Here is a 72,089-nt window from a genome sequence, read left to right as displayed (position 1 = left end):
CTTCTGTCCTCCTCCCTTCAAGAATGCGGACCAGGAGGCTAATAATTTGCTTTGCCCAGTTCGGGCGTTAGACGCCTACGTCCACAGAGCTGCCCTGTGGCGCAGAAGTGATCAGTTGTTTGTTTGCTTTGGCTCCCCTAACAAGGGAGGGCCGGTGTCTAAGCAAAGAATGAGCAAGTGGGTGGTCGAGGCTATCTCACTTGCTTATGAGGCGGCTGGGCAGCCTTCTCCTTTGGCTGTCCGGTCGCACTCTACAAGGAGTATGGCGGCCTCTAAGGCCCTTTTTTCAGGAGTTTCACTACAGGATGTCTGTGATGCGGCAGGCTGGTCCTCACCGCACACTTTCGTCAGGTTTTACTCTTTGGATCTAGACTCTGCTCCAGGGTCTCATGTTTTGTCATCCTAGTGCTGCTCTATTAGATTACACACAGGACAGACATTCGTAGCTATGGAGGCGTTGGTATAGACGTTCCCCATAGCGTCATTCTCGACGCAACGGGAGTTCCCTTGAAAGGGAACGCCTCGGTTACGACTGTAACCTCAGTTCCCTGAAGAGGGAACGAGCGTTGCGTCGCCTTGCCATATCTCCTTCATGCCTGTCAGCTCGACTTCAGACTTTTACGAAGCTTTCGTTTTCTGTTTCGGGCCGGCTTTTATAGCTTCCTGGTACGTGACGTCACCCGCCTCTGACGTCCCGCTACACCATTGGACTGATTTTACATGTGCTTCAAGACGTCATCACGCAAAGCGTTCAGTTTCACTACAGGATGTCTGTGATGCGGCAGGCTGGTCCTCACCGCACACTTTCGTCAGGTTTTACTCTTTGGATCTAGACTCTGCTCCAGGGTCTCATGTTTTGTCATCCTAGTGCTGCTCTATTAGATTACACACAGGACAGACATTCGTAGCTATGGAGGCGTTGGTATAGACGTTCCCCATAGCGTCATTCTCGACGCAACGGGAGTTCCCTTGAAAGGGAACGCCTCGGTTACGACTGTAACCTCAGTTCCCTGAAGAGGGAACGAGCGTTGCGTCGCCTTGCCATATCTCCTTCATGCCTGTCAGCTCGACTTCAGACTTTTACGAAGCTTTCGTTTTCTGTTTCGGGCCGGCTTTTATAGCTTCCTGGTACGTGACGTCACCCGCCTCTGACGTCCCGCTACACCATTGGACTGATTTCACATGTGCTTCAAGACGTCATCACGCAAAGCGTTCCCCATAGCGTCATTCTCGACGCAACGCTCGTTCCCTCTTCAGGGAACCGAGGTTACAGTCGTAACCGAGGCGTTTTTCTACAGAGTTAACCATTTCAGACAGTACCAGACAGCCTCTGTCTTGTTCACTTCACGTGTGTGGGCGTTACGCACAGCTCAGTGTGGCGTGGCCGCTCCAATTTACCTTCAATGAAATCTGTCAAAACGCGTCAAAAGAGGCAATGCATTTACGCAGAGCAGGGCCATAAACGCGCAGAAAACGTGGCCGTGTGTGTCTGGAGTTCAGCGAGCTCCACGGAGCACTCCTTCAGTCTATCCACGGAGCGCTCTAAAGTCAACAGCGCTGAATAAATGATGATGTGCTTTTATGTATTTTTTCCTTTTTTATTCCGAATATTCACAAATGTGTTACCTATGGCATGAAATATCTGATATTCCGATTGTCAAATACATGCAAGTAGAAGTGTATTGTTGTTTAAACACCTTTATAACGATCGCGTTAGTTGTTGAATGCGCGATGGGCGCCGGCATGTTATTTGTCCCGCAGACGCAGTTCAGAGAATCGGATCCTTTGGATTTACAACACGTGAAGTCATCCACTTCTCCCGAAATACATAAAAGTGGCTGGTGAACTGGGAGAAGAATAGAGTAAACATTAAAGTTACTTACACAATGTATGTGATAGGAATAAAACGTGTCTAATTATGATGGAAAGGATTATTAGGCCTATTAACTCTTATACATCAGTGTGTATTTTACAAATTCTAAATGTATTGTTTTTTTAGCCTAGCCTACGTATGTGAATTTATATGTCTGAAACCTAAAACAAACAGTATGTGGTTGAAAACACTGAAATGTTGCGATATATGACAGCTCTGAGCGCGCTTGTCTCTGGCTAAATTCAACATTTGATTTTAATGTGATGCACTGACCGTTCTGATCATACCGGTGTGTGGGACCAGACTGATTACACCGGTGTGATCGTACGTGCGAAAGGCTAAAAACAAGAAATGTTATGACACTAAATTTTGAAATGTAGGCTTAAATCAAACACATTTTAATTCAGATTTTGTATATATATATATATATATATATATATATATATATATATATATATATATATATATATATATATAACGGAAAACAAAAACAACGAAAAAAACAACTGCTGACCCCTCGAGGAGTGGGGAAAAGGGGGGATTTGAGAATTAACTTGAATGAGCCTAATAGACTATGTGTTGTAGCCATTAAATAAGCGCATTTAGTTTCATATGTTAAAATATTATAATGTTATTTTTTTTTCCATCTATATGTTGCTTATGAAAAGTGAACACCATGAGTAAGATAGGATATATCGGGGACATGGAGTGGGTCAGACATGATTGACCACTTCATAAAGTTTTGTTTTTTAGAAAGACTTTTAGTTTAAAGTGAATTTCGTTTTGTATAAATTGTATCTTAATTTTAATAAATGTTTTATCAACAAATTGCCTGCAATAAATATACATATAGCAGTCAATATAAATCATGGAGACGCTGGCGCGCCGCAGTCACTTTGCACGCTTAATCATAAAGTCATATCTCTTTAAATTATAAATGAATCGAAACTCAGTTTATGCCTCTTAACGTTAGACATGCAAAATTTAAGAAAGCTTTACATTTCTTTAAACGAAACTATTCAAAACGAAAAGAAATAGCTGTTACTCAGTGTAATCCATGATGTGCATTTCTCTCTATAGGCGTGTTCAATACGGAGATGGCGATCTTCAACTTAATTTTTGCAGCCGACACAGACAGAAAAGACTAGTTTACTGATACAAATAGATGCACGAGTGTCACCGGATTTACAAATACACATCTTATTCTTGCTTGTTGCACACACTCTCAGCACGCATGCCATTATGTCGAAATCAAACTTTTTTTAAACAAATTTTTATTAAGCTTTAAAAAAAAAAAACAAGGTACATTAACAATTAAATAAATATAACTGTCGAAATCGAACTGATAGCAGTAATTTAATTCAGGTCAACGCAAACCGGAAGTTTGTTATCGGCTTGTTGTTCTACGTTGCCATAGCGATCATTTTGAAAGCAGCTCTAGTGATATCTGTAACTCCGTGTGTATTAGCCGGTATTAGCTTTAAAAAATGCATCGTTTCCTTGTCCCAAGTCAACAGAAGTCAGCATTAAAGGAGGAGACAGGACCCAGCAAAAAACGTAGGAAATATGATCCTGAATACTTAAAGTTAGGATTCACCTGTTCGGGGTCCGAGGCCGCACCTCTGCCGCAGTGTGTGGTCTGCAAGGAGGTGCTGGCAAATGATAGCATGAGACCATGCAAACTTCGGCGTCACATTGAAACCAAGCACACAAATTTAGTGAACAAGCCCGTTGAGTTTTTTGAGAGAAAGCGTGATGATTTGCAGTCACAAAAAACAATAATACAGTCGTTTGGCACTGTTAACATAAAGGCGACAGAAGCATCGTATCGTGTCGCGCTACGTATAGCGAAGGCAGGCAAACCCCATAACATTGGCGAAACATTGGTACTCCCTGCAGCTAGAGATATGTGTTCAGTAATGCTGGGGGAAGCAGCTGCTGCTAAACTTGACGCGATCCCCATGTCTGATAATACCATCCAGCGAAGAATATCAGACATGGCTTCTGATGTCAAAGAGCAGGTCCTGGACTGTGTTCGTGAAAGCCCCTATCATGCCATTCAGCTGGATGAGTCCACTGACGTCGCACACTGTGCTCAACTGATGGTGTACGTTCGCTTTATCAAAGACCTCAGTGTGCAGGAAGAATTTTTTTTTTTTGCATTCCTCTACCTGCCCGCACAACAGCTGACGAACTTTTCAAGGCCTTGAATAACTTTTATCAGTCCAATTGCCTTGACTGGGGCCGGTGCTGTGGGATATGCACTGATGGGGCAAGAGCAATGACTGGCCGTCACAGCGGTCTCGTAAAACAGGTGCAGGCAGTTGCCCCTGCGGCTGTCTGGAAGCACTGCATTATCCATCGTCAGGCTTTAGCAACAAAAAGGATGCCCCAAGAATTGCGTGCAGTTCTTGATGAGGCTGTCAAAATTGTGAATATAATTAAATCCCGTGCCTTAAACGCCCGTCTATTCTCAATTCTCTGCAATGAGATGGGCGCTAACTTCCAGCAGCTGCTCCTGCACTCCGAGGTCAGGTGGCTCTCTCGGGGCAAAGTCCTCACCAGGCTGTGCGATTTGCGCGAAGAAGTCTTCCTCTTCCTCACCGAGATTAACTCCCCACTGGCTAAACATCTGGCAGACATGAACTGGCTTGCTTTGTTGGCCTATCTCTCCGACATCTTTGATAGGATCAACTCCCTCAACACCTCTCTCCAGGGCAAAGAGTGCCACGTCTTCTCGGCACACGACCAAGTGTCTGGGTTCAGAAAAAAACTGGACTTGTGGTGTGCTCGAGTTGAACGAGGTTCTGTGGAAATGTTCCCAACCCTGGAGGATGTTGCGGAGAAGACAGGGCTGCCTCTTAATTCTGTCCAACCGGTCATCATTGCGCATTTGAATGGGTTGCGTGAACAGTTTGGCGAGTATTTTGGAGAGGACGCAATGGGAAATCAGTGGGTGAGAAATCCGTTCTCTTTCCCCACCACACCCAGCGATGGACTGAGCCTGCAGGAGGAGGAGGCCCTGGTCGATCTCAGCTCGAATGTGGACTTGAAGCAGAGACTGGTAGAAATGCCGATCACGCGTTTCTGGTTGTCTGTGGAGAGCGAGTTCCGCCAGATCTCCACTAAGGCTATGAAAGTCCTAATCCCCTTCACCTCCACTTACTTGTGTGAGTGTGTGTTTTCCGCACTGACCATGATTAAAAACAAATACAGATCAAGGCTGCAGGTGGAGGATGACTTGCGTTTATTTCTCTCTGCAGTGCAGCCCCGCATCGAACACCTCTGCGCATCAAAAGCGCGTCCTCATTGTTCCCACTGATATGGGCGGTTAAATTCAAAGTTTAAAAATCAAATGACCTGAATGACACGTGCAAATGACGTGAATGGTGCATTTTGTTGGCTGTTAAAATCTGAAATTTTATGTGGCTGAAAAAAAAGTAATGCAAATCTATTTGATCTGATCACATGCCTTAAATGCAGTTGACTGTTATGTGTTATGCGTTCCGTGAACAAAAAGCGTTGTCGTTCATTGATCAGAGAGCTGTCCATTGTGCTGAGTTTGTTCGAGACGATGTGCGTTCAAATGTGCGCTTAAAGAGATAGTTCACTTTAAAATGGAAAATTCTGTCATCATAGGCTACTCACCCTCAAGTTGTTTCAAACCTGTATGAATTTCTTTCTTCTGCTGAACACAAATGAAGATATTATGAAGAATGTCAGTAACCAAACAGTTAACTGGTCCCATTGACTTCCATAGTATATATATTTTTCTTACTATGGAGGTCAATGGGACCAGTTAACTGTTTGGTTACTGACATTCTTATCTTCCTTTGTGTTCAGCAGAAGAAATAAATTCATACAGGTTTGAAACAACTTGAGGGTGAGTAGCCTATGATGACAGAATTTTCATTTTAAAGTGAACTATCTCTTTAAGGCCCAGACACAAGTTTCACACTTGTAACATTCACATGTTAAGCATGTTTTGTTGACTTATGGTTAGGCCTACTGATGTTCTGTGATTTTTAAAAGTAGCCTCAATTAGGCCTGCATAAAGTTGGAAGTTATTTGCTGTTGCAAAGAATCATTTATGAATGCACTTCTTAAAAAAAATTGGAAATAAAATACAATATTAAAAAATATTTACATTTTATCAGTTGTTATTGAAACTCACCATTGCCTGGATTCCGGAATTTTTTTTGGGGGGGGGGCTCGGCTGTCCTAACCTACTCTAAGGGGAGGCTCACATTCACCCAATTTGAAAACCCCTGCATTAGACAGTATAATTAAAATGAATAATGGTAGTTAATAGTCTCTCATTGGCCTCTTTAGCGGAACCATTCATAGAACAAACCCTTACAAATGATAAAAGTTTACATAGACATTTGTAATCTTATTAGATGATTAGATAATTGCATTTGAAAGATTTTACTAGGGATGGCTGACGCGAAACAGTCGTTCCGAAGCTTTGCGAGATCCTGAAGCGCAGATGTTTCGAAACACTGATCCGAAGCGTGATTCAAAACACCCATGTCACGTGACTATGGCCAAACGAAGCCTCGAAGTGTTTCACTAAGTGTTTCATCAGTTGTGGTCCGCCGAATCAGCGTTTGATTGACATGGTCGGGAACAGACCACACAATCGCACATCTGTATAAAAGAGAAATCGACGCATATTGACCTCGTGGGTTTTTGTGAGAGGGGTTTGATTTTGAGATGATAGAGGGGGTGGATTTTTGATAATATAGTGACATAGTGCGATTTGATTAGTTATAGGCTATTTAGGCTTACATTTAAATTTACACAACACATTGACTGATAGGCTAGAGACAGACAGAGTATACATATAGTGACACATTAATAGATACATAGATATAAATAGACAGCTAGATTAATAGATAGATACATATATAGATAGATTATAGATAGGCTAAATATATAAAATACATAGATAGATTATAGATAGATAGATACATATATAAATACATAGATTATATCTAGATACATATCTAGGTACATATCTAGATTCATATAGGCTAGAATAGATACATATCTAGATACATAGATAGATTCATATAGATAGATACATAGATAGATAGATAAAATGGAGGCTCCCCAGAAGAGATGCCGTACGTCTGTGGTGTGGGAGCATTTCCGTTTAGAAACCCTGAATAAAGGGAGATGTGTGTATTGTGATCGGCAGCTAGCCTACTGCAACAATACATCATCATGATGCGCCATTTGAGGAGCACTCATCCTGCCATTTTGCAGGGTGCAGAGGATGGCATTCCCCCTGTACCTAGGCCTGCTACTGACACTGCTGGGCCATCTAAGCAAGGTATGCATTGTTTGAAATATAATTATAATTGAAATATAATTACAAACTTTTGGGACACTGTTTAGAAAGTCCATAGCCCTATGCCCTACAACCTAATGTCCCAATCACAACTGCCAATCATGTTAAAAATAGCTTCAATGTGAATATAATATAATATAATATAATATTGTGTGAATATACATTTTATAGGTCTACATATGAAACACACAATGCTACAGCTGATGCCACAGTGGAAATGAAAAAATACATCAACGATGCGTATTTGCCCAGAACTCATGATCCACTAACTTACTGGAAAGAGAGAGCAGTAAATCTTTCCTCATTTGTATGTCCTAGCTAAAAATATCTTTACATGCCAGCAAAAAGTGTCCCTTGTGAGAGGATTTTTTTCAAAGGCTGGAGAAATTATCTGTAAAAAGAAGTAAAACTTAGCCCCGCCCACAACATTTGAGGTCGGGAAGTTCGGTCTGGACTTGATCCAATGTGGAGCAACTATGCTTGAACCAGAGCTGTTCGGACCAATCAAATTGTCACGGCGGGCTTTATATGATGATGGACAGATGATCAACAGTAACGTAATCATCCACGTCACCAACGAGCGCTTGGGTTGAATTCGTTTACAACAAAGATGGCTGCCGCTGGAGAATTGAGATGTGTAGATTCCTCCATCGCGTCTGTCATAGTCTGTTATAGAAGATATCGAAAGCGCATTCATTTTAAAAGAGGAGCAGAGAACCGCGATCAAGGCACTTGTCGATCAGAAAGATGAATAAAGAACATACGTCACTTACTCCGACGCTCTGATTGGTTGTAGGTCTATCCAATTGAGTGCAGAGGCATTTTCTTTCCTGGTTCGGTTGAAACGCCCCTTAATCACAGCCCAATGGAGCAGATCAGACATAGTCTGACTAGAGTCTGAGTATGACGACGTCAGGCTATGAGTTTTCATGTGTCACGGAAACTTTTCATATACATATGATATATATATACTGTACAACCTGTATATTCTGTCCCACAACCATCACAGAAAAACAAAAACAAAACATAATTCTTTATGATTTATTTGCTGTTTTCCTCATGGGGACTAAAAAAATGTCCAGAAAACCAGAGTTTGCTCAAACTAATCTAAAAAATCCGGGTAGCCACTGAAACCGGCTTTCTGCAACAGGCCTCTGGGGCTTATGTGGAATAAGGTTCGAGGTTATCGTTTTGTTGATAATAGTTTTATTAAACTTGTGCCTTCCTTGTGCTGATAACACATTATTAGGCTCTACTATTTATTCATATCTCACACACCCTCCAATTTGCATAATTTTTATTTACTCAAGAATCCTCCGAGTGCCTCGAGGTAAAAGGGGGAAAAGAGTCATTTGATCAAAACTCAAAACATAATCTGGTGCAAGTGGGAGAAGTTCAACCACTACATAAATAAAACTATTCTCTGTTTTCATTAAATAAGCCACTGACGTTTTATTGCTGGTAATGTCATGTACATTTAGTACATTGCACTCTATGTATTAGTGCCTTTGATTAAAATTTACAATAATTGACATTTTTAACGTAGCCTATCCTATAAGCTCCTCCATGATCTTTATATTCTTCATCAGCTGAGAAAAATAGTTTGTTCCCATCGTTAATTATTCAGTTTTAATGGCAACACAATTTAGTGTAGTCCAGTAATAGTTTTATTACTGTTACGACTCACAATGATATTAAAAAGCATGACTCTATCTGAGTGAAACGCCACACTGACGGCCCGTGAACGGCTTTGCTCCAGTGTGAACGATCATGTAAAACTGATTTCTTCACGTGCTAAACTCCTCCGACACAGATTGTGTGCGGCTTCTCTCCAGTGTTCATTCTCAGCTGATTTCAGGAGCGTATCTATTTCATGTGTTTAAGCATGTTTTATCCTCATGCAAGATTTCTTTCTTTTCTATGATTTTACCGGCACTAGAATCGTTTCTAATTTGTTAAAAGAATTTCATAAATTCTATGATGAAGACTAATGAATACTTTACCCGCTTATAAAAGTCCCAATGTGTACGTTTTTGCAGTTATTTAAAAAGATTTAACATAAAAAAAACAATACTCAAATCTTAGCTCGATAAACCTACAGATTCGCCAAGGTCATGGGTTCGTTTCCCAGGGAAAGCAAGACCTGATAATAATGTAAATGTGTACCTTGAAATGCAATATAAGTCGCTTTGGATAAAAGCGTCTGCCAAATGCATAAATGTAAATGTAAAACAAAAATACAAACAAAAACAATACTCAAATCTTAGCTCGATAAACCTACAGATTCTTCTCCTCAAAAAACATTTACTGTCACCCAATAAGTGAATCTGAAGCAAAGATAAAAATGCCATGAAATGTGTTTTTACGTCTCGTTTTACAGTGTGGGAGCGCATTAATTTTAGCACTGCAAATCATCTCACATCTTCTCTGGGAAGTTCTAGATTTTGTAAAGAAACTCATACGTAGGCATCATTTATATTTGTCTGTATCTATTAATTTTGAAATGTGAGAGATGGCAGAAGGTAGTAGATGTGGCTTGAGTTAGGCAGAATAACACTGAGAAAAATCTGAAAAATCATCATGTCCTTTTACGTGCTGTGTCTAGATAACACTAGATAACACTAGATAACACTAGTTATGCGTTGTTAAATGTCTGCGCTTCATAACACAGAGTCAGTTCCCTTGCAGAACTGCTGTAGCTTAAAATAATTATCACAAATAAAAAGTGCACATGTTAAAAGGGGACCAAGAACTTTTGAATCTACAATAAAATCACACTTTTTAGCTTTTTTAAATTGTTGTCTTTGACTCAAGTGAAAAATTGTTTGTTACAGGTTCTGAAATTACAAATGTAAAATATTATGAAAAAGTAATAAAATGAAGAAACATACCTGAATGAATAAAATTATCATCATCATCCTCATCGCTCTGTTCTTCCTCAGCTGTGGTTTCTCTCCTCATCTTCATCATCTTCAGTGGCGTCTGCAGCATCTGCTGTTCTCCAGCGTTACAGTCTGAACCCAGAGACTCTGTGCAGGTTTGATCGGTGGATCCATGACTGTCACACACACACACAAACACACTCACACACACACACTCCTGAGCATCAGTGTTACAGAGTAAAGTGAGTCCTGTGTGTCTCTGGATCTCTGTGTGTTCAGAGAGTTGATCTCTGACGCTCCACTGAATCCTGTCCATCAGTCACACACACTCAAACCTCTTCCAGCTCCTGAGGAACACAGAATCACAGCGACTTTCAATTTATATAACAACTGTTCCTCTGAAGGAGACTATTTTAAAGAATAATAAACTGTAAGCAGACTGGATGTAACATTTATAGATATGTCAAAATAGCAGTACAGACCATTGAGTCATACAGTAATGCTGGAAACTTCTCGTTGTTCTGGTAATACTGACAAAATCACATGTTTATTTTATATATAAACACTGCAGTCAGAATCTGCAGTCACATCAAGATGTTTGAATTGTGAGAATTGAATCAATAAATCAACTTGATTAGTTCATTACTCAGCAGGAAGAAAGAAAAAAAACGAGGGAAAGACAAACAAACACAGAGTGTCAGGTAATTCAGGTATTTAAGGATGAAGTGAATCTTTATCATGTACAAACCTCTCAATCCCTTTAGTTTCTGGTTTGTCTCCATCATCTTTACCTCCAGTGACGCCTTCTCTTTCTTCAGCTGACAGATTTCTGTGATGAAACTATCAATATCCAGGATGGACAGATATCATATCTACATTTAACAGGTTTACATTTTAAACATGCTATTCTCAAACTTCTACTGGTTTCTGAATCTGTGAGAACTGTGTGAACTCCTTTCAAAAGTGAGCTGATGCTGCTTCGTTTCATTTACAGTGGATACCCTCTGGGGTCTGAGCTGTTTACTGGGCCCTGGAGGTGTTCTGACATGCTCTGACATTTGTGCTTATTTCTGTTACTTGTGACATTTTCATGGCTAAAGTCTAATTACACTGTATTCAGCACAAACTCTGCTACAATAATATATCAACAGCATGTGTGTAAAAGTTTGTAGTTTTGAGATAATGACATTTATGCGTGGTTTGTGAAAATACAAAAAAAAATTCTCACTGAAATAAGGTCATGAAACCCATACTTATTATTTCTTCACAAGACTTTTGAAAATTGTATGACGTAGCCTAGAATATTTGCTCTAAAACTATGTGAAAATCACCCTGACTGCTCATTCAGAGAAGACAATATATTGATTTAAAATTTTTACGACGTGTTTTGTGTGAAAAAGCAATATGCGAAGGGGCGGATCATCTCATTATTATGTAAGGCTTTTTACACCTGAGAAAGACAAAGACACTCCCTAATGGCCCTATTAGGAGCTTATCAGGGCCCATCATTCTGACCAACCTTGCACAAAGAATGAGGAGATTAAAAAAAGAATGGCTTTTAAAATTGTTTGGATTTATTTACAACATAATCCAAAGATACACAACAAAAAAAAAAAACACTTATTGATAACAATGATCCAAAGAAAGAGACCTTTGTGCCATTCCTAAAAACATTGTACATACCTTTCATTTCCAAGGTGTTTGATTTTCACTTTACCATGTTCATGTACAGAGACATGTACTGTGAATGTTGAAGTCAGCAGGACTCAGTGGCATCTGAGCCCTGAAAAAAAGAAAAAAAGAAAAAAGTGAACATACTGATATCAAGAGAAAGGCCTGCACGATTTTGGGAATACATTTGAGATTTTTCTGGTTAAAATTGCTTTTTAAAATTCACAGAATACACACACACACTCACACAAATGTTTCCAACAATATATTATATAATGAACACAGGTTTGTTGTGCCTTGTAGGTATAGGCTATGCGCAGTGCTGCATAAAATAATAACAATATAGCAGCCTATATACATTTTCAAAAAGATTTCAGTAACAACTAAGCTAGAGAAAAATATATTGATTATCATGTTACTTCAAATGTTTCCATTCGTTATGATGATATGAAATGAGATAATAGTAAAACATGAAGCCGTTTGGAGCGTTTTGCTTTTCCAAAATATGATGCATTCAAACGCGATCGCGTTTAAAAATATGATACATTCAAAAGCGATCGCGCTCAAATATAATTATGGTTAGGCCTACCATATACATATCTACGTTTGAGCAGATATCCACAAACACAGTAACAGTAAACACGGGTCTAAATATTATAATATTCACCATATATCTAGCAACAGTTCAACTGCAATGTGAAATTTATGCAACAATAACAAACTAATATGTAAGAATTTCTTACCTTATCTTTCTTGTCTTGAAATCGCATTCTTCTTCTGGGGTAAAGCCAATGTAAACTCACGTCTTTCAAACTCGACGAAAAGCAGAGACTGATGAAGTGTTTTGTTTTTGAGGTAACGAGCGCGTTCGCGTTCCATGTGGAGATTTGCATGTGAATATCTTTTGCGCGAGTAGGCGTGGCCAAATTAAAAATAATTAGGAAGCGTTTGAGATGCTGGACATCTTGTTGGTTTTATACAAATTACTTAAACAGAAAATATTTGTTTTCAGTTTGAATCCGATCATTTAAAAGTACACACTTAAATGTTTATAAAGGTATATGGCTCATAAATGTGTGACAAGTATTCGCTGAGTTTTGTTTCAGTTTATAGACGTGCTCAAGAAAAAAAAGTTCACCGCGACGGAGAGGCAGAACGCACACCCTGTTTATTTTCTTTATGTTTCAAAAGCACAATGTTTTGATTTGATTGTAAGTGGACACATACAAAAGTAGAAATATCACAGATTCTTTTTTTATATTTATTTTTTCTGTATGACCATAAATGACGGAGTAATTTAAGTTTAAAGTGCTACAATGTAAAAAAAGTCCAGCAAAACGCGGGGGCGCGTTTGCCGACCTCAGAGGGTTAAACTACTAAATAGTGCATTAGCGCCACCTATGGGCAGTATATGGACCAGAAAACGTTTCCGGTTACTTGACTGTAACCTTGTTCCCTGAGAAAGCGGAACGAGATGCTGCGCTGCTCAGCGCATTGGGAATGAGAATGCCCACGCCGCCGTGCTTGAGGGTGTCTGGACTCCTTACGGTTGTGTAGGTGTGCTCACAAGAACGCAAGAAAACCCTAGACATTAGCCTGCGATGTCGACTCAAGGACGTGAAAGCCCAGAGTGGCATGAACATCCAAACTATAAAATCTTATGAATGTGTGCGGAGAGGACCAGCCTGCCGCATCACAAACAAACTGCAAGGGGGCACCTCTTGTCAAGGCAGCAGAGGAGGCAACCCCTCTGGTGGAGTGAGCCCTTAGACCCGTTGGTGAAGCTTGTCCGCGCGCCTCATAGGCAAGAGCAATAGCATCCCTGACCCAATGTGACATGGTCTGCTTAGTGGCAGCAGCCCCTTGGTTGCGGCCCCCATAACAAACGAACAGTTGCTCTGACTTACTCCACTGGCTAGTGTGGTGGACGTAGGCCTGAAGAGCACGGACTGGACACAGTCTATGAGATCTCTCCTGTTCCAGTGTCATGAACGGCGGAGAGCAGAAGGCCTCGAGAGTGACCGGATGTACAGTCGAAAAAGGCACCTTAGGCAGGTAATCAGGATGAGGATGCAAAATCACTTTCACCATTCCTGGGGCAAAGTCCAAGCAGGATAGCGAGATCAACAGAGCCTGCATATCCCCAATTCTTTACAAAGAAGTTATTGCCATAAGAAAAAACATCTTTAGAGTCAGATGTTTGTCAGACGCTGATTCTAGAGTTTCAAAAGGAGTCTCAACCAGACCCTCTAGGACTACTGCTAAGTCCCATGATGGGATATTGTTTTTTACGGGAGGCCTCAGTCATCTGGCCCCATTGAATGAAACAAGCGAGCAGAGGATGTCTCCCGAGTTGCACCCCGTCAACCAAGGCATGGCAAGCCAAAAGAGTGGCCAAATAAACCTTGAGAGTGGCTGGGCATGTGCCTGTTGTTAATTTTTCCTGCAGAAAAAACAGAACTGAAGCAATCTGGCAGTTGACTGGATCTGCATTATGTACAACACACCACCTTTCAAAGACACTCCATTTGTTGGCATAACTCTTTCTAGTGGAGGAATCCCTAGCACTTAGAATGGTCTCAATAACGGCAGGCGAAAGCCCAGTGTGCCTCAGTTGGTACCCATCAGGGGCCAAACATGAAGGTTCCAGAGGTTGGGCCTGGGATGGAATATTGTGGCCTCCATCTGAAACAGAAAGTCCCTCCTCTCCGGAATCGTCCATGGTGAGCCGTTGAGGAGAGATATTATCTTGGAGAACCAAACTCTGGCTAGAACTCCTGGGAGCAGAGAAACTGGAGGAAAACACATACAGGCACATTCTGGGCCATGTGTGCGCCATCGCATCCAGACCCAGGGGCTGGGTGACTCAGAGAGAAGTAGAGGGGACATTGCGCTTTCTGATATCTGGTCCAAATCTGTTTGACTACTTCTGGGTGGAGTTTCCATTCCCCTATCGGTAGTTTCTGTCTGGACAGTAAATCCGCTCCCACATTCATGTGCCCTGAGATGTACACTGCCCTGAGTGACAGGAACTTTTCCTGGGCCCAGAGAAGATCTGCCTCGCTATTCTGTTCAGATTGCGTGAGCACAAACCTCCCTGGTGATTTATGTAAGAGACTGCCGCTGTGCCGCACTAGGACATGACAGTCTCTCAACTGAGGGAGAAAGTATTTCAGGGCCAGAAATACAGACATCAGCTTGAGGCAGTTGATGTGCCAATTGAGCTGATGACCCTCCCATTCCCGTTGAGCTGGACGACCACTTAAGACTGCTCCCCAGCCCATCAGGGAGGCGTCTGCCGTTAGCATTCTGCGACAGCAAGGCGCACCTAAAGTGGGACCCAAAGCAAGGAACCGGGGTCTGAACCACATAGAAAGAGAACGAAGCCGCAGCGCGTAACCCTTACCATAAACATGGATTTTAGAAAGTGCATGAAGCATTCAGCGCGTGACTTACCATTAACATGGATTTTCAGAAAGGACACGAAGCACTCAGCGAGTGCTCTTGCCTTTATTTGTCCTTGGGGATTGTATAGTTGAAATCCCCCGTCTTGAGCCACAACTGACATGGTCTCATGCGCAAAAGGCCCAGAGGAATCACTGTGGACGCAGCTGCCATGAGACCTATGTAATGTCTTGACCTAGCCCGATGTTGCTTAGGGTGTTAAAATTGGTCTTGACACGAAGTCCCATTTAACCCCAAGCATGTTACCCTCAGGGCGGGAGAGAGTACGCCCTTCTTGGGGTTGATCTCAGCCCCTTGAGAGAAGATGAGCGTAGATCGATCTCAGTGTCGAAGCGCAAGCTCTTAAGACTGGGCCAGTATCAGCCAATCGTCTATGTAACATGGCTAGGACGAATGGAGGGACCCGATATTGGTAAGCTTTGCCCCCAGAAGCAAACTTGGGAACCTCCTGTGTTGTGGCAATATTTCTATATGAAAGTATACGTCCTTCAGATCGATCATGACGAACCAAACGTGATGTTGAATTTACGACACGACCGTCTTTACAGTTAACATCTTGAACTTGAGGGCTTTAACTGTACGGTTTAAGCCTCGAAGATCGAAGATTGGAAGCAACCCCCCATCCTTCTTGGGGACCAGGAAGTATCTGCTGTAATAGCCTGAATCTCTCTCTGAAAGAGGAACATGTTCTATGGCCTCTATGGATGTTTGATGTTCCATGTCCTGGATGACAGCAGGAAGCAACAGAACATCTAACATGTCGCTGGAAACCGCTGCCCCCCGAATCACCAGAGGTGGCGAGGAAGTACAGTGGTTTCGTGAGGGTGTCAGGTAGGAGCTGTTTGATTTTACATGCCTCGTCCTGTCGGGGCACACCCCCACAGACCTGGGACAAAACAACCCTCAGGATTTTGTCTTAGGTCTATTATGAGGCTGCTGAGTGCAACGAGCAGGTCCCCAGTTTTTTTCGAGGGGGAGCGCAACTCGCTACACTCTGCTTTTGAACCCTCCTAAAATGACGATGAGCAAAAAGAAGAGAAGCAAGATCTGAAGTGAGTTTTGTAGAGAGAGATTGCTTGACACACATACACAGAGTGGTCTGAAAACAAAAGACCTGACGATGCACCAGTGGCTCATCTATTTATAGCCTCGTGTCGTGGGTGCGCGCCGATGACGTCACCCACCGAGGCTATATTACCTCCGGGTCAATTCTATTGACGTGTTTACACACTATATTCACAGCTGGTCACGTTTAAAGACGTTCCCAATGCGAAAAATTTGAAATTTGAAATATGTTTATAGATATATGTTTTATCCTCCTGTGAGCTCTTTCTTTAGTGGTTTTGCCGGCGGGTAAAATCAGATTTCCCTCAGACGGACCGCCAAAATAACAGTTGAAATTTAAATGACTGAGATTCGCGTTTCAGGATCGTGACGTGTGTGTGCACTTGTACAGTGGCCAGACAACGGTCAGCATTTTATCTCTATGGGGTTGATTTTAAAAAAACTAGCCTACCAATCTTTTTTTTTTTTTTTTTTTTAACACGCCTTCATAATTTATTTTTAGCTACCCAAAAGCCTTTATATGTTTTATTGTTTTACTGATACAGAAAATCAAGGCACATTGCACTGAATCATATGTTTAGTGTGTGCCTTTTCATACAAACTTCAATTGTATAAACTGTGATAACTTGATATTTGCCACTGCTCTCTTCATAAAATTAAGGAACTGGACAAAACTACACACATTTTAAAAGTTTCTTACACTGTTTACTCACTCATCATGGATGGATTAGGAACAGTTTCATATTTATGATTATGGGCGGAGCTACAGTATATGACATCACTGCATGCCTGTAAAGACTTCAGTGAAAGTGAAACTGAACAGATGAACTGGAAGCTTCTTCGAACAACATTTCTTTTCCGAAAACCTGAAATTAACGATCAAATCTGACATTCACTCACAGGTAAGCGATGGAAATGTAAGTTCACTAGTTTAATAGCATGATGCAGTACAAGAACGTTTGTAAAATGAAAGTCTGTGTTCATGCAACATATATCAGAATCAGGAAGTATTTGAACTTCAGACAGAATAAACAAATTTCAATGAAAATTATAACTCTATTAAACAGAAATGACTCTTGGTGGTTACAGATGTTTATTTAGTAAGTTATTTGTTTGACAAATAACAGTTCCACTCATTTTCTGTGTTGTCTTAATACATCTTATGATGGTATTAAAATATTTACATTTGCTGTAGCCTACTGTGGCTCATAGTTTCTGTATTTAGTTTCATCAGGTTTTTTCTATTACTCAATACAGTACCCATCTAAAACAACACCAGCAGTCTCAGACCAGAGGTTAAAGGTGGAGCTTATAGGCTCAGTGTGGTTAGGGTTAGTGTTAGTGCGTGTTAGACAGTATTTGTCTTTGATATAGACAGTGGTACATAATTTATTGTTGTAAGTTATAATAGTATTTAACATGCAACATCCATAGCCTAATTTACTCAGTACATATAATTATCTAAATTGCTCTCTTCAGCATGTAGACGATTTATTGAAATTACTTATCTTTTCAGCCATGGCATCCTCCAGTGGCCCAGCACTAAATGAGGAGCTCCAGTGCTCCATCTGTCTGGAAGTGTTCACTGATCCAGTCACCACTCCATGTGGACACAACTTCTGCAGAACCTGCCTGATCAAGAGCTGGACGAACACACAGATCTGCTTCTGTCCACTCTGTAAAGAAACATTTAGCAAAAGACCTGATCTCAAGATTAATATAACACTCAGAGAGGTTGTGCAACACTTTAAGGAGAAGCTCAATCTAGGAGAATCTGAGGTGTTCTGTGACATCTGTGATGAAAGAAAGCAGAAAGCAGTGAAGACCTGCCTGACGTGTCAAAGCTCTTACTGTGAGACTCATCTGGAGCCTCATCGCAGAGTCCCACGTCTAAAGAAACACACACTGATCAACGCTGTGGAAAATCTGGAGGATTATATATGCCAGAAACACGAGAGACCTCTGGAGCTGTTCTGCAGAGATGACCAGACGTGTGTTTGTCTGTCCTGCACTGAAGGAGAACACAGGACTCACAACACTGTTCCTATAGAGGAGGAGAGTCGAGAGAAGAAGGTAAAGAGTTACAAACAAAGCACTTTAAACACCCCATGAAATTCAGTTCTCTATCAGTCAGTCACGTTCGACGTTACATCGGACTGAACTGACGTATAGGGATCTCGTCTGAGAGCCCAATCACCTTAGAGTCACCTTAAGGCAGCGTGCAAACTCACACATTAAGCTTTTGCTTCGGAGCAGAGCAGATGTTGTTTCACTCTGCTCTTCAAACATCGTTCAGTGAGTCTACGGAACAAGAGGTAAGCTGTTCCTTCAGGATCAGGATAGACTTCACGTAACTAGGGTATTTGGAGCTAAACCGTATTTGCACTTGGATCGTGATCGATTGCTCCGATCTGCCTCACTGTCTTGCTGCCGTGTGGTTTGCGTCTGTAAGCTCCATATAGTTTTCGGTTTTGATTCTCTATTTACTATCATTTCTTGTTGTTTATATCGCTAAATATATCATACTCATCAACCAGATATCTGATATTATCTAATTTTGTCTGTCACATTGATCTGACTTCGCTAGCTTTAATCTAAATCACTATTGCTTGCAAAAGAGAGTCCATCAAACAACAGTGGTGAGTAGAATCAGTCAACAAACACGGTGAGTCATGTCTTCTCCTATTATCGTGTTAGATTTTGGTGTATTTGGCCGAGCAGTCGTTTGGGTGGCTTGCCAATGTATTAGATTTCTCCAATACATAAAATAAGTAAGCTTGACCAGAGTTCTTGTGGGGAGAAGAATTTATTGAAGGTTTGTAGTGTAGCCGTCCTTCAGCAGCGATGTTAGCATGTCGCCCTTCAACAATCTTAACCCAAAGTTCTGTGTCTGAGACAGAACTTTTTACATCAAGACAAAAGGGCTACAAACAAAGGAAAACTGTTAGGACCTCCCACAGGTGATCGATCTAACTTGCTAATCCACTCTGACCAATCAGTTTCTATGGGCCATACATCTGAATGGGCCATTTGGCACACACCTTTGCAGACACAGACAGAGTTGATTAAATCTAATGCACAGTAACCATGTAAATGCATCTGACTTAAGTTAACTGAAAATACACATACCGTAAAACTTCAAATAATAGCCCGGGCTTTTATTTTCCCAAATCGCCGAACTGCACCGGCTTGTATTTGAGACAGGCGTCTATATGAGACGGGCCTTTAATTTAGTGTTGAGACTTCACCCTGTGCTGCAATATTCATTTAGTTTTACATTCATTTACATAAATCAGCTGGTTGAATGAAAATTGCTTATGTTATCGGATTTTCAGGTGATATTCTCAATTCATTCAGTTAACGGACGCTCTGAGGTAAAGTGAATTCAGACTGCAGACTAAGCAACGATTGTATTTAATTGTACAGTTCAATCATAACATAGTACAGACATGATCTTAATTCTATAATGTCCTTAAACACAACAATATTGCTGGCCATTAACTGACAAAGTGTGCGTCTGGTGTGCGATACCTCGAGTTGTCATAGACACGACGCGGCGCTTCTCGTCCGGTGTGCGATACCTTGAGTTGTAGACGCAATGCGGCGCTTCTCGTCCGTTGTGCGAAACCTCGAGTTGTAGACGCAACGCGGCGCTTCTTGTCCGGTGTGCGAAACCTCGAGTTGTCATAGACGCGACGCGGCGCTAACTCTCTCTGCCTGCCTTGCTTGCGCTAACAGCTCCCGTCCAGATGGTCCAGATGCGCAGGGCTCTCTTGCGTGCGCAATCTGCTCCATAGAACTGGCTTAAACAGACGATCTGACGGGTTTTAGAAGATTAAATACAACCCGAAACTAAAAAACAGACCGGGCCTCTATTAGAGACCGGCCTTTATTTATCCAAACCTGTAGCCACACCAGGCGTGTAAAAGAGACAGGCGTCTATTTGGGACTCGGCTATTATTTGAAGTTTTACGGTAATCTTTCAATTGTCACTTGCACTTCATGTCACATGTATATCATAGCCTTCTCTGTCAGCCCAGAGGACTTTACATGTGATAAATGCAGGAAGATAGTCAGCAGAAGATTTTAGAACTAGAGACACGCATCCAAACTTTAATTGAGGTTAATTTTAAGAGTGCAAGGGCTTTAGATACTGCTTTGGATGCGACTAGCTTAGTGAACTCTTTACATTGTTCGGTTCTGGCTGTAGTAGACCCCGTGCAGCAGGGCAATTGGGTGACTGTGACATCGTATAAATTTAAAAATATTGCTGATTACTTACAAAGCACTAAATGGTTTAGCTCCCCAGTACTTGAGCGAGCTCAAAACGCATTATAGTCCTTCACATCTATTGCGATCTCAAAATTCCGGCCAGTTAATAATACCTAGAATATCAAAATCAACTGCTGGCGGTAGATCCTTCTCGCACTCTGTCAGTTTAAATCTAGACTAAAGAAGCAATCTCTTTTTTCTCCATTCTGTCACCTTGATGGAGTTTTGGTTCCTTGCCACTGTTGCCTTGGCTTTTTGCTTGCTTAGTTGGGGACATTTAATATTCAACAATATTATTGATCTGCCTTACTTAAGGTGGACGATGAAGCAGTTTTCTTCTAGAAACAAACTGTGTTGTATTATTTTTAGGGGTGTAACGATTCATCAACTACAACGATGTACCGATTTATATTCCTATGATCCAACTACATCGATCTGTGCTCCGCAAGTTGGCCTTCCGGACGACATACTGTATATCAATCTAACATCGTTTTAAAAGGTAATTAATCGATTGTATCGATACTAGGAAATAACGCATTGGATTTGAGAACGTCAGACTTTATATGGATGTTTTTTCTTAGCACTTTTAATGATAGGCGTTAAACGTTACTTGATTCAGTCTGCCTATCTGTGACGTGATCGCCATGCGTGACGCGCAAGCAGCAGCGCAAAGACAACAAGCAGCGCAAAGTCTCTCACCTCAGAAACACGGGCTTTCCTGTCCTCTCAGCCGCTATACTGCAGTAGCGCGCACTCTTCAATTGACCTATGGCTAAGCCACGCCCCCTCCACTCACTGGGACAAACAGTCAACATTCGGTAACAGGCGCTGTGGCAGCTGTCACAGTAGGAGACATTTCACAGGAGGCAATTGATGATTTTTGGAGACAAAAAGATTATATATCATCTCGAAAGTCACCAAAAGGGCCTTAACTATATATTGGAGGGGTTATATTAATAATTTCATTGTTGAGAAGGTCGATGAAAAGCTTCAGCTCCAGACAAAGATTTACAGGTCACAGTCAGTGTACACGTTATAGTTTGGTGCTATTTCGCTTCAAACGCTCACTTTATACGCGCGTCCTATTCGCTTTGGACGCGCGAATGGATTCAAAATGTGCAAGCGTCGAACTAGACGCGATACGCGCGAATTTGACGCTCTATTCGTGTTTGGTGTGAATGCAGCATAATGAACAGGCTGCGATGTCAAGATTGCTATGCTGGATGAGTGTGTGTATCAGAGAGAGAGAGAGGCGCGGGCGCGATCGAACAGTGGAAACATAAAAACATACTCCATTTTGTTCATACAGGACATCATTACAAGTGTTTAGCCTACTTATATTTGTGTAAAACACAACATTGTGTCTGGCTACGCAGCTACAACGCAGCTAGAAGTTATGCTAACGTTATGCTAGAGATGTTAAAGATAACGTTCAAATACGTTGTTGACTTACCTTAGAACAGATGTAGACATCCTTGTTTAATTGCGTTTAGTTGGTGTTGTGGTCTACCCAAGCGGCAACCTCCCCGTCTTTCTCTTGAAACCAACACGGAAGTGAGTTAAACTGCAATTCGTTGACTGGCCGCTTGAGGCTGATGTCAGAAGTGAGTCAAATCTGTATCTCCCCCATTTTAAAATACCAAATTTTACAGCAGAAAAAAACGTGTTTACAGCCTGGTGTCTGTATGTTTTTTTGGTCTATACAGCTAATTTTGCCCTTCATGACAACTGTGAGGGGGGTGAATTTTTTTATAACTCATCCGTTTAGTTGATTAATATTTAAAGTTCTGCATAATTAAGGGTGTGGCCACTTGAGTGACAGGTGGGTTGTCGCTGATGTCAATGCTAGCCGCTTGTCTGTTGTTACTAGCCGTCACTTCACCTCAGCAAATGTTAGCTGCTGAACTTGCCATCTCTGCAGTGTTTTGTGCTTTTTTTCGGGATTATTTCATACTATTGAATACACCCATTAAGTAACGTTAACTTCGCCCACGGCTTAGGATTGTTGTCGTCGAGTATCGTTCGAGAGAACAACCAGCGCTGTATTTCAGTTTTCCTCTGTGAACATGCACTAATGGATGTCTCACAATTTCGTTGCTTTTTGGAGTTTTCAGATTTAAAAACGTCAATAAAGGCTCGTTCGTTCTGCTCTCACGGAACAGATGGATTATAATATGCTTTTACCGTCAGATGAAATCATGCAGGCGTCGGCGCTTTCTCCGTCCATGCTATAAATGCACATCCATGAATGATCGCGGATTTTCTAGCGCATTTACTTTAACTTAATAGGCAATATATCTATAACCCATTTGAGAGGCGGCCAAAATCAGAATTTAAAATGGACTGAATAAGCTCTCTACGAACTTGACGAGCGATGCCGCGCTGACGGACCATAAAGAGTGACTGACGTGCACATAAATCACTGTCACACACACACTCTCAGAGTAATATTAAGTTACTGCATAATACATTTTCAACTAACGTTAGCAGAATAGTACAGAATCACAATACACAGTCTCACTTGTAGCCGTGTCTTTTAAATATTATAATATAATATTTCGAAGGGCAAAAACAGGAACTTTTAATTGGCTTTACATCATCAGCTAACTCGATCACGTCGAGCCATAGATATAAACAGTGTTTATAGATATATCATAGATATAAAACAGTGTTTATATCTATGACGTCGAGCTAGGTGATTTCGGCTCCTCAGCTCCACTCACGCCCCGCCTCTTTGCCTATTTTCTGTTATCCGGTAGTGACGCAAGGCCAAGATGGCGACGGCCGGCTCCGCCTACTTTAGGCTTCAAAAATGCTCTTCAGAAACCTACGGGTGACGTCACGGACACTACGTCCATATTTTTTTACAGTCTATGGGTCTACCACATAACTTAAAACCGAGCAGACACTTATCTCGGTTGAAATGTGGCTTGGGAAAGGGTCAAAAATACACACCGTCGCCCAGCCTCTCAGGATACCTAGTGTCGGAGTTGCATGTACACCATGCACACCATTTGACCATTTTAAACTTAAAATGACACGAAAAAACATATAAAAACGAATGAAAACTGACTAACTGCAATGGATTTCAATGGACGTGGAAGCAGAGAATGTCCGAGTGTATGGGTTAGCTATGCGCACTGTGATTGGCTCATCCCGTTTGGGGGCATGGCTTAGCCATAGGTCAATTGCACGCGCAAATGCGGCGGAGCGTGCTGTAGGCCTATATCGCTTCAATGTATGGCGTTCCAATCGGTTCTTTTATATGACTTTGCAACATGCAAACGTCTCAATTAACGTCTCACCCAACGTCTTATTTTTTTTTCTTTCTGCTATTTATTCCATTCATTTTAAGACGCAGACGTGACGCAGACGTCACGCTGACGTCACGTAAATCACGCGTGGCAGTGAAGTGTTGAGTCAGACGTCACGAGTCATTCACGTGTGGCAGTGAAGTTATTAATTATTTTTTTCTCTAACACGTATTTAACACGTATTTAACACTCTACTCAACACGGCTCAGTGCAGTGTGCCAGCGGTTGCGATCGGTTCTTTAATATGACTGTGCAACATGCACTCGTCTCAATGAACGTGACACTTGCGTCTGTCTTATAACGTGACGTCTGCGATTTATAGGATTTTGTGTGTGTGTGTGTGTGTGTGTGTGTGTGTGTGTGTGTGTGTGTGTGTGTGTGTGTGTGTTGTTTAACCCACATTTTGAGGGCCAAATGCCCCCACAAAGATGGAAATATGAAGAAACAAATAGGCTATTGCATTTTTATAGCTTATTGTTAGGGTTGTTATTGTGTTTTTAATTTTTTATAGTTTTAAAAGGCCTAGGCTACAGCACTTTGGTAAACTAGAAAACAGACAACTCGATCGCGCAAACACTGTTTCTGTAGATCATTTAAGAATAGAATTGAAAAATAGGCTACTATTTTTTATATATATGTCACCTGTGGTGAAAAAAAAACGACTGTAAACTTTTTTTAAAAAATAGTTTGTAAACTATTATTTGACTTTTTGTTTATGACCCTTTATTAAACATTTAAAATATTCACAAATTAATATGGATTTTTTTTATTTTTTTTATTTTACTGGTTTTCTAAGGCCAAATTATTTTCCCGCAGTGCTGAATGAGAAGAGCCATCTCTGGAACCATACAGAGAGCTGATTTATAGGTGGTTTATAGGCTAATGATAATAAATGTGTCTGAAAAAATAACGAGGCATTTTAATTGTTTTTATTAATAAACTAGTATTTTCTAAATCAGTGTTGGCTGCAAACATATCTCCATCTCCGCTGTAAAGCGGATGCGCCTTTAGATAAACAGTATTTGCTTTAGATTCAAATTTGTTCGTTTAAAATTGGACATTTCAAGCTTTATTTTGTTTCAGTTCATTTATGAGATGCGCTCCAGTTCACGGAGATCATGAAAGCGCGCCTGATTGTTTTCTTTTATTTTACGAAATCAAAACGTTTTCTTGTTATTGTGAGTTTACTCAAATAAAAGTAGTTGCAAATTATGTATTATTATTTTCTATATGACCATAAATTATGAGCATTTTAAGTTGTTTCCACTGTTGATAGGAAAATACAAGTGTTCGCGCCCGCGCCTCCGTGCCACGCATTGCGCGCTCCACTCCGCACAAACCATTGGATATGCGTCAAAATCTTGTTTATTTGTGATAATCAAATAAAACCCTGTATTATTATTGTCTAACCTGTATTATGACTGACATATGACGAATTGCTTTGTTCCTTTTTTCGATAAAAGCGTCTTGTAAATATTGTTTGTTCTTTATTTTTTCTTTATTTTTTGTCATTGTTATAAATAACAACGAAATAACATCAGAGAAATCTTACAATATAAGTGCAATAAAAAGTCCATAAAGTGCAATCCGTTATATCACCAGTCGACAGGGAAATAACAATTGTATAAACAATATACTATTGATTGTGAGATGTAGTAAATAGTACAGCAATGCATTCCCAACTATTAAAGTTGTGTAGAGAGAAAATTGTGGTGTATGTGGTGGGGTGGGTATAAATTGGAGGAATATTTTTTTCGGCCCGTCCTCACTAGAACAGCAAGCGGTACGTTGTTAATTATTGTATATTGTGTATTAAGTGGAATACTTCAAATTGTCTTAGCGTGCTTGCTTAAAGTGATTCTCAATTGTAGCGGGTCCAGGAAAAACGAGGCCCTTTAAAAAAGTTATATATATATATATATATATATATATATATACAGTGAGGAAAATAAGTATTTAAACACCCTGCTATTTTGCAAGTTCTCCCACTTGGAAATCATGGAGGGGTCTGAAATTGTCATCGTAGGTGCATGTCCACTGTGAGAGACATAATCTAAAAAAAAAAATCCAGAAATCACAATATATGATTTTTTAACTATTTATTTGTATGATACAGCTGCAAATAAGTATTTGAACACCTGTCTATCAGCTAGAATTCTGACCCTCAAAGACCTGTTAGTCTGCCTTTAAAATGTCCACCTCCACTCCATTTATTATCCTAAATTAGATGCACCTGTTTGAGGTCGTTAGCTGCATAAAGACACCTGTCCACCCCATACAATCAGTAAGAATCCAACTACTAACATGGCCAAGACCAAAGAGCTGTCCAAAGACACTAGAGACAAAATTGTACACCTCCACAAGACTGGAAAGGTCTACGGGGAAATTGCCAAGCAGCTTGGTGAAAAAAGGTCCACTGTTGGAGCAATCATTTGAAAATGGAAGAAGCTAAACATGACTGTCAATCTCCCTCGGACTGGGGCTCCATGCAAGATCTCACCTCGTGGGGTCTCAATGATCCTAAGAAAGGTGAGAAATCAGCCCAGAACTACACGGGAGGAGCTGGTCAATGACCTGAAAAGAGCTGGGACCACCTTTTCCAAGGTTACCGTTGGTAATACACTAAGACGTCATGGTTTGAAATCATGCATGGCACGGAAGGTTCCCCTGCTTAAACCAGCACATGTCAAGGCCCGTCTTAAGTTTGCCAATGACCATTTGGATGATCCAGAGGAGTCATGGGAGAAAGTCATGTGGTCAGATGAGACCAAAATAGAACTTTTTGGTCATAATTCCACTAAACGTGTTTGGAGGAAGAAGAATGATGAGTACCATCCCAAGAACACCATCCCTACTGTGAAGCATGGGGGTGGTAGCATCATGCTTTGGGGGTGTTTTTCTGCACATGGGACAGGGCGACTGCACTGTATTAAGGAGAGGATGACCGGGGCCATGTATTGCAAGATTTTGCAGTCCCTCAGTTAGAGCATTGAAGATGGGTCGAGGCTGGGTCTTCCAACATGACAATGACCCGAAGCACACAGCCAGGATAACCAAGGAGTGGCTCTGTAAGAAGCATATCAAGGTTCAACGCTATCTCACGACCAATTCGTACGAATTCGTACGAATGATAAAAAGTTGGCTAATTCGTACTAATTCGTACGACCTCACTCGTACGAATTTGTACGATTTGTCTAAACCCACGTGATGGGTAGGTTTAGGGGCGGGGTCAGGGGTAGGTCATTCGTATGAATTCATACGAATTGGCCAATTCGTAAAATATGTACGATTTTGCAAAAATCGTACTAATTCGTACGAGTCAGGTCGTATGAATTCGTACGAATAAGCCACCTCGTAGAATTTGTACGTTTTCCCGTGAGATCGGGCTCTCAAGGTTCTGGCGTGGCCTAGCCAGTCTCCAGACCTAAACCCAATAGAGAATCTTTGGAGGGAGCTCAAACTCCGTGTTTCTCAGCGACAGCCCAGAAACCTGACTGATCTAGAGAAGATCTGTGTGGAGGAGTGGACCAAAATCCCTCCTGCAGTGTGTGCAAACCTGGTGAAAAACTACAGGAAACGTTTGACCTCTGTAATTGCAAACAAAGGCTACTGTACCAAATATTAACACTGATTTTCTCAGGTGTTCAAATACTTATTTGCAGCTGTATCATACAAATAAATAGTTAAAAAATCATACATTGTGATTTTTGGATTTTTTTTTTTTTTTGATTATGTCTCTCACAGTGGACATTCACCTACGATGACAATTTCAGACCCCTCCATGATTTCTAAGTGGGAGAACTTGCAAAATAGCAGGGTGTTCAAATACTTATTTTCCTCACTGTATATATCTTCATTACTGTAACGGTGTGTAATGTTGTCATGTTTCTGGTTTGTGTTTTCTCTGTCTTTGGTTTTTACATTCAGTTTCTTGTTCCTGTTCATTGTATTCAGTTAGTCCTAGTCTGCTAGTCATGTTAATTAGTTCCCTTGTTTCAGGTGTGTTGTCTTCTCAGTTTGTATGGTCCTGATTATTGTGCTCATTTGCCCCAGCTGTGTCTCGTTCCCTCATCCCGCTGTGTATTTAAACCCTGTGTGTTCTCTTGTTCGGGGTCAGTTATTGTATGAAGGAATGTATGTATCTTCCATGAGTAATCCCTGTTCCAGTTCTGAGTCTTGCCAAGTCTTTGTTAATTAAATTCAATTGCTGCATTTAGATCCGACTACCGTCTTTGCTTTCATGCATATCGTGACAATTACCTAGGGATCAAATTAGGGTATACAAAATACAAAAAGTAGTCAAAACGCATAACAGAACTTTTTTTTTTTTTTTTTTTTTTTACAGTATTATGTGCTTATTATTTTTAACTAACGAAATGTCAATCTTCATCTTTATAACAGAAGATACAATACAACAATCTTCAAGATACAGTATAATCTTCACGTATAAAGGATTGTCACCTTTAAAACAGTCTTTATCGTGTAAGAACAAGCAATGCTACAAATACATGGTTAGCATATTAATTTAATCTCTTTTTTTCGTTCATTTACTAATTAAGCTATGTTAACTCAACTAATGTAATGTAAATAACTGAATAATTACTATCCAATAAATAATAAGTAAAAAATGTCAAATAAATGTATTGATTAGAGTTGCCATATAGACTAAAGATTTTTGTAGTCAACTAGTAATTTATTTAAGCAATTAGTCGACTAATCGCACGTTTATATTAATTAAATACTGGGTGCATGCATAGTATATAGCCTAGCTCAAGCGCACGCATAAATCTTGCTGCAAAGCACCAGCAAAAGTAGGCTAATTATAATAAATGTGTCTGAAAAAATAAAGAGGCATTTTAATTGTTTAACGTGCTTTTTTATTTATTTATTTTTTTAAATCCGTGTCTGCAAACATATCTCAATCTCCGCTGCGGATGCGCCTTATAGAAATGAACCTTTACGGATTACATAATCAGACACTTTCGATTTGAACTTGTTCATTTAAAAGTAGCCATTTCAAGCTATGTACAGTATATTCCTCAAGTCAGACTGTGAGGCAGTAGGGCCTATGTTTCAGTTCATTTTTGAGACGCGCTCCAGTTCACGGAGATCATGCGGCTGATTGTTTTATTTTATTTTACAAAAGCACAATGTTTTCTTGTTATTGTGAGTTTACAGCTATTTTAAGTTGTTCCCACTGATGATAGGAAAGTGTTCGCGCCCGCGCCTCCGTGGCATGCAGCAAGCGCGCTCCACACTTCGCACAAACACTTGGATTATTTGCGTCAAAATCTTGGGTTTATAGGCTATGTGATAATCTTATATTAATTTATGACTGAAATTTGACGAATTGCTTTGTTCCCATTTAGGATAAAAGCGTCTTCTAAATATGTAGCCTAGACTAGCCTGATATTAATAATGAATTATTATTATTATTTGCGTTTATACCTAACTATAAATTAGAGTTCAGTAGGCTAATATTTATCATGAAATAATTTATGAATGTTTTATTTTTATATAACCTAACCTTTTACAGTTTTGAAAATGTTTAAGAAATTCAAATAATAAATAGACACACCTTTTTGTGACTCTTTACTGTCCAAGCAGGACGTGAACTGATCGATTATCTCTTCTAGTTACAGCATGAATGAATATCAGAATATGTTGTTTAAGTGTGATGTTAAAAATCATGGGAGAATTGAAAGAGAAACTATAGGCTCTATGTTAATTCTCTTCCGGCTTGAATGACTATATTGTGCCAAAATATTTATGTACTTGTTGATACAAATCTAAATGTTTTTATGCACAAGCAAATACATTTAGGCTAGATAATAATAATAATAATAATAATAATAATAGCATAATAATAATAAACTGTGCTCACCTTCCTCTTAACTGTTTTTAAGTATAATTCTGATGATAACTGTCTGACCGCCTGTCAAACAAACTTCGGTGAAACTCTAAAACTAAATATTACAACTCTAAAATTAAACATTAAAAATATTACAAATTACAAATATTATTTATGTTAGTTAAATTAGCCCAAATGTTTACAACTACGTTATTTTGTGTTGGTCAAGAGACTCCTAGTGGTGAATAGTAGGCTACATACATGCTTTTTATGATTTCTTGATAAGTAGGCTATCTGTGGATATGTTGACTAGAAACAATGGCAAACAAATATTTTCACATGAACATTTGTGTAAATTCATATTTACTATTTGGAATAAAAGCTATACATAAGCAAGGTAAAATCACTTAATTGCTAATAAAATACAACTGAAGATCAGTGGGAAAAAATAATAAAGAATGAGTGTGTGGAATGTGCTGGAAACCGCCCTTGCAGCAGACTATGGCAGACGCAGACGTGACGTTCGGCACACGAACGAGTGATGTTGCAGACGCAGACGAGACGTTCGGCAGACGCAGACGTCACGTTCGGCAGACGCAGACGTCACGTTCATTGAGACGAGTGCATGTAGCAAAGTCATAATAAAGAGCCGATCGGAACGCCATATCAATGGAAGCTTTAGCTAAGTTCTGCCAGGAAGACTCAATCACTACGTCACTTATTACCTCATCTCTATCCAATCACGTCTTTATACTTTCTGTATAAAAGATAGGTACTTACTCATGTTTGAGTTCGCAGATGCTGACGCGACAACAACCTCCATCCTCCCCACCACCACCAGGATGGTCCTGTCCATACCTTCTAGGGGGGTCGGCTGCGCCCCTGCCTTCGTCTTCAGGCAGGAGATGCAGATCCGCTACCCTCGGATTACGAGCTATGGACGGGGCCTACGCCAAAGAACTTTACAATGCTTGCCGGGCTGCCAATAAATATATGCTTTGTTACATCACTTTATCTTCCGAGTCTTTCTGGTAGAACTATATATAAAGCACAAAATAAACTACAAGCATGCAACGTCGTTATGTTTTAAATTAGAAAAAAACCTGTGTTGTCCAGATTCAGTATCTGCGGTCAGATGATGTTGTCAGGCTATATGTCCGTGTCATTATTCTATCATTATTTTCATAACTTTCATAACTAACGAAATAAAGTCTCTCACCTCAGAAAAACGAAATTTCATGTCCTGTCATTGTTATACTGTGCTCGTAGCGTGCACTCTTTAATTGCACGCGCAAATGCGCCGGCGCGCGCTGTATCACTTCACTGCAGCGCAAAAGAAATTTGAGCATGCAACGTCGTAAATTAGTAAGTTACGAAATAAAAGTAAAATACCAATAAATTACGTTATTGGTACGTCATATGTGTTGCTATTTATCAGGAGCAGTTTCCATCTTTCTTTACCAGTTCTTCTAATTAAGTATTGTGTATCACCATGGTAGCCTAATTGTTGTTTGTTTCCATAACAAAAAGCCACTTACTGGTTATTTTGTATATTTTTATGTGACTGTGGTGGCTCAGACCAAGATTGACAACCACGAATCGCGATACGAAAACGAATCGTTGTTAAAACTAATCGTTACACCCCTAATTATTTTAATGTTATCACTGTGAAGCTGCTTTGATACAATCTGTATTGTAAAAAGCCTATATAAATAAAGGTGACCTGACTTGACTGTGTTGGTGTGACTCTCCTGCCGGGGGACCCAGCCTCTCATTCGGTGCTCCTGCAGAGGAACACAGTGTTGGTGTTACGGCATGTTGCAGCGGAAGTCGTGGTTGATGAGTGTTTGCACGGTTAAGTGCAGCGGCTGTTCCCCTGGGCGCTTCAACATCTAAAGAGATGGTCCCCGTCTCAGCCCTTCAGCAGAAAGCTTAATGTGTGAGTTTGCGCGATGCCTTATATACCCGGAAGCGGGGAGTGGCTTGCGATGCAAATCTCACTTGCCAATGTGCATTGGCTTGTTCTGCTACCACTCAAAGGCTCTCAGGCAGGATCCCAATACATCAGTTCAGTCCAACGTAAAGTCTCTGTTCCTTCCCTCAGGGAATGGGGGTTACATTAGTAACCTAGATGTTTTATTTCCTGTGTCTTGACATGTTGAAGAACAGCTAAATCCAATAGTCTTTCTTTAAATCTGATAAAAGCTGATTTTGTTACCCTCAAAACTGTCAGACATGATTTTAACAAACCATAATTTTGAATTCATATGATCTTTAAATGTTTTTATTTTTATTTTTAAAATAAGACTGTCAGAAGATGGAAAGCTATATTCAGTGATAAATGTTTTTCTCTGTATGTAGAATCAGCTGGTTCAGACACAGATAGATGTTTATCAGATGATCCAGGACAGAATGAAGAAGATTCAAGAGATCAAACACTTAGTAGAGCTGAGAAAGGTTTGTGCTTCGATCAACCCGAGTTCATATCCTGACTCATGGTCGTTTCCGATCCCCCTTTCACTTTCACTTTCTGTTCACTCTCTAACTATCCTAGCAAAAATACATTTAAAAAAATTATATGCATCATAATATTTCAATTGTAAGACTGAAATAACTGTAAGACTTGAGAAATGAATTAAATGCTAGGCAGTCTACTTGAGGCCCTGAGAGGACAAAGGACCTCTCTGGAAATTAACATTTGAACTCTTGTGCACTATCGAGACGAAAGTCTCACCTCCGAATCATCCTAATCTACATTTCATTCCCTCATCCCCCAATAATCTAAATGGTTTAATGTGAATGATTATCATCAAGTATTATACATGTTTAGTATCATTTGAAGTGTCTCAGGTTGATTGGTACAAATGCCTCATTTCCAAATAAGTAAAACAAAAGGTAATAAAGTTTTAAGAGTTTAGAGATAACTGGCACACAAGGAGGATTGGTCTCCTGGCAAATGGTCTCACACCCCCAAAAGGTGTCAACTCTAAATGTAAATTTCCATTGTTAGCAGATGTTTCCATGTGAAAGAGAATCTGTCTATATAATGGAATGCAGCAAAGGGTTTGGGGCCTTTCTGTATTTCAGATTAGCCCGTTGGGTTGCATCTCTTCTCTTTAATCCGGAGCTTTTGATGTTTTGTATCGATTATCTTTGAATTGATTATGAAATTGGCATGATACATTTACCTGACATAATAAATTGTTACATTTGATTATTCTAACTGACTTTGACATTATTTTCATTAAAGAGTTAAAAAGAATAGTCAAACATTAGCTCACATTTAATGATGCACAGATATCATTAAAACCTTTTCATTTATGGAGTCAGATGAAATAACGAGAGAATACATATTAAAATGTATTGCATTTAATCAAAAAATACTTTGCCACGAGAAAAGACAGTAACACGTAAAGACCTTCCGCGCTGGTCGGATTCCGGACTTTGGGCCAGTCGAGTGCGAGCTTACACAATTGTTAGTTCTGCCATCATCTAGTATCCCTCATGTTGCTCCAAGCACATTTTTTCCCATAGAGCACAAATGTGTTGTATGAATTCTATTGGAGTTGTTCAACAGCTCGTCTTCAAGAGCAGCATGAACATTTATTTTGTGTTCCACTGAAAATCACACATTTTAAACATGAGGTTAATTGATAATGAGAGCATTTTCATTTTGGGGTGAACTATCCCTGTAAATAATATGTGAACACGGAATAGATTAACTAATATAACTGTTCTCATTCATCAGAGAAACACAGATAAAGAGAAATCCTCCAGTGTTGAGATCTTCACTAATCTGATCCGCTCCATTGAGAGATATCAGTCTGATCAGCTGAAGATGATGGAGGAACAGCAGAAAGCAGCAGAGAAACAGGCTGAAGATCTCATTAAAGAGCTGCATCAGGAAATCACTGAGCTGAAGAGGAGAAACACTGAGCTGGAGCAGCTCTCACACACTGACGATCATCTCCATCTCATGCAGGTCTGTCAACATCTGTCATCAGTAAGAATATTATACATTATAAAACTCTTAATGCTGACAGATTTTTCATCTCTTCTGCTGTAGATTTACCCATCCATTTGCAGTCGTATAAGCACCAAGAAATGGACTGATATCAATAATGGCTATAAAATGAATGCGTACACACTCAATAAAGCTCTAACTCAACTGAAGGAGACATTAGATGACAAACTCAGGCGAACTGGTAGGCGAATATCAAGTATGGTGTAGAGTTTCCTTCGTCAGCATGTGTCTATTTCCTCATCCCTCACTGTTATTCTTTTATTTAATAGCATTCTGCTATTACTAGTCTTCTAATTAATCCTATCCTGTCTCTTGTCCCACACCAAGCATAATTAATTACACCTTATCAGGGCCGTACCCACCATCCCTGAGGTCCAGACCTCTGTATTTCTAAAACCTTGTGTATGGCCCTGCACCTGATCAATCGTGTAAAAGGTGGAGAGACAGTAAAGAGAGAAAAAAACAGTACAACCAAAGCAAGAAAACTTAAAAAAAATGATGTAATTAGTTGCAACAAAAACCTGTTTTATTCATAATTATTTACTGTTATTGTGTTCACAGTTTTGAAGAGTCTTCGGCAGTATGGAGGTAATGTGATGTGTTTCACTGCTTTACATTTACACAGAGTCAACCATAATTTGATTATACTCTGTATTATATTATACTTGAAAATCTTTGTATTTTCAGCTTCAAATTCATATTCTCTGATCTTTCTCAGTGGTTGTGATTCCTGATTATGATACAGTTAATCCATATCTTTCCCTGCCTGACTATGGACAAGGAATAGAATATTGTGACTTTAAGAGTGACTTCCCAGACAATCCAAAGAGATTTGACACATGTCCGTGTGTCCTGGGAGACAAGGGATACAACTCAGGCAGATTTTACTTTGAGGTGAGAGTGGATGGATGTGTGGAGTGGGATTTCGGAGTGGCCAGAGAATCCATTAACAGAAAGGGACAGATTACACTGTGTCCTGAGGATGGATTCTGGACTATGATTCACAGGGGCGGTCAATATATTGCCTGTGAAGATCCCAAAGTATTTCTTTTTCGGAGAGTAAAGCCACAGATAGTTGGTGTGTTTGTGGATTATGAGGAGGGTCTGGTCTCTTTTTATGATGTGGAGTCCAGTGCTCATATCTACTCTTTCACTGGTCAGACTTTCACTGACAAACTCTTTCCATTCTTTGGCCACAGTGATAAAGATAAAAAGTTAGGCCCAATGTACATCTATGATCCATATAACTATGTAGATTAACAAATGTACAGCCCAATATGGGAAACTATATGAAAATAATACTTTTGTGACTAATAATCTGCGAACATTATGTGCTGTACTAAATATATGGTTTCTAAGAGATGAGAACACAAACAAATTTTTCATTTGTTTGTCATGTAGATTTTCAAATTTAATATAATTACAGATGATAAAAATGATCCATTAATGAATTTCTACATGCTTCTTGAAATGTATTAAATCTTCTTTAATATTTGCTCAAACTATTTTCTCTCACTTTACATCTGACAAAGTGAAATTACATGTAAAATATTGAAATGTCTTGCTTTAGTGCAGTTTAAGACTATTGCAGAACTACATCTAAACAGAAAAGAAACTTGTGTATAGCCCTATTTGAACATTGTTTTCTGTTATTATTTTTGTTCATTTGATTGTTTGATTTATTGGATATGCATTAATTATTTTTATTTGAAATTATTTTGACGCACTATATGTTGCATATATTCCTTTTTATGGCATACAAAAAGTGTTTGAATTGCCCATATGCATGGTTACTTCCTGGTTTTCGATTAGCCAGCTTGGGCATTTCTGGTGAACTGTTAGCTGTCAATCTGTTCTCACTGTACATAGACACAAAACCATCAATGTTTGACTTCTTAAAGTTGTATTTATATTTTAATGCAGTATCACAGTTACCTTTACCTTACCACAGTTTATTTACCAATAAATTGGTTTTATTTTACCAAAAAAGTTTTATTGATTGCAAAAAGTCGAAGCTAATGGGAACGTTGCAGTAAGAAACACGGTGGGCCCTATTTTAACAATCTAAGCGCTGGTCTAAAGCGCACGGCGCAAGTGCACTTAAACTTTTGCTAGTTTAACGAAGGGGAAAATGGTCGGCTCTCCCAGTGCATGGTCTAAAAAGTGTGTCCCTATTCTCTTAATGAGTAATTGGTGTGTTTTGGGTGTAACGTGCAAAAAGCCAATCATATTGTAATTTCTCATTCCCATTAAAAGCTAGTTGCGCTCACGCCATGGCGGATTCGCTATTTACATGATGGAATTTGCAAGCGGAAAGACTGAACGCTTCTCTAGCAAGGAAACGAATCTGCTCGTGCACAAGGTTAATGTGTGTGTGTCTATGAGGTTAAAGCGCAAGCAGACCATCTACATGCAGGACAAGCCGGATTCCACCATATGTTTATGTTCACAATAATAATTTTTTACATTGTATTCCTTTTATTTTTAATATTTGGCTAGTTTGTGTGCTGCTGAGCATCCCTGTTGGTGTAATAAGCAGAGTGTACACGCGTTGTGGACCCGCCTATACGCGCATATTACTAACGCACTCTTTAAATAAAATAAAACAATATCGCTGTCTATTTCTGTTGCCTCAAAATAGCAACGCGCCAACAATGCACATGAACACACCTCGTTTTCAGACCGGCAGCCAATGAGTGCACAAATGGGCCCAAATTCATTTGCTATTTAACAACGTGGCGCAGGACGTGAAAATGAGAACTGCGTCGGGCCGAAACTAGCAAATAACACTTGCGTCGCACCTGCCACTGCATTGTGCCGAGTGTATGATAGGGCCCTGAGTCTTGTAGGCCCAAGCCATAGTATCCTAATATGGATAGTGATTTGAATAAGCCCTGTTTTTAAAGGCCTATTAAAATGTTCATTGTAAATTAAAACCACAATCTATAGCATTACTATAAATAACACTGACATTCAACAGAGAGCTTTATTATTACTCATATAAAGCTTGAATGATCGTGACCAGTATTGGCCGATCATGATGACAAATAATCGGTAATTGGCTGCAAAAATCCTGATCAGAGCATCCCTACTAATTATATATATATATATATATATATATATATATATATATATATATATATATGCAATATATTTATTGGTAGTATTTAACAGGCACGTGCACAGGTAGGGCTCAACCCTTTTTGCCCTGACACTCTGAAGTGACCTTTTTTTGGTGGTGGTGTTTTTTTTTTTTTTTTTTTTTTTTTTTAAATCAATGCTATTGGTCACCCTTTATGTATTATGTATGTCTGTCTGTTCTACAAATATTTAGCCAATGGAAGTTCTTAAAAAGAGCTTGTGTAAATCTTGTTCGATCCTCAAACTGTCAGTAAACTGATAACACCGCCCCCTGTCTTGACCGCACAGCAGACAGCAGCTGAACAAAGTTTTGCAAGGGTAAACAAAGATCTTGTTGTTTGAATAAGTACTTAAAGGGATACTCCACTTTTTTCGGAAATAAGCTCATTTTACAACTCCCCCAGAGTTAAACAGTTGAGTTTTACCGTTTTAGAATCCATTCAGCCGAACTCCGGGTCTGACGGTACCACTTTTAGCATAGCTTAGCACAGATCATTGATTCTGATGAGTCCAGTAGCATTTCTTTCAAAATGACCAAAGAGTTTCAATATTTTTCCTATTTAAAACTTGACTCTTCTGTAGTTAAACCGTGTACTAAGATCGACGGAAAATGAAAAGTTGCGATTTTCTAAGCCTATATGACTAGGAACTACTCTCATTCCAGCGTAATAATCAAGGAACTATGTGGCTGTACCATGAGTGCAGCAGGCGTAATGATATGACGCAGCGCCTGAAAATAGTCCCCAGCTCGGTAACTTCTTCCAACGTGACCGGGACTAAGTTTGTCTAACCTATTAGACCTATTTTCAGGTGCTGCGTCATATCATTACGCCTGCTGCACTCATGGTACAGCCGCACAGTTCCTTGATTATTACGCTGGAATGAGAGTAGTTCCTAGTCATATAGGCTTAGAAAATCGCAACTTTTCATTTTCCGTCGATCTTAGTACACGGTTTAACTACAGAAGAGTCAAGTTTTAAATAGGAAAAATATTGAAACTCTTTGGTCATTTTGAAAGAAATGCTACTGGACTCATCAGAATCAATGATCTGTGCTAAGCTATGCTAAAAGTTGTACCGTCAGACCCGGAGTTCGGCTGAATGGATTCTAAAACGGTAAAACTCAACTGTTTAACTCTGGGGGAGATGTAAAATGAGCATATTTCCGAAAAAAGTGGAGTATCCCTTTAACACTATGTCTATAAAGGCTCATATTTTATTTATTTGATGTCTGACTGAGACATGTGGGACCTGAGAGAGAGGTCAAGCATTTGCTATAGTCATAGCCAATACACAGCCTACACTTAAATAGCCTGTGCCTCCATCACTCCACCTGCCCTTATTGCCTCAGATTGTGAAGCACAGCGCAGCACGCAACAACCTCTGACCTGAAGGCAAGGCTCACCTCTGGTGGTCAGCTGATTCATCAGAATAAATCTACAGAATGGGAACCGCTGTTTTGAGATGGCAGTAGGATTTGGGGTTCAGCACCTGTAAATAAATGCTTGTAGTTTGAAAAAAGTTTTGTTTCATGTCTTGTTGACTCGTATATGCATTTGTTTATTGTGAAAGTTACATTTATTTTTTCTTTTACTAATTTATTCATGTTTCTTATTGTTGTCAGTATATAAAATATAATTATTTAATTAATGTATACATTAATTCATTGCTTTAATGAAAATTGAGATGTTTCACTGCATTTATCTAGTGTGTATTCATGCATAGATATGTCAAAACAAATTACATTTAGCTTGTTTTATTAAAGGTCCCGTTGCATGCGATTCCATGTTTCAAAGTTTAGTTAGTGTGTAATGTTGTTGTTAGAGTATAAATAATATCTGTAAAATTATAACGCTCAAAGTTCAATGCCAAGCGAGATATTTTATTTAACAGAAGTTGACTACAAAAAACGGCTCGATTGGACTACACCCCTCTACTTCCTGCATTAGTGACATCACCAGAACCGTGTTTAGACTAAGCTCCGCCCACAGGAACACAGGCGTATTGATGGCGAAATGTCAACAGACGGTTGATGTTTATCTATAATCGGATACCGCAAAAGTTTAATTCGAAGTTGTTAGTTTGCTCTGTCCATTTCACTACGGACTGTTTTTCTAACCTGGGATAATATCAAGCAGGCTTCTCTCAGCGCTTCATACTGACGAAGGGGGCAATTTCAACTATATATTCCAGCAAGCGGTAAGTAGTGATTTAATATGGAAGTAGCGATCAACTCCACATCGTTTCTCTTAGTAGGATGAAAATAATCTTACTTAAACTGTGATTAATATACAGAAAGCGATCAAAGATCTCAGTCGTCCAAACTGTCAATCAATCACACAGCGCGAGTTTATCTGGACACTTGCCAAAACTCGTTATGAAATAAATGACGCTGTTACACTGCACAACGAAGCTCTTACTGTATTTATATGCCTCATGTTTGCATTGGTGAAATCATTAGTGAGTGCAGAAACTGCGTTGCAATGATAAGATCTTTTTTCACGCGATCAACAGGCTGTCATCTGCTCAACGCTCACTGCAGTTTTTTATGTGATTGAAATAGATCTAAATACTTAAAAAACTTCTCACGATTCGTTAATCCCGATAGTTGTAATAGTAAAAACGTATAATAGCTGTAATAGTAAAAGTTTTCCAGATAGTTCCACATGTAATGCCAGATATTTCATATGCAAGCATGTCAGCCAATCACAGAAGAGGGCGTTTACACTGAAGTCTCACAGCAGCCACGCCCCTTCAAACAGAGTGTTCAAACCAGGGAATGAAATCAGGCTAGGAAATATGCCTTTTATTTCTAAATTATAAAAAAATTTGATCTAAAAAACATACTAACATTATAAGGGCACCCCTGGAAACATGATAAAATAATAAAAATAATCCATGGAATGGGACCTTTAAATTATATAATTTTAAGTATAAAAAAAGTAATAAGTATTGGTCAGCATTTATTATTATTTTGTTTCAATTTTGGGGTGGGCTAGCAATGCAATTCATTCTGAGCTAATATACATTTTTAAGGAGTGATACTTACATTTTTCGAGTATAAAATCAACAGTTTTCTCCAAAGGCAAGATCTTCGAGCAGCTGCACATCTCCTTTGTGCAGACATTACAAACGCTGTGGAAAACCATTCTACACTGTAAAAATAAAAGGTGCCTGGAGGAACCTTTTGGGGTTCTTCACTTTGCCACACCGGCGGAACCATCCGTAGATCCTCTAGGCACCCTTTAAAAAGGGGCAGTTCTCTGAGGAACCACACAGGTTTCCTGAGGAACTCTTATATTAGGCACTGTGTGGAACCACTTTGGGTGCCTTCCAGGAACCAATTTTTTTTTATTATTTTTTTTTATTTCATGTTGTTACTATGGTTACCATTGACTTCTATTATAATAAACAAACTGAACCAAATACAAAATAAGAATTGTTTATTACATATTTTAGATCAATTTTAATACATACACTTCCATGCACTTGGGAAAAAAGCTAGTCATAGATTAATATCAATGAATACACAAAAAATAGTATAATACATAAGCAACATGAATAATCAACCATGTATATACAATAGGCTACACAAGAAAAGACATTTCAACAAAATGCATGGAAACACATGTTCCATGTAATAAATCAATGTAAATTTTTAAATAAAAAATGTCCATCTTCACTTAACTTTAAAACATTTGTGTTTCAGTCTGATGGTTTTGATTTGACCAACAGAAAGCTGTGTGAAAGTGACTCCTGTGAGCTGTGCTTCATACATTACATCGCTACACTGCTGACAATGGTCAATGGACCTTTTTGCCTGTGTAATTTCACGAAATTCACAAATGTGACCGCACCTTTACTCGCTGCAACATAAAATGCAATCAATAATAAAATCTTCACAAGGGACATGTGAGGTACTTAACGAGTTAGAAAAGTGAAAAGGTGCATCAGCTTCATTTTCCGTTTGTTTTTCCTCTTTTCTGGTGGATGGTCCAGGCACTTCAACGATTTTCAGGTGTACAGGAGGATTTTTATTCTTGTTCAAACTTGTATTTCAGCTTACCGAGATCCCTGCAAAGAACAAAATTTACTGTTAGTAATGTTATTTAAGTGATAGTTGTGAACTTAAAATAATTTCCTCAGCCTTGTGACATTTTAAACCTGTTTGACTTTCTGTCTGTGGAACCCAAAAGCAGATCTCAGGCATAATGCAACCCCTGTCACCATTCGCTTACCAATCACTGCATGAAACAAGCAGAAAAAAAAAATGTGCAAATCATTCATTAAACCATTCTTACGTACACTTGTCTAGTTCAATTCAATGCAACAATTTATGTAAAAATTGATAAATATTCTGTTAAGCTCCAAAAATGTTCCAGAAAAGTATGAAAAATATGAAAACAAAAAGAGTCCACAACTCATGTGTTATGATTTGTGTTGCAAGTCTTCTGAAGCCATATAATAGGCTAGCTTTTTTGTCTAAAAAGACTAAACTTGAAGTTATAATTCAGTTCAAATGTCTTATATTCAAATGCAAATGATTAAGGTATAGCCTATAAAAAATGCATAGCATTACTGGCTCCAAACCTGTGATATTATTTTTCTGAGTAACATGAATGAGATTTAAGAGCATGAGGGAAGATTTTCAGAGAATAACTGATTAAAAAATACAAGTAGACTACACAGTCAAACAATACAATTTCACACAGATAAAGTAAATAGTAATAAAGTACTTGCATGTGCAGGTAACTTACTGTAATTCAATGTTGCCTCTGAAATGTTCAGATTATTTTAGAAATGTACTGGTTCTTCTGGGGAAACAAAAGAACAAAGCTGATTATTCATAACATAATATTTATTGGCCAGTAAATGGCTTTAAAATGGTATTTGAGAGAATGAGGGCACCTGTAATAAGTAAACAAAAACAGACCAAACTAACATTATATTTAGTTATAACCACTTGTGTTATTCATAACAAACACCAATGACGACAGCAGGAATCAGCTAAATTAGTTATATCAGCAATTTGAAGACACAGTTTTACACAATACATTGAACTGAATGGCTAAAACAATTTAAGAAAATAAGTCAATGATTTCCATATGTTCATTAGATTAGTTAGCATCGCGGCTAACCTTCATACTCATACCACATACTGTGCAATAAACGAGTGGTTAACACTGTAAAAACGTAGTAATGTATAATACATTTAGTTTATATATGTTTGTGTTTGAATATAGTGAGTAGACTGTATTTATATTTCTTGTTTGGCGAGTTTTAGAAACCTTGTAACGGAGACGGAGAGCCGAACAAACGAGTAGTATGAAGCTGCAGACTCGGAGCCTGCTGCATCTACAGTCCCGCACCCAGAGTCCCGCATTCTCAGACCCCTCGTTTTTCGAGACAGCGCCTCCTATCAAATTAGATCGGATAAACATGTGAAGAACTTAAGCCGAAACGTGAGTATCATCAATTTTATTTAGCGAATCATAGGCTACCTCATTCGGTTTCTTTTTTAATCAAACTACTTTATAGCTCATCGATACACCAACATATGAATAGTCCATTTAATATTTGTAAAGTAGTTTGTAACAAAATTTGAGCCGTTAATGTATGTTTTTTCGCCTTTTTTCCCAGAAAATATTTTGATAGCTTACGTTAGCCTTTAACCTTGGACTTACAAGCCATTGTAAAAATTTGATTAAAATTAGTTGACATTAAAGTAGACCAATTAAATACATTAAGTGTGTTAATATCAAAGAATGTCATCATTAATTATTTAATCAGATTCACCATTTTACCTTTTTTTTTAATTACCGGACCTTTTTTCCTAAAACTATTAAGTTGAATTAATTAATGCGGAGTAATTATTTTACTTTATATAATTTATGTAGACTACTTAAATTAGTTATTATAAAACGTAGTATTAAAATGAATCAATATTAATTTAACTGATATGAAGTTGTTGCCGGCCATTTCCTCCGTGGTCCTACTTATCACCCTAGGTATGCTTGTAATTTGCATTTGCAGAAAAAATATTATTTATTATTACACAATATTTTTGACAATGGCATTCATCTTTTATTTTAGTGAAGTCGAGGAATTTGACAGAGCGATTGCAAAAAGAAGGAACATTCGCCTACCAGAAATTATTTTACCTTATGCATTTACATTTTACATTTATTCATTTAGCAGACGCTTTTATCCAAAGCGACTTATAAATGAGGAGTTTTTTTTTTAATGCAACTGAAGACGAAAAGTAAAGTCACTAACACAATTCTTTCCTTTTTTCTTTCCTTTGTCCTGTTTACAGCAAGATGATGCTTAGGTGATCGTTAAATAAAGTACAGAATTGTTTATTATTGGTGTTTTGTCTATTCTTATTTGAGTTTTGCTTTGCATTCAAAATATCAAAAAACAGGTTTTGTAATGTTAGAATGGTATAATGTTAATTAGACCATTATTGAACTGAAAGAAAAATTGGAATTTGAATTAAAAAAAACATTGTAGCAATACAGTATAATATCACATAATATTTTTCAGAAGATATTCAATATGCAATTGCGACTTTATTTCTCAGAATTGCGACTTTATAGCTCGCAATTCTGAGAAAAAGTCACAACTCTGACTTGATATATTGCAATTGTGAGAAAAAAAATCAGAATTGTGAGATAAAAAGTCGCAATTATTATTATTTATTTATTATTCAGTGGCGGAGTCAAGCTTCCATATAATTGTATCCCTTCCATCAGTAATTTTCTTTCAATTACACCCACGCTCAAAAAATAACTACTGGGTAATTTGTTAGTCAGAGAACACAATGAGTTTTTTTTGGCACATGCATTAAGCAGGGAACACAAATATTTATTTGGATAACTTTAAATAAAACGAGACCGTATTGCATCCTATTGTTTTCAATGGCATTTGGATAAGGGTGTTATACGATTTTCCGAACAGCAGGAGGCGCTGTCTCGAAAAATGAGGGGTCTGAGAATGCGGGACTCTGGGTGCGGGACTGTAGATGCAGGCTCCGAGTCTGCAGCTTCATAATGTTGGAACAAACGGCGGAAGGTGCGCAGGCTTTGATGAGAGGAGCCGTTACTTTCAAACCCGATGACGTCGATCAGCTGAGCTTTGATGCGCGCGAGCAGCGCGTCCATCACTGAAGCGACGACAGCAGAGGAATAGCAGCAGTTTCGTGACAGAATAAAACTTTTCTCCTCCTGCTTCTTCTTCTTCATATTATTAATATTATTGTTATTTAGTGTTGTTGTTTAAGGTTTAAATTAATCAATAAAATAGACCTATACTAAATAAATGTAAGCTACCCAGGTGAAAAAGACTTAGGCTACTGTTAAATGTATTAAAAATGCATTAAAGTATATTTGTATTGTAGGCCTAATAAAAACACACTCAAGTAGGCTACATTTTTAATACATTTAATAGTACGTCTTTTTTTACATGTATACTGAATCAAACTTAAGTAGCCTATAATAATAATAATAATAATAATAGGATAATAATAATCTTATTCTGGCCTCACTGAACCATTGGGTTCCTCCAGATGCTGACTTTAACATAAGAGATCTTCCAGGAACCACTTAAATGTTAAAAGATCTTCCAATAACCCTTTTATCACATTCAAGTTCCTCTATTTCCCCCCAAAGCACTTCGAGGTCTCATGGTAATGAAAAGGTGACTCCAGAGCCTCTGAACTAAATACAAAGTGCTTAAAGGATCCCATAAGTTCCAGCAAGAACCTCAAAGATTGGCAATGCTCCTCCAGTAACCCTAGGAGAAAGAGCTTTGAGGCACTTAAATTACATTTTGAAGTTCCTTGAGAATCCAACAGGATATTTGAGGCTCCTTTAGTTTTTACAGTGTAGGTAGGGCTGTCGCGTTACTGATGTTGTGAGGTGTCAGGTGTTAGTGCACCTGTTGCTCATATATTTTTTTATTGCAGAACTTATAGTTACATAAAAGATCAGGGAAAGATACCATAGTTGTATCTTTAACAATGAACAATCAATGACAAAATCAGAAAACATAAAGATCATGGGTTTGTGTACATCATTATATGATATTTATATACAGGAAAAAAGAACAATGACAAGGCTAAATATCTTTAAATAGTTCTTCATAATACATACAATTAATTCAACAAGAAAAATAGGAAAACTTAAAGGAGATTTTTTTGGATATAAAATAAAGAAATTAACAACATAAAATGACGATTCTGGGGTTTCTTAATAAAAAATTATATCGTTATAAGGATAAAACTGGGTCACATTAGTAGGGTTTCAAATATAACAACTTAAATCAACCCTAAATGTATTCACAAAATAAATGGGCAGCTGTTTCTTCAACAATACCACAAAATGAGCAAGTTTCATCAATATCAAGATATTTACAGATGAATTACGTGTCGTTTGTATCTTTTAAGTTGTTGCGCTTGTGATAATGTGTCATAGGTCACATGATGATAACGTCAACATGGCAGAAGTCGAATCGCATTCATATTTAACGAGATCTGGCTATAAAGTACCTACTCTTTTAGCGCTCGTTAAGTACTTATTGAAATTAGGTACCTACTCATTGAGTATGCGGTTTCGAACACAGCCATGGAGAAGAAGATACACAAGGAATGCGCAGAGAAATAGTGTGAAAAAAAAAGAAACAGGCAGTAGGCCTACAAGTGGCTGATGAGTATAATGAGGAGGATAAGGAGAGAAATTAGTGAGTGTAGAGAACTGCGGTAAGCAGAACTAGGCTACTTTCACAACACTTGAGTGGAACCCATTACCCAGTTACGCATTATTTCCACATCTGCATATTTGACGATTACGCATTTTACTATAATTGTAATGAGACGCGTTTGTAAACCATGTTTTCCGCCAAAATAAAAGCTTGATGCAGTTTCCGTCAAAATAAAAGATCATGTGCTTATCTTTCAAGTATAGAAATTAGTGCAAAACTAATTATGAAAGTTTATTTTATTTTTCAGTGCATTTGTTTTACAATATATGGCTATTACTGTCATGGAATTAATATCATAACTATTATTATGTAGTAGGCTGTAATGTAGACAGACACTATATCACAACTGAAAGAGTTTTGAGTTTGTCTTTGTCCAATTTGCACACTGAACATGGCTTGGAGCTCTTAATTTTGAACTCTCAAAGTGCACCAGACTGATGAATTTAACATCAATAGCACAAAATGTTCTTCCAGGGGGCATGCCTCCGAACCCCCCTAGAAGGACAGAGGTCCATTAAAACCTAATGTAATGTTTAGCCTTCTGTTATTCAAGAAGTCACGCATGAACCTTTGTGCTGCTAGCTTCTGTGAGCTGCAAGCTATCTTTATTTCTTAGACATCCACAACATGGTATATCCAACAACATTGTCTACTTGTTTGTCTATTCACCACATATAGCATCACACAGAAAGAAAGGCTATACTGCCACCTTGTGGTTACTCAATAGAATGCCTATCATAACATCCCCTTTCCAAAGTTATAAAATCCTTTTGACATACACAGCTCTGCCCGCACCGGGAAAAACTGTGGGCAAACTCCTTTCGATCAGCCGTTGTTTACACAGTGAGACACTTTGTGTAGCATAGAGTCTTTTGCTGTCTCTTTAACCCTTAATCGCTGTTTGGGGTCATTATGACCCCACTGGACTTTTCTTTCATTTTTTAAAAATGTTACCTTCATATCAGAGGCATGAAACTCTGGGACTTTTCCTAAATAACCTATCTAAACATGCACAAAAAAACTGGGCTTGATTTGGTTGTTCTAAAGGTGTGTAAAAAAAAATTTACCGTTTAAGCTGTTTGGGGTCAAAATGACCCCACATTGAAAATGAATGGGAAAATGAAAAAAATGACTTTTTTTTATTTTGTTTGTCAAAAAAATAAAATTAAATCCATTATAAATCTGAAAATTTATACATATAAACCAAGGTCTGGTCCTAGAGCATAAATAAAAAGTAGAACGAACTTTCTATCTCATACACACACACACACAGACACACACAAACACATAAACAAACACACAAATGTTTGTGTTTGCAACAGAGAGCATTTTTACAGAAATTGGTAAATAAAATAAACAAAACTGGCATAAATCTAAAAAAATTTACATTTAAATCAAGGTCTGGTCCTAGCGCATAAACCCAAAGTGGAACGAACTTTCTATCTCATACACACACACACACAAACACACACAAACACACACAAACACACATGTATGTCACTGCAACAGAGAGCATTTTTATAGAAATTGGCAAATAAAATAAATAAAACTGGCATAAATCTAAAAAAAAAATTACATTTAAATCAAGGTCTGGTCCTAGAGCATAAACCCAAAGTGGAACAAACTTTCTATCTCATACACACACACACACACACACACACAAACACACACAAACACACACGTGTATGTCCCTGCAACAGAGAGCATTTTTATAGAAATTGGCAAATAAAATAAACAAAACTGGCATAAATCTAAAAAAAAATTACATTTAAATCAAGGTCTGGTCCTAGAGCATAAACCCAAAGTGGAACGAACTTTCTATCTCATACACACACACACACACAAACACACACATCTATGTCACTGCAACAGAGAGCATTTTTATAGAAATTGGCAAATAAAATCAACTAAACTGGCATAAATCTGAAAAATGTCACATATGCAACATGGAACAAGCTTGTTCACACACACACACACACACACACACACACACACACACACACACACACACACACACACACACACACACACACCACAGTCATGTCATAGTGGTGACTTGTAATGGTTCTGCAAATGTATGTATAATAATTTGCAAAAGCAGATAATTCAAAATATATCAGAAAACAACAACAAATTCTAACTCTGACAAAAATACAGATTTTTTTATGTATTTCAAAATGTTTAAATAAATATTCACAAAATATATATATCAAAGTTGTGAGGAGAAGTTGAAGCATCACAAACAATAAAGTGAAAATGAATGAGTCTCTATGGCCCTCTATTGGATATATGTGGTCATTGCACTTTCTTTCTTTAATTATAATTTCTAAAGTTTTTCCACAAACTAGCAGATGTCAGTATTCTATCTCTAACACATAGAGCAATGTCCAAAAACTATTTAGATTTAATTAAGATCATCATTTAAGTGATTTTTTCTTTAAAAAATCATTTTTCATGAGCCAATTTATGGCCTAGTTATGTAATTGTGCAGTAAATAGGTAAAAAACTTCAAAATTTCCACAAAAACACAGCATAAATGTATAGTTGAGAAGTAAATAAAAAAAACGATATATAGTTTTCCATATAAAAAATGTATATTTCCTTATGCAATTGCTCTTTAAAAGTTTGGGGTCAAAATGACCCCAAACAGCTTAAATGTTGTCCTTTTTTAACAGCGATTAAGGGTTAATGATCTACTGCAGCATGGTGTCTGATGCAGGCAGTGAGGCAGTGACCATGTTGATGTGTGTTTCAGTATCTTCTGCTGCGGTGTTCTCAGCTGTGCCACTGTTGAGTTCTGGTGCTCGAGAAAGGGTGTCAGCAAGCACTATGTTTTTACCTGGCGTGTATATTAGGTCAAAGTCATAGAGCTGCAATGTCATCATCATGCGTTGGATTCTGGGCGACATGTCATTGACATTCTTTTTACGGATTGATATAAGTGGTTTATGATCAGTTTCTGCTGTGAATGTGAGCAATCCAAACATAAGTGTGAAATTTCCCACACCCAAACACTAGGCCCAGCGTCTCCTTCTCAATCTGAGCATAGCGTTTTTCAGTCTCTGTCACTGATCTCGATGCATATGCTACAGCTTGCCATTTTTCTTCATTCATTTGTAGCAATACGGCTCCTAATCCGTCTTTTGATGCATCAGTGGAGATTTTGGTTGGTTTTGTTTGATCAAAGTAGGTTAAAACTGGTTCAGCAGTCACAGTTCTCTTCAGTTCTTTCCATTCTTTTTCATGTTCATTCTTTTTTGTGCAATTTTCAAAGAGTTTAGTTAAATGTTCATATTTTGGTTGCATTTGTGAGTTGATAAAAACGTAACTGGTTGTGTGAACATAATATCTATATATCGATGAATCGATCGATATAGCCCTGAATCGAATCGAATCGTAATCGTATCGCAGAATTTTTTGAGGTATCGGCAAATATCGTATCACTGGCTGAGAGAATCGATATCGTATCGTAACGTGATGAACTGTCCGATTTACACCCCTAGTGATTACTCTGATGAGTGACACCTGCGCGACGCACCGGTCTCGTATCGCTCACGGAGGAGCGGAAGCACAAAGGAGGAGCGACGACAGTGAAGAGCGAGAGAGGAACAGGCCTGAGTTGTAATTAATGTTTTGTTTCTGTTTTGTGTTGCCAGCAGTCGTCCGCGAGGGGCTGCTGGCTTTACTTTCATTTTTGTATCTATTAAAATATGTTTGATTGTTCGCCGGTTCCCGCCTCCTTCTTCCCGTAACATCTGAACTGCGTTACAGTGATGCAGCAGTTCTCTGAGGCATTTAGTTTTTGAGGAGAGGTTGGGAATGAACTTACCCAGAAAGTTAACCATCCCCATTGCTCGCAAAACTCCTTTTTTATCAGTTGGAGTCGGCATATTAAGTATGGCTTGCACTCCTACAAGACATTTCTCTCTTTTTAGTTTTAGTCCGTACTTTTTCACTCTCTGTAACAGCTTCTCAAGTCTCTCATCATGTTGTTTTGTGTTTCCCCAAACAACTAAATCATCAATGTACACTCGTGTTCCTTCCAGACCCTCTATTATTGACTCCCAAGCTCTGTGAAAGCTCTCTAGCGCTGACTTGATGCCAAATGGAAGTCTCAGAAAACAGTAATGCCCAAATGGTGTGTTAAAGGTGGTGTACCTGCTGCTTTCTGGGTCCAGTTTCAGCTGCCAAAATCCATGCGAGGCGTCTAATTTGCTGAAGTACTTTGCACCGGCCATGTCACTCAGAATTTCTTCTCGTTTGGGGATTTGATAATGTTTTCTTTTAATGTTTTCATTCAAATCTTTAGGATCTAGTTTTCATCCAGTACAGTGTAATTATGTATAATTATTATACATGTAAGCTGTGTATTATGTTTCATGTTCTGCTGTAGTCAACGGCAACATTGTGTTGATGTTTTAGGGGAAGCCAGTAGTTTTAATGCCATTTATGTTGTTATGAGTGTGATTGTGATAAGAAAGAAGTATTGTTTGTTAGAGCATATCTTTTATTTGTTTATTACAGACCACACATTCATATGCTGACACTTCTAAGGACATAAAGCAAAGCTTATTAGGATCTGGCTTCTCCTCTTCACCTGCTTGTATAAATAAATCTGTTGAACTGGATTCCTTCTCCGACTTTGGTGTTCTTACCGGCACACCCGGACCAGCTTCACCTCATTAGCGACAACTAGCACCTACAGTCCTTAGCCCCTCAGCTACATAGGCAGACACGTAACTCAGGGGAGTTTCTTTTTTTAACACATGTGATGGAATTAACCCAGTCTGTGGGCTCTTCCACTCGCTCGATGGCTCCCATCTGTGTCATTCTGTTCAGTTTCTTTTTAAGTCCTGCTTTAAGAGGTGCTGGCACTCTCCTTGGGGCATGCACTACAGGTTTAGCATCTTCCTTGAGCTGTATTTTGTAAGTGTAAGGTAGTGTACCATGTCCTTTCAAGATAGCCACCTCGTAGAATTCGTACGAATTGCCATGAGATCAGGCTGCCTGGTACCATGTAATGTTCAGCCTTCTGTTATTCAAGAAGTCACGCATGAACCTTTGTGCTGCTAGCTTCTGTGAGCTGCAAGCTATCTTTATTTCTTAGACATCCACAACATGGTATGTCCAACAACATTGTCTACTTGTTCGTCTATTCACCACATATAGCATCATACAGAAGGAAAGGCTATACTGCCACCTTGTGGTTTCTCAATAGAATGCCTATCATTACACTTAATAAATGTAATTATGACTGAAAACATCCAGCCACTAGGGAATACACAGCCATGGATATATCATATTTTTATTTATATAGGGCTATACAGCTATCTACTGGTTACACAACAGTTTTAAAGATGATGAATGGTGCATGACTCAAAGGTAAATATTTAGTACTGTAAAATCCTTTAAAACATTTGTATAATTTGTTTGAAATAAATATTTTAAGTCTGCAATTTGTTACTGTATGTGAGAGTTCAAAGCCGTTTGTAGAGATTTGTTAGATTATAATACATTATAAACATAAGCACATGGCCAGTAAAAACAAATCGCAAGCCATATGCTCACACAAAATGAGATATGAATATGCAACTAATGAGAACTCATAAGCCACGTGTTTACACAGAATATGACAACATGAAAGCACACAGCCAGAGTAAAACACAACATGAAAGCGTGCGGCTGATGTAATCACGAACTGCGTGCTACACAGAACACAACAACACACACGGACAGAAGAGCGTACGGCCAGAGCGAACTCGAAACCGCACGCTCACATGGCAGACAGAACGCAGCGATGAGCAGCTTATCCTGTGCGCTCACAACAGAATACAAATATGCGGAGCATGAATGTCTGAATCCCGACACAGAACCGAAGCCAAACTTGACCAAGTGCCGGGATCCAAACACCACGCTCTGCACATGAAACAAGGCACACAGACAAAGACAAGAAAAGAGCGTCAGGGCTCTGTCACAAAACCAAGAATTAAACTAGACAGAAGTGACAGAACGACCACAGCACACCGACCCAGATGTCATGGAAACTTTACATATACATATGGTTTATATACTGTACAACCTGTATATTCTGTCCCATAACCCGAACAACAACCCTCACAGAAAAACAAAAACAAAACATAATTCTGTATGATTTATGTGCCGTTTTCCTCATGGGGACTAAAAAAAGGTCCAGAAAACCAGAGTTTGCTCAAACTAATCTCAAAAATACGGGTAGCCACTGAAACCGTCTTTCTGCAACAGGCCTCTGGGGCTTCTGTGGAATAAGGTTCTTGGTTATCATTTTGTTAATAAAGGTTTTATTAAACTTGTGTCTTCCTTGTGCTGATAACACATTATTAGGCTCTACTATTTTTTCATATTTCACACACCCTCCAATTTGCATCATTTTTATTTACTCAAGAATCGCCCAGGTGCCTCGAGGTAAAAGGGGGAAAAGAGTAATCTGATCAAAGCATAATCTGGTGCAAGTGTGAGAAGTTGAACCACTTCATAAATAAAACTATTCTCTGTGTTTTTTTTTTTTTTTTTTTTTTTTTTAAATAAGCCACTGACTTTTTATTGCTGGTAATTTCATGTACATTTAGCACATTGTACTCTATGTATTAGTGGCTTTAAAGGGGTGGTATAATGCCATTTTCACAAGATGTAAAATAAGTCTTTGATGTCCCCAGAGTGTGTGTGTGTGAAGTTTTAGCTCAAAATACCCCACATATATTTTTATATAGCATGTTAAAATTGTAATTTTTTGAGGGTGAGCAAAAACATACTGTTTTGTGTCTGTCCCTTTAAATGCAAATGAGCTGCTGCTCCCGGCCATCTCCTAGTAGACCTTTAAAGATCATAACATAAACAGTGGTTACTAGTTTAACTAAATTAAAATAAATCATAATTAGCAGGCTCACTGTATTATTTCAACTCCAAAAACAATCCTTTATGGGTGTTTGTATAGCATAAAACATGAGCAAGGATATGAACATGAATTTATTTGAATCTCAGGGTTTTTTAGGGGAAATGCACAAGTGACCCCACAAGTTAGACCAGTTTAGACTGAATGTTAAGAATTTAACTGCTGAAGTGCTGTCATACCTGTGGTTGCGTAGCCTAGAGTTGTTAGTTGTTGTAGTTCAAAATGAACGAATCGTTTATGATCGACCCATCGCTTTAACAACTAACAACTCTAGGCTATGCAACCACAGGTATGACAGCACTTCAGCAGTTAAATTCTTATCATTCAGTCTTGTAAACTGGTCTGACTTGTGGGATAACGTGCATTTCCCCTTCAAAAACCTGAGATTCAAATAAATTCATGTTCACATTTACATATACATTTAGTCATTTAGCAGACGCTTTTGTCCAACGACTTACAATTTAGGACTAAATTAAGTGAGTCATTGTGAAGAGGCAAAAACAACGCAAGAAGTGCTCAAAGTACGAAGTTCAGGCATTGTTCAGAGTAGCATAAGCCCGATAAGGGAGGATTAAAGGAAAAGGACATTTTTGTTCATTTTTTTCCCATTTTTTATGAGGTTAACCCTCTGGGGACCAATGTGTTTTTGGGGCCCTTGGGATGTTTTGAAATGCCCTGACATTTGTGTTTTTTTCAGTTATTTATAAACTTGTTAATGGCAAAGGTGTAAATTCACTCTATATAGCACAAATGGGGCTACCATAATATGTGAGCAACATGTATGTACATGTTTGTATTTTTAAGAGAATAATGTTTATGCGTGGTTATTGAAAAAAATAAAAATGAAAGTTGCTGAAATAAGACCACAAAACACATAATAAATATGTGTCCACAAGACTTTTGACTAATGGATGTTGTCGCTTCGAGTTCTGGCTTCAAAATGATGTGAAAATCATCCTGCCTAATCGTTCACATAAAACAATACATTGATTTAAACTTTGTAAGACAGTTTTTTTGTCAGAAGAGGTTTATGCGTGGGAGTGGTAATGGACTATCAATATTAATGAGATTCAGACCAGGGGTGTGACATAGACACTCCCCCAATGACTAATGGCCCATCAAGTGAGGCAGCCTGAACAAAGAATGAGAGGAGATTCAAAGGTTTTGTTTTTCAATCTGTTTTATTGTAATTCCTCTATGTGGAGGAACTAAATGTTCTAAATTTGCTCAAAGCAAATCAAATGTGAGCAAAATAAAAAAAAGAATCAGCAATTATATAAACAAAGCAATTGTGAGCGATAAATAAACAAAAGTAAAGGCAGGTATCTCACAGTAAATGTTTATGCCCCGTTGATGCGGGCTCTAAGCAAATCAAATGTGAGCAAAATAAATAATCAGTCGGCTATAAACAAAGCAATTGTGAGCGATACATAAAGTTGAAAAAGTTGAAAACTATTATGTAAGGGATAATCCACGGCTAGCCGTGCATTAAAGGATTTTAATGCACGACGTAGAGGCGAAGAACCACCCGACGCGAAGCGGAGTGCCTCTACGAAGTGCATTAAAATTCTTTAATGCACGGCTAGCCGTGGATTATCCCGCTTATACCTTGGTTATTTGCCAAGTTAAAAATAAGTTAAAGCTGTAACTGATGTTTACAATGTCATTTTTTAACAGACGTGTAAAAATGACGGTTATTTCTTAAGTTAAGGCTCGTCAGTTCTTGCACTCCGACCGCTTTAAATAAAGTAGAGCCATCGGATTGCTTTTATTTGAATGAATTCACATTTATTTAAATTCATTATTAAAAGAGAGAGACAGAGAACTGAAGGAGAAGGAACAGAGAGAGAGAGAGAGAGAGAGAGAGAGAGAGAGAGAGAGAGAGAGAGAGAGAGAGAGAGAGATGCGTGCGCGAGTTACCTGTGTGCGTCTCTTCTTTAAAGTCTATCAGCTAACGTCCCCTCGTTGCGTTAAGAATATATATATATGTTACTATGGTTACCAATGTAGCGGATTAATTTCGAACTGTAATCAAACTGACTGGAACTACCTGTGCATTTAACGGTTTTACTGCACACCTTCCAGCCAATCAGAATCGAGTATTTAAACAGCCCATGGTATAATATCATATATTTTACAGAGTACTATTCCAGCACATGCATAACTGATGGACATTTAGAAATGCTGATAAAGCAACACAATATAAGCTCTTTTATATTAACAATACCAATCAATAATTGTTATATTGTGCATGCATAACAACACATTTTTTGCAAAGCCACACAGGCACATATACATTTGTATCATTACTAAGTATATAAACAAAATGTAACTAACATCTGTAAAATAGTAGGTAAATATGTACTTACTCTTTTTGAATTTTGTTGCTGCGTGTCCTCGTTGCAGTGGAAGGCGAGAGTGAACAAGCTACATTCCTTTTAAAAAAAGTTAAAAACTATTATTATCATATATTTTACAGAGTACTATATTCCAGCACATGCATAACTGATGGACATTTAGCAATGCTGATAACACAAAACATATGTAACATCATCAACCAATCTCCAAAAATAAATAATAAAGTCATACAGGCTCATATTGTATTAACACTAAGTATAAACAAAATTGAACTAACATCTGTAAAATAGTGGGTAAATATGTACTTACTCTTTCTGATTTCTGACTGTGTTGCTAAGCGCACTCCGAGTTGCAGGCGGAGGTAGTGATGAAACTACATTCCTTTTAAAAAAGTTGAAGAATATTATTACATAAATATAACCATAGTAGCATTAGTCTATAATGAATAACTGATGTAAATAATTTTAGACGTGTGCAATAAGCCTATATCAAATCAAATCAAATCAAGTATATTTGTATAGCGCTTTTCACAATACAGATTGTATCAAAGCAGCTTCACAGCATACAGCTTCACAGCTATATGCGTGTCAATGGGCCATTACCGGAGAGGCACACCGCAAACATTAGCCTAACACATTTGCGCACTTCATTAACTGGGTATATTTACACATTTCAACACATTTACACACATTTACAACTGATATTTGCCAGCATGCATCGTTAATGATAATGAGGCAGCATTTAAACTAGTCAAAATATAATCTAAACACCTACTAGGCCTATTTTCAAAAAATTATTTCTAAATTCTAGCTTTCATACATAATGATCTAAACATATCATTTACACATACAAATACAAATTTCCTAACCAAGAGGTTTACAGTTCGTAGCATATGCACTAAAAAAAACAAAACATTTTTGACGTTGAAATGGTACTAGATATTAAATTCATGGTATAGATATGCACTTTCATTAGATCGTGTTGAATATAGGTAGATATCAAATGTCAATACTCTGGATGGCAAGTGGAAAATAGTCCACCTAGTATAATATGTAAGCTACATGTTTATATTGAATAGCTTGTCAACTAATGCAAGTAAGACTAAATACTTACTCATCTAAAATTCTATCCACATCTGGATCAAGTCGCTCTTCAAAATACAAACGGTCGTCATCAAAATAGTCTCGCTCTTCTTCTGATGAAAATGTGGACTCTTCGTCGCTAGTATCCAGGACGAGCCAAAGGGCTTCCGCACTGGTGTATCGTGCCATCTTTCCAATGTGCAGGTGACGAAATGATGAAACTTGAAAAGTTTAATGCATTTGCTTGGGGGTGTTTACCTGTTTTGCATAGATGCCTTAACACATTATCTTGTGAATAGCGCGCTCCGTGAGTAGGCGTGAACGAATTAAAGTTAATGAGCTCGTAATGAGCTCGACTGGAATCGCTCTCTTTTCATACAGATTACAGAAGCTGAGAATATTTGTTTTTTCTATAAATTACTTCATTTAAAGGATGCGATCTCAAGCTTTATGCCCGTGGGTATGTTTGCCTGTTTGACTGAATTTTCGCGGAGTTACAGATCATTTACATCGAACGCGTTTCAAATTGGAGTTCACTGACAGAGAGAGTGCAGAACTCGCATCATGTTAATTTTTCTTTATTTGGCAAAAAGCAAAACACTTTATTTTTATTGTGAGTATACAGAAAAAAAGAAAGAAACTGAACAGGATTGATTGATGTATAACACGAAAATGAAAGATCAAAATTAACAGAGCATTTTGAGTTTATTTTGCATTGCTAAAAAAAAAAAAACTAGCAAAACACGGGGGTGCGTTTTTGGTCCCCAGAGGGTTAAGTGCTCACGGAAGAGATGGGTTTTCAGCTGTCTTTTGAATGTTGTCAGGGATTCTGCATCCCGGATGAGGGTGGGAGATCATTCCACCAGCATGGAACTGTGAATGAGAATGTTCTGGAAAGTGATTTTGTGGCTCTCTGTGATGGAACCACGAGACGTCGCTCGTTGACCGATCGTAGGCTTCTGGTAGGGATGTAGACTTGTAGGAGTGAGTTAAGCCTGTGGTAGATCTGAAAGTAAGCGTCAATGCCTTGAACTTGATGCGAGCAGCGAGTGGTAGCCAGTGCAGAGAGATGAACAGAGGAGTGACGTGGGCCCTTTTAGGCTCGTTGAAGTCAAGATGAGCTGCAGAATTCTGAATCATTTGTAGAGGTTTAGTTGCACATGATGGAAGTCCAGCCAGAAGAGCATTGCAGTAATCAAGCCAAGATTTGAACAGGGTTTTGAAAGGCCTAATCTTCCTGATGTTGTGCAGTCCAAACCTGCATGATCGGGCTGTTTTTGTAATATGGTCTGTAAAGGTCAGCTGGTCATTAAATATTACTTCAAGATTTCTGACCGACCTTGATGGGGTGATTGATGATGAATCTAGCTGGATAGTGAAGTCGTACTGTAGAGACGGATTGGCAGGGAGGACGAGAAGCTCAGTCTTTGCCAGGTTGAGCTGCAGGTGATGTTCCTTCATGCATGCCGAGATGTCCGCAGACAGCTTGAGATCCGTGCAGCTACTGTGGGATCATCTGGTTGAAATGAGAGGAAGAGCTGTGTGTCATCAGCATAGCAGTGGTAGGAGAAACCATGTGCCTGTATAATGTGTCCCAGTGATGTGGTGTAGATGGAGAAGAGGAGGGGTCCAAGAACTGAACCCTGAGGAACCCCTGTGGTCAGCTGATGTGCTTTGGATACCTCACCTCTCCATGTGACCCTGAAGGACCTACCTGTGAGATATGACTCAAACCAGTGGAGAGGAGTACCTGTGATGCCCAGAGATGAGAGGGTGGACAGAAGGATCTGATGATTCACAGTGTCGAAGGCAGCAGACAGATCCAGGAGAATGAGAACTGAGGACTTGGAAGCAGCTTTTGCGATCCTTAGGGCTTCTGTGACCGACAGTAATGCAGTCTCAGTTGAATGCCCTTTCTTGAAGCCGGATTGGTTGATCCAGCTTGTTGTTCAGAGACAAGAAGGATGTTACTTGGTTGAAAACAGCTCTTTCAAGTGTCTTCGCAATGAATGGTAGGAGAGAGATAGGTCTGTAATTCTCTGCAAAAGATGTGTTTAGTGTTGTTTTTTTAAGCAGTGGAGTTACCCGAGCCTGCTTGAATGCAGTAGGGAAAGTGCCAGTATGGAGGGATGAGTTGATGATGTGTGTGAGTGCTGGAAGAAGTGTGGGAGAGATGGCTTGTAGAAGGTGTGAGGGGATGGGGTCTAGAGGGCAGGTGGTAGGATGACTGTAGAGGAGAAGTTTAGATAATTCTTCCTCGGTTAGCGGAGAGAAGGAGGAGAGAGGGTTATTGTTGGACTGGGTTCCTGTGTGTGTGGTGCTGAGAACTGACTGCTGATAGTTGTTGTTTTGTTGGTGAAGTAGTTAGCAAAATCATCAGCAGTTAAAGAGGAGGTGGGTGGTGGTGGTGGAGGTGGACAGAGGAGAGAGTTGAATGTCTTGAAGAGTGATCGTGTGTTGGAGGAGCTGTTGATCTTGTTGTGGAAGTATAAAGATTTTGCAGCATGAACATCAACAGAAAAGGAAGAGAGGAGAGATTTATACATACTCAGGTCAGATGTGTCTTTTGATTTGAGCCATTTTCTCTCCGCTGCCCTGAGTTCGGTCCGGTGTTCACGAAGAACCTCAGATAACCAGGGGTTAGAGGGAGTAGTGTGTGCAGGCCTGGAGGAGAGAGGGCAGATATTGTCTAGAGAAGAGGTTAGAGTGGAGCATAAGGTATCTGTTGCGGTATTCACATTCAGAGATGAGAATTGTGAGGGTGAGGGTAGAGAAGATGACACGGCAGAGGAAAGATGGGCGGGAGAAAGTGAGCGCAGGTTTCGTCTGAAAGTGACTGGTAGGGGGGTTGGTGGTGCAGGGGTAGGAAGTTGTAGACTGAAAGTTATGAGGAAATAATCTGAAACATGGAGAGGTCTCACCAAAATGTTGTCTGTAAGGCAGTTGCGTGTGTAAACCAGGTCCAGTTGGTTGCCTGATTTGTGAGTACCTGTGGTGATGAGTCATTTAAGATTGAAAGAGGCTAGGAGAGAGATGAAGTCTGTTGCATACGGCTTTTCGAGATGAATGTTGAAGTCACCAAAGACTACAAGTGGGGTGCCATCCTCAGGGAAAGAGGACAGCAGCACATCCAGCTCCTCTACAAAGTTTCCCAGCTGACCTGGGGGGTGGTAAATGACTACAATATGGATCTTACTGGGAGTTCTAAGTGTAATGATATTTAAACGAGTTATTGTTGCATATAGAAGAGAGCACTGAGTATTTCCAATTGTTAGAAATGAGAAGCCCTGTATCCCCACCCCTCCCAGACTGGCGAGGGGAGTGAGAGAAAGAGAAAGTGTTAGAGAGAGCAGCAGGGATTCTGGACGAATCCAGGTCTCAGTCAAGCCCAAGATACTAAGAGTAGAATGAGATGCAAAGGCTGGAATAAAGTCAGCTTTGTTGACTGCTGACTTGTTGAGCCATCACCTGCTTCTTTCCCAAATGCGAGAAGATTTCCTGTTAGAACCCGTAAACCACCTAACAGACTTGATCTGTAAAATGTTTAACTGTATATACACAGTTGAATGTGTTAAAAGTGTTACATACTTTTGGAGTGAGTAGTTAAGTTGACACGTCAATTGGTATTGCTACTAATTTATGGCTCCTAACTGTTATTTCCTAAGATGAATGGATGATATTATGTTAAAAAGCAAAACTACGGGGTAGACTGAAATTAAAGGGATAGTTCACCCAAAAATGAAAATTCTGTCAGTAATTACTCACCTTCATGTTGTTCCAACCCCGTAACACCTTCGTTCATCTTCGGAACACAAATTAAGATATTTTTGATTAAATCTGAGCGCTGTCTCACTCCTCCATAGGCTTCTAAGGGACTGAAACTTGCTGGCCCAGAAAAGTTATTAAAGAGATCGTTAATATAGTCCAAGTGACTACAGTGGCTCAATCATAAGTTTATCAAGCGATAAAATATTAATATTATTGTGGCGTTACGAGGGGGGGCACTGAATGGTTGAGGGGCACGCTCTCCCATACAGAGCTATAATGAAGTCACGACTACGCCACCCCAGCATTAACCCAGCTGGGGAAATACCCATAAAAAGAAAAGGGCACACAAGTTCGTTTCTCCTTCCCACAATCACAAGACACAGAGACGTGAATACGTACAAAAATATATATAATTCTTTATTTAATGATCATAAATAATTTAAAAAGGGTACTAGAGTCAGTCAAACAATGGTGCGGGATGGCAAGGCCACTACTTTGTATATGAGCACGAAGTTCAATCAGTAAACAGACATGTAGATTCTCGTGACAGAGCTGGGTGGCAAGGCCACTACTTTGTGTATGAGCAACGAAGTTCAATCAGTAAACAGACATGTAGATTCTCGTGACGGAGCTGGGTGGCAAGGCCACTACTTTGTGTATGAGCAACGAAGTTCAATCAGTAAACAGACATGTAGATTCTCGTGACGGAGCTGGGTGGCAAGGCCACTACTTTGTGTATAAGCAACGAAGTTCAATCAGTAAACAGACATGTAGATTCTCGTGACGGAGCTGGGGTGCACCATTAGCTGGGCAGGCTGAGCAGTAGGCATCGAATCAGCCCGCAAGGAATACACCGTGCCCAAAACCTCCAAAGCACACACACACAGGTGAAATCCACTACAAGAAAATCTCTACCGCACACTTAAGGAGAATTGCTGTACACCAGGCACAGAACGGCTAGCCTGCCCGCCTTTGGGTCACCCCTGCTCCTAGAAAATAAACAAAAGGAAAACCAACTAGAAAAAAAGTTTGTTGAGACAAACTTTAAGTTGGCTTGAGAAAGCCGGACCAGAGAGTTTGAAGAAGTTTAAAGTAGTTTGAAGTTTAAAGTAGTTTAAAGTTTGACAGATAGATTAGTTTGAAAGAAAGAATAGTTAGAAAAAAAGAAACACATTAGTTAGAAAGGAAAAGAAAGATTAGTTTGATAGATAGATTAGTTAGAAATAAAGAAAGATAGATTAGTTAGTTAGTTAGAAAGATAGGTGGAATAGTTAAAAAGAAAGAAAGAAAGATAGATAAGTTAGTTAGAAAGATAGATAGATTAGTTAAAAAGAACAAAAGAAAGATAAATAAGTTAGTTAGAAAGATAGATAGATTAGTTAAAAAGAAAGATAAATAAGTTAGTTAGAAAGATAGATAGATTAGTTAAAAAGAAAGAAAGAAAGAAAGAAAGATAGATAGATAAGTTAGTTAGAAAGATAGATAGATTAGTAAAAAATAAAGAAAGATAGGTTAGTAAATTAAAAAGATAGATAGATTAGTTAAAAAGAAAGAAAGATAGATAAGTTAGTTAGATAGATTAGTTAAAAAGAAAGAAAGATAGATAGATTAGTTAAAAAGAAAGAAAGATAGATAAGTTAGAAAGATAGATAGATTAGTCAGAAAGAAAGAAAGATAGATAAGTTAGATTAGTAAGAAAGAAAGAAAGATAGATTAGTTAGAAAGAAAGAAAGATAGATAAGGTAGTTAGAAAGATAGATAGATTAGTAAGTAAGAAAGAAAGATAGATAAGTTAGTTAGAAAGATAGATAGATTAGTTAAAAAGAACAAAAGAAAGATAAATAAGTTAGTTAGAATGATAGATAGATTAGTAAGAAAGAAAGAAAGAAAGATAGATAAGTTAGTTAGAAAGATAGATAGATTAGTTAAAAAGAAAGAAAGAAAGAAAGATAGATAAGTTAGTTAGAAAGATAGATTAGTTAAAAAGAAAGAAAGAAAGAAAGATAGGTAAGTTAGAACGAAAGAAAGATGAAAGAAATATTAGATAGATAGATTAGTTAAAAAGAAAGAAAGATAGATAAGTTAGAAAGATAGATAGATTAGTAAGAAAGAAAGAAAGATAGATAAGTTAGAAAGATAGATAGATTAGTTAAAAAGAAAGAAAGAAAGAAAGAAAGATAGATAAGTTAGTTAGAAAGATAGATTAGTTAAAAAGAAAGAAAGAAAGAAAGATAGGTAAGTTAGAACGAAAGAAAGATGAAAGAAATATTAGATAGATAGATTAGTTAAAAAGAAAGAAAGATAGATAGATTAGTTAAAAAGAAAGAAAGATAGATAGATTAGTTAAAAAGAAAGAAAGATAGATAAGTTAGAAAGATAGATAGATTAGTAAGAAAGAAAGAAAGATAGATAAGATAGTTAGAAAGATAGATCAGTTTAAAAGAAAGAAAGATAGATAAGTTAGAAAGATAGATAGATTATTTAAAAAGAAAGATAGATAAGTTAGAAAGATAGATTAGTTAAAAAGAAAGAAAGATAGATAGATTAGTTAAAAAGAAAGAAAGAAAGAAAGATAGATAAGTTAGTTAGAAAGATAGATTAGTTAAAAAGAAAGAAAGAAAGAAAGATAGGTAAGTTAGAACGAAAGAAAGATGAAAGTAATATTAGATAGATAGATTAGTTAAAAAGAAAGAAAGATAGATAAGTTAGAAAGATAGATAGATTAGTAAGAAAGAAAGAAAGATAGATAAGTTAGAAAGATAGATAGATTAGTTAAAAAGAAAGAAAGAAAGAAAGAAAGAAAGAAAGATAGATAAGTTAGTTAGAAAGATAGATTAGTTAAAAAGAAAGAAAGAAAGAAAGATAGGTAAGTTAGAACGAAAGAAAGATGAAAGAAATATTAGATAGATAGATTAGTTAAAAAGAAAGAAAGATAGATAGATTAGTTAAAAAGAAAGAAAGATAGATAAGTTAGAAAGATAGATAGATTAGTAAGAAAGAAAGAAAGATAGATAAGTTAGAAAGATAGATAGATTAGTTAAAAAGAAAGAAAGAAAGAAAGAAAGAAAGATAGATAAGTTAGTTAGAAAGATAGATTAGTTAAAAAGAAAGAAAGAAAGAAAGATAGGTAAGTTAGAACGAAAGAAAGATGAAAGAAATATTAGATAGATAGATTAGTTAAAAAGAAAGAAAGATAGATAGATTAGTTAAAAAGAAAGAAAGATAGATAAGTTAGAAAGATAGATAGATTAGTAAGAAAGAAAGAAAGATAGATAAGTTAGAAAGATAGATAGATTAGTAAGAAAGAAAGAAAGATAGATAAGTTAGAAAGATAGATAGATTAGTAAGAAAGAAAGAAAGATAGATAAGATAGTTAGAAAGATAGATCAGTTTAATAGAAAGAAAGATAGATAAGTTAGAAAGATAGATAGATTAGTAAGAAAGAAAGAAAGATAGATAAGTTAGAAAGATAGATAGATTAGTAAGAAAGAAAGAAAGATAGATAAGATAGTTAGAAAGATAGATCAGTTTAAAAGAAAGAAAGATAGATAAGTTAGAAAGATAGATAGATTAGTAAGAAAGAAAGAAAGATAGATAAGTTAGAAAGATAGATAGATTAGTAAGAAAGAAAGAAAGATAGATAAGTTAGAAAGATAGATAGATTAGTAAGAAAGAAAGAAAGATAGATAAGATAGTTAGAAAGATAGATCAGTTTAAAAGAAAGAAAGATAGATAAGTTAGAAAGATAGATAGATTAGTAAGAAAGAAAGAAAGATAGATAAGTTAGAAAGATAGATAGATTAGTAAGAAAGAAAGAAAGATAGATAAGTTAGAAAGATAGATAGATTAGTAAGAAAGAAAGAAAGATAGATAAGATAGTTAGAAAGATAGATCAGTTTAAAAGAAAGAAAGATAGATAAGTTAGAAAGATAGATAGATTATTTAAAAAGAAAGATAGATAAGTTAGAAAGATAGATTAGTTAAAAAGAAAGAAAGATAGATAGATTAGTTAAAAAGAAAGAAAGATAGATAAGTTAGAAAGATAGATAGATTAGTCAGAAAGAAAGAAAGATAGATAAGTTAGATTAGTAAGAAAGAAAGAAAGATAGATTAGTTAGAAAGAAAGAAAAATAGATAAGGTAGTTAGAAAGAAAGATAGATTAGTAAGAAAGAAAGAAAGATAAATAAGTTAGTTAGAAAGATATATAGATTAGTTAAAAAGAAAGAAAGAAACTTGACTTGACTTGACTTGACAGACTTTATTGTCATTCAGTATACAACAAGTGTGTACAGAACGAAATTTCGTTTGCATAGGCCACAGTTTTTTACAGTTTCAGTACAATGCAAATGTTTATGCAAAAAAATTCTGTAAGCAAAATATAAATAAATATACAAATAGCAGAATGGATTAAATATTAAATATACAAATATCTAAATAGATGTATGACAGCAGTCTAGTGTAAGACCAGCAGCACTAAGTATTATTTTTTAAGTGTTCAACAGTCTGATGGCTTGGGGAAAAAAGCTGTTATAGAACCTGGTGGTCCTACACCGCATGCTGCGGAACCTCTTTCCGGAGGCCAGCAGAGTAAACAGACCATAATAGGGGTGAGAGGAGTCGCTGCAGATTTTTCTGGCCCGAGATGCACAGCGGTTCTCTGCAATGTCCTGAATGGAGGGGAGAGAAGTGCCGATGATTCTCTCTGCTGTCCTCACCACTCTTCTCACATCCTTCCAGTCAGAGGCACTACAGCCTCCACACCACACTGAGATACAGCTGGTCAAGATGCTCTCTATGGTGCTTCTGTAAAATGTGGTGAGGATAGGTGGGGGCAGATGAGCTCTTCTCATCCTCCGTAGGAAGTACATCCGCTGCTGTGCCCTCTTCACCAGTGATGCAGTGTTTACAGACCAGGTAAAATCGTGTGTGATAAGCACCCCCAGAAACTTTGTACTGCTGACCACCTCCACGGTTATGTTGTTGATGAGTAGTGGAGCATGGCTGGGCTGGTTCTTCCTGAAGTCGACAATGAGTTCTTTGGTCTTGTCGACATTCAGGATCAGGCTGTTGTCTCTGCACCAGCCCACCAACTGCTCCACCTCCTCTCTGTAGGCCAGGTCCTTGTCATCCCTGATGAGGCCTACCACTGTTGTGTCATCCGCAAATTTCACAATGTGATTAGTGGCGTGCCTAGGGACGCAATCATGTGTCATTAGAGTGAACAACAGAGGACTCAGGACACAGCCCTGAGGGGAGCCTGTACTGAGGGTGATGACGCTGGAGGTATTCTGTCCAACCCGCACTGACTGAGGTCTATCAGTGAGGAAATCAAGCAGCCAGTTCCGCAAGGGGGTGCTGAAGCCCAGAGGTTCCAGTTTGTCTACCAGGTGTTGAGGGATGATGGAATTAAAAGCTGAACTGAAGTCCAGGAACAACAGCCTAACATGCGTGTTCTTCTCCTCCAGATGTGCGAGGCTCAAGTGTAGAGCGGAGGAGATGGCATCCTCAGTGGAGCGATTTGGCCGGTAGGCAAACTGAAAGGGGTCAAGCGTGGGAGGGAGTCTGGAGATGATGTAGTCTTTGACCAGCCTTTCAAAGCACTTCATTATGATGGAAGTCAGTGCGATGGGCCGGTAGTCATTTAGAGAGGTGATCCGAGATTTTTTAGGCACTGGGATAATGGTGGCGGTCTTTAGGCACGATGGCACTGTGGCTTGGTCTAGCGAGGTGTTAAAAATATCCGTCAGAACACAAGCCAGCTGGTCTGCACAGTCCTTGAGCACTCGCCCCTGTATGTTATCAGGGCCTGGGGCCTTCCGGGTGTTTACCCTCCTCAGAGACTTCCGCACATCAGCTATGTCCAGGCAAAGTGTCTTTTCTTGCTGATGGGGAACTGCTTTCTCTGCACGAGTGCTGTTTAGTGCCTCAAACCTCGCAAAAAAAATATTTAGTTCATTGAGGAGGTCAGTGTCAGCTTCACCTCCAAATGGAGGAGTTACCTTGTGGTTGGTGATAGCCCGTATGCCTTTCCACATGTTGCTGATGTTGGTGGAGTCATGGAACAAGTCCTGGATTTTTTTACTGTGAGTACGCTTTGCTAACCTGATGGCACGGTTCAGATTGGCTCTTGCTGTTCTCAGAGCCTCCACGTCGCCAGACTTGAAGGCAATGTTCCGTGCTTTTAGCATCTTGCGTACTTCTGCAGTCAGCCAGGGTTTCTGATTGGCTCGGGAAATGATGGTCTTCATGATGCTGACGTCCTCTGTACATTTGCTAATGTAAGCTGACACTGATATGGCGTACTCATCAATGCTCGTATGACCGTTGTAGGTGGCAGCTGACTTGAACATGTCCCAATCAGTGCAATCAAAACAGTCCTGGAGTGCCTCCATAGCCCCCTCCGACCATATTCTCACCTGCCTCACTGTAGGTTTCCCACTGATGAGCAGGGGCTTGTATGCAGGGATAAGCATAACAGATAGATGGTCTGACAAGCCAAGTTGGGGGCGGGGGGCTGCTCTAAATGCACCTTTGATGTTTGTATAGGCCTTGTCCAATATGTTCTGTCCCCTAGTTGCGAAATCCACATGCTGGTGGAAGTGTGGGAGAACTGTTTTCATGTTGGCCTGGTTAAAATCCCCAGCAACAATGAAGATGCCCTCAGGATAAGTGGATTGCAGCTCACTGATGGTCTGATAGAGAACAGTCATAGCCACCTTCGTGTTAGCACTGGGAGGCACGTACACAGCAGTAATGATAACACAACTAAACTCTCTGGGTAGGTAGACTGGTCTGCAGATTACAGTCAAAAGCTCAATGTCTGGTGAACAATGTATTGAGACTGTCCTAGCATTTTTACACCAGTTGTTATTAGTGTAAACACACAGACCACCCCCCCGGGATTTACCACTGAGTTCGCGGCTCCTGTCGGCACGGAATGTAGCAAATCCTTCAATGCTAACAACATTATCCGGGATTGATGTGTTTAGCCATGTCTCTGTCAGGATTAAAACACAGCAGTTCCTAAACTCTTGTTTTGATGTTAGTTCCAGCTGCAGGTGATCCATTTTTCCATCCAGGGAGCGGACATTTGAGAGAAAGATAGATGGAAGCGGCGTTCTGTGGGGGTTAGCTTTTAGCCTAGCTGTTAGTCCTCCCCGACAGCCGCGTTTCCGCCTCCGGTCACACCGCCTACGCTTTCTCCTCTGTCGGCTTGTATTGGTAGGCGGGTCTACTAATCTGTGGGCTGCTGGATCTTGTCGGCGTAACACTCCGAGGCTACTTAGACACTCCTGGACACTTTTGTTTACAAATCCGAAGTCGCTGTATGGTTGTAATTCCAGTAGATGCTGGCGATCATACACTACGTGTTGAGTGGCGACTATTTCCGCCGTCATAGACAAAGTAATTTGGTCAGAAAATCCGAAACTGTTGTGAGCCCATGCAGCCGCAGCCAAACAGGGCGCCGCCATTTTTCAGAAAGAAAGAAAGATAGATAAGTTAGTTAGAAAGATAGATAGATTAGTTAAAAAGAAAGAAAGAAAGATAGATAAGTTAGTTAGAAAGATAAATAGATTAGTTAAAAAAGAAAGATAGATAAGTTAGTTAGAAAGATAGATAGATTAGTAAGAAAGAAAGAAAGATAGATAAGTTAGTTAGAAAGATAGATAGATTAGTTAAAAGAAAGAAAGATATATAAGTTAGTTAGAAAGATAGATAATTAGTTAAAAAGAACGAAAGAAAGATACGTTAGTTAGAAAAAGATAGATAGATTAGTTAAAAGAAAGAAAGATAGATAAGTTAGTTAGAAAGATAGATAATTAGTTAAAAAGAACGAAAGATAGATACGTTAGTTAGAAAAAGATAGATAGATTAGTTAAAAAGAAAGAAAGATAGATAAGTTAGTTAGAAAGATAGATTAGTTAAAAAGAAAGAAAGATAGATAAGTTAGAAAGATATATAGATTAGTCAAAAAGAAAGAAAGAAAGATAGATAAGTTAGTTAGAAAGATAGATAGATTAGTTAAAAAGAAAGAAAGATAGATAAGTTAGTTAGAAAGATAGATAATTAGTTAAAAAGAACGAAAGATAGATAAGTTAGTTAGAAAAAGAGATAGATTAGTTAAAAAGAAAGAAAGATAGATAAGTTAGTTAGAAAGATAGATAATTAGTTAAAAAGAACGAAAGATAGATTCGTTAGTTAGAAAAAGAGATAGATTAGTTAAAAAGAAAGAAAGATAGATAAGTTAGTTAGAAAGATAGATAGATTAGTAAGATAGAAAGAAAGATAAGTTAGTTAGAAAGATAGATAGATTAGTAAGAAAGAAAGATAAGTTAGTTAGAAAGATAGATAGATTAGTTAAAAATAAAGAAAGATAGATAAGTTAGTTAGAAAGATAGATTAGTTAAAAAGAAAGAAAGAAAGATAAGTTAGATAGATAGATAGATAGATAGATAGATAGATAGATAGATAGATAGATAGATAGATAGATAGATAGATAGATAGATTTAGAATGGTAGTTTAATTGAGTATAGGGCTTCAGAGAGTTTAAATTTGAGTTTTTGGTTTGTACACTAATGGGCCACCGTAGTCTTGGCTCAATTTGAGCAGTCTGCAATGAAAGTCAATGGGGTTTTTATGATTTTTAATATTAATTTTTAAGAAAACTGAAAGTCAAATCAGTCTGAAAAGATATAGCACACTAAGTCAGAATAGTCTGAAGGTCTGACCTGAGTTTGGAGTTTGTAGAGTTAAAGCTCTAGGAGGAGTTAGAGTTGATAAATTTTGGGTAAGAAAAAGAATAATAACTAGATGCGAAAGTTCGTTGAGACAAACTTTAAGTTGGCTTGAGAAAGTTTGGAGCAGAAAGTTTTTTGCTAGGCGGTTGCTAAGATGTTATGGGTGGTTGCTTTGGTGTTGCTAGGGTATTTTGGGCGGTTGCTAGGGTGTTCTGGGTGGTTGCTAGGTGGTTGCTAGGGTGTCCTGGGTGGTTGCTAGGGTCTTTTGGGTGGTTGCTAGGCGGTTGCTAGGATATTTTCGGTGGTTGCTAGGGTCTTTTGGGTGGTTGCTAGGCGGTTGCTAGGGTATTTTGGGTGGTTGCTAGGATATTTTTGGTGGTTGCTAGGGTCTTTTGGGTGGTTGCTAGGCGGTTGCTAGGGTGTTTTGGGTGGTTGCTAGGATATTTTGGGTGGTTGCTAGGGTCTTTTGGGTGGTTGCTAGGGTGTTTTGGGTGGTTGCTAGGGTCTTTTGGGTGGTTGCTAGGGTATTTTGGGTGGTTGCTAGGGTGTTCTGGGTGGTTGCTAGGCGGTTGCTAGGGTGTTCTGGGTGGTTGCTAGGGTCTTTTGGGTGGTTGCTAGGCGGTTGCTAGGGTGTTTTGGGTGGTTGCTAGGATATTTTGGGTGGTTGCTAGGGTCTTTTGGGTGGTTGCTAGGGTAATTTGGGTGGTTGCTAGGGTGTTCTGGGTGGTTGCTAGGGTCTTTTGGGTGGTTGCTAGGCGGTTGCTAGGGTGTTTCGGGTGGTTGCTAGGATATTTTGGGTGGTTGCTAGGTGGTTGCTAGGGTCTTTTGGGTGTTTGCTAGGCGGTTGCTAGGGTGTTTTGGGTGGTTGCTAGGATATTTTGGGTGGTTGCTAGGGTCTTTTGGGTGGTTGCTAGGGTGTTCTGGGTGGTTGCTAGGCGGTTGCTAGGGTGTTCTGGGTGGTTGCTATGGTATTCAGGGCAGTTGATATGGTGTTACTAGGTGGTTGGTAGTTGTCACAGATGGTTACTATGGAGTTTTTATAGAGTTCTTAGCATGATCTTGGCATGATTTAACACTTAACTAATTGCTATTAGCATGTAGCTATTCACTGCTAGCATGTGTAGCATGTTGGAAGTGCTGTTTGCTAGCATGAGTCAAAAGAGCCAAAACTCATCTCTATACGATGTTCTGATACAGAGATATAGGTCTTGCAAAACAGTTGCTAGGGTACTCAAGTTTGGTTGCTATGGAGTTGCTTGGGAGCTGGAAGCATTAAACTTAAGAAGTTTAAAGTGGTTTGAAGTTTAAAGTAGTTTAAAGTAGTTTGAAGTTTATGATAGATATATAAATAAGTTAGATAGATACACACAAACACACACACACACACACACACACACACACACACACTCACTCACACACACACACACACACACACACACACACACACACACACACACACACACACTCACTCAGACACACACACACACACACACACACTCAGAGTTTATGAGTTTAGAGTTAATAAGTGTACGAGTTTTTGAGTTTAGAGTTTATAAGTTTAAATGAGTTTAGAGTTCAGAGTTTATTAATTTATGAGTTTAAGAGTTCATAAGTCTATGAATTCATGAGTTTATTAGTTAATTAGTTATTAAATTTAAGTTAATTAGTTTATAAGTGTATGAGATTAGAGTTTATTAGTTTAAATGAGTTTCATTGGCTAATATATATAGAACGGCAGTTTGGTTTAGTCTTCAAGGTGTTTAGATTTGAATTTTTGTCGGTTGGTGAGTTTGAATCTGGATTTGAATTTTTTAGAACTCCCCAATGTAAGTCAATGGGAGTTTTTCCGAGTTTTGATCGTCATTTGTAGGAAAACCGTAAGTCCGATCAGTCTGAAAAGATAGAGCACACCGAGTCAGATCTGTTTGAGTGTCTGAGCCGATTTTGGAGTATGTAGAGTTAAAGCTCTAGGAGGAGTTTGAGTCAGATTTTTTAGTAAGAATAATAATAATAATAACTAGATGCAAAAGTTCGTTGAGACAAACTTTAAGTTGGCTTGAGAAAGTTTGGAGCAGAAAGTTTTTTGCTAGGCGGTTGCTAAGATGTTATGGGCGGTTGCTAGGGTGTTCTGGGTGGTTGCTAGGTGGTTGCTAGGGTGTCCTGGGTGGTTGCTAGGGTCTTTTGGGTGGTTGCTAGGCGGTTGCTAGGATATTTTCGGTGGTTGCTAGGGTCTTTTGGGTGGTTGCTAGGCGGTTGCTAGGGTATTTTGGGTGGTTGCTAGGGTATTTTTGGTGGTTGCTAGGGTCTTTTGGGTGGTTGCTAGGATATTTTGGGTGGTTGCTAGGGTCTTTTGGGTGGTTGCTAGGCGGTTGCTAGGGTCTTTTGGGTGGTTGCTAGGGTCTTTTGGGTGGTTGCTAGGGTGTTCTGGGTGGTTGCTAGGGTCTTTTGGGTGGTTGCTAGGCGGTTGCTAGGGTGTTTTGGGTGGTTGCTAGGATATTTTGGGTGGTTGCTAGGGTCTTTTGGGTGGTTGCTAGGGTGTTTTGGGTGGTTGCTAGGGTATTTTGGGTGGTTGCTAGGGTGTTCTGAGTGGTTGCTAGGCGGTTGCTAGGGTGTTCTGGGTGGTTGCTAGGGTCTTTTGGGTGGTTGCTAGGGTGTTTTGGGTGGTTGCTAGGATATTTTGGGTGGTTGCTAGGCGGTTGCTAGGGTGTTTTGGGTGGTTGCTTGGATATTTTGGGTGGTTGCTAGGGTCTTTTGGGTGGTTGCTAGGGTGTTCTGGGTGGTTGCTAGGCGGTTGCTAGGGTGTTCTGGGTGGTTGCTATGGTATTCAGGGCAGTTGATATGGTGTTACTAGGTGGTTGGTAGTTGTCACAGATGGTTACTATGGAGTTTTTATAGAGTTCTTAGCATGATCTTGGCATGATTTAACACTTAACTAATTGCTATTAGCATGTAGCTATTCACTGCTAGCATGTGTAGCATGTTGGAAGTGCTGTTTGCTAGCATGAGTCAAAAGAGCCAAAACTCATCTCTATACGATGTTCTGATACAGAGATATAGGTCTTGCAAAACAGTTGCTAGGGTACTCAAGTTTGGTTGCTATGGAGTTGCTTGGGAGCTGGAAGCATTAAACTTAAGAAGTTTAAAGTGGTTTGAAGTTTAAAGTAGTTTGAAGTAGTTTGAAGTTTATGATAGATATATAAATAAGTTAGATAGATACACACAAACACACACACACACACACACACACTCACTCAGACTACCTCGCTCACACACTCACTCAGACACACACACACACACACTCAGACACACACACACACTCAGAGTTTATGAGTTTAGAGTTTATAAGTGTACGAGTTTTTGAGTTTAGAGTTTATAAGTTTAAATGAGTTTAGAGTTCAGAGTTTATTAATTTATGAGTTTAAGAGTTCATAAGTCTATGAATTCATGAGTTTATTAGTTAATTAGTTATTAAATTTAAGTTAATTAGTTTATAAGTGTATGAGATTAGAGTTTATTAGTTTAAATGAGTTTCATTGGCTAA

At 38.6% G+C, this 72,089-nt stretch overlaps 1 protein-coding gene and 1 long non-coding RNA gene across 3 annotated transcripts; one reads left to right on the top strand and one right to left on the bottom strand.

The window, feature by feature from the left end:
- The first annotated feature begins 17,114 nt into the window (after positions 1-17,114).
- Positions 17,115-35,756, top strand: LOC308703388 (E3 ubiquitin-protein ligase TRIM39-like). Of its 2 annotated transcripts, XM_081386829.1 has the most exons (7): positions 17,115-17,214; positions 17,829-18,385; positions 32,111-32,206; positions 33,498-33,731; positions 33,816-33,954; positions 34,335-34,361; positions 34,492-35,756. In XM_081386829.1, exons 2-7 carry the CDS (start codon positions 17,831-17,833, stop codon positions 35,031-35,033), a joined length of 1,593 nt encoding a protein of 530 aa, XP_081242955.1. In that variant the 5' UTR covers positions 17,115-17,214; positions 17,829-17,830; the 3' UTR covers positions 35,034-35,756. The 2 variants fall into 2 exon arrangements, with proteins under 2 accessions (XP_081242955.1, XP_081242956.1); XM_081386830.1 differs by lacking the exon at positions 32,111-32,206 and having other exon boundaries at positions 17,132-17,214.
- A 4,585-nt stretch (positions 35,757-40,341) lies between these two features.
- Positions 40,342-42,261, bottom strand: LOC308703403. The gene is made up of 4 exons (XR_014031708.1): positions 42,202-42,261; positions 41,671-41,727; positions 41,078-41,157; positions 40,342-40,987 (listed from the first exon to the last, which is right to left on the bottom strand). It is a non-coding gene; the product is annotated as an uncharacterized lncRNA (long non-coding RNA).
- Between the last annotated feature and the right edge of the window lie 29,828 nt (positions 42,262-72,089).

This window comes from Scardinius erythrophthalmus (assembly GCF_964197995.2).
Source record: "Scardinius erythrophthalmus genome assembly, chromosome: 15".
Taxonomy (NCBI): domain Eukaryota; kingdom Metazoa; phylum Chordata; class Actinopteri; order Cypriniformes; family Leuciscidae; genus Scardinius; species Scardinius erythrophthalmus.
This window is presented reverse-complemented; position numbering and strand designations above follow the sequence as displayed.

Excerpts from the sequence above, each read along its gene's own strand:
- LOC308703388 (XM_081386829.1), top strand. The coding sequence starts at position 17,831 with ATGGCATCCTCCAGTGGCCCAGCACTAAATGAGGAGCTCCAGTGCTCC. Across the intron at positions 32,207-33,497 it reads ACTTAGTAGAGCTGAGAAAG|AGAAACACAGATAAAGAGAA; the intron begins GTTTGTGCTTCG and ends CTCATTCATCAG. Across the intron at positions 33,955-34,334 it reads TGACAAACTCAGGCGAACTG|TTTTGAAGAGTCTTCGGCAG; the intron begins GTAGGCGAATAT and ends TTGTGTTCACAG.